The sequence below is a fragment of the Sesamum indicum genome, linkage group LG11 (assembly GCF_026168435.1).
Source record: "Sesamum indicum cultivar Baizhima isolate 11 linkage group LG11, ASM2616843v1, whole genome shotgun sequence".
Lineage (NCBI taxonomy): Eukaryota > Viridiplantae > Streptophyta > Magnoliopsida > Lamiales > Pedaliaceae > Sesamum > Sesamum indicum.
The window spans coordinates 6,177,568-6,249,656 of NC_142667.1; the positions used below are offsets into that span (position 1 = coordinate 6,177,568).

Sequence of the window (72,089 nt, forward strand, 5' to 3'; positions counted from 1 at the left end):
CTTGATAAGTTTGATAGTGCTGCTGAAAAATCAAGTGCTTAGCTTGCAAATTTGAGTTTAGATCATCCTACTGGTTTTAATGATTTAATTGATGAAGATAACTTCCGTAATCCTCTTTATGTCAAGTTAAGAGGAATTACAAATGCTTGTATGCTATGCCATTGGAATGATAAGAGTAAAAAGGGAAAGAAAAATAAAACTTCAAGTAAAGCATAAAAAAAATTATTTCTTATGCTTAAAGTTCAAAGCAATACTACTCTTTTCTCTTATGTGTTTATACTTATATATAATTTTGTAGAAATAAAGGGGAAAAGGTATAGAAATGAAAAGGGAACAACTCACAAATGATTAGAGATGAATGCCCTTCCAAGAGATCATACATGTCCAAGAGGAGAGCGTCCTCACACCTCGTTTTCAAGATCCAATCCACGCACTCACCTCGAGATGCGACAAGGCTCGCGCCTGCGAACCCCTGGCGTGCTCGAGGGTGAGGAGTGGCTTGCGGCAATGCACCCAATGGTGAGCTTGAGGTTGCACACCCCATGGTGAGCAAGTGTACCCCATGGCAAGCTCGAGAACAAGGGAGGAGAACGCCCTGGCACCTAACGAACAGCTCGAGGCAACATGCCCCATGGTGAGCTTGAGGCTACGTGTCAAGCTCGAAGCGAGGGCAGGCTCGCAGTTGCACACTCCACGACAAACTCGAGGTTGCGCACCCTATAATGAGCTTAAGGCGTGGAAAGGGCGGTCGTGCACCTCATGGCGAGCTCAAGGCGATAAGGGGTGAGCGTCTATTCTAAAAAATTTATTGTAGGTTTATTAAAAAATTTCAAATAAATAATAATTCAAAAAATAATACAAAGAAGTTAAATTTTATATCAGATACAAATAATTATATATTTAATCCAATTATATAAAAATTTATTATAACAATTAATTTATTATTAAACTGTTAATTATATAAAATTTATTAACTCCAAAATAAACGAATAAAGAAAAAGCATGGTCATGCAATTGTTTAAAAAAATAATGCATAAAAGTTAAATAAATTTATAGTTAATTTCAAATATAAATAAAGATGAGAGAGATAAATTAAGGTGGATAAGTTAGTTGTTCCTCATTTTGTAATTTTTTAAAACTACCTTAAATATTTATGTTGATAATTGTACAACTTATATGGTTCAACAAATTGTTAAAGTCATTGATATTGAATTTATGGTACTATTTTATTTAGGGAAAATTGCATAAAAACCCTATGTGTTTTCAAAATTTAGCTAAAAACTCCCTGTGTTAAAAGAATAGGCAAAACCTCTCTGTGTTTTCTAAAATATTGCATACTCTTTGTGTTTTCCGTTAGATAAACCCGAACGGCATTAAATTTTTGCTAAATTTTATACCCTTCTTATAACAACCATTGATCTTTGAGTGTAGAAAATAAAGTCCAAATCTTAAGTAATTTAAATATATTTGTATTTATATATATTTATATATATACATTATATATACTACTTCTCCAAAATCTTCACTCTAAGATTTCGGTGTCATCTAAAAAAATTTCTGACCATGGATTATACCATTGGAATCCTCTCCTTAAGGCGAACATATCCATACTATCAATTTGAACTTTCATTGACCAGAGAGAGTGGGCTTCGAGCACGACCGTCAAAGCTTCTTGGCTTCGATTCGTCACCGTCCGGATGAATTCCAGCCTGGGACTACCACCACTAGACTTGCCTTGATCTGAAGATTCGAAAGAGACTAACCATGCTCATTTTCATCAAATTTTTTTTTACTGAGATCCAAAAATTTTAAATTTATTTCTACTGTGAAATTTGTTGTTGTCGATTCTCCACCGTCTTGACGAGTCACGGCCTAAAACTACCACCGTTTGAATCCTTTCATCGAGACGATTCCAACAAGACCAAGCTTGCCCATTTTCATCACTCTCAACGACTCATCGACGACGGAGAAGACGAGCGGAGAAGAAGATAAACAAAAATTAATTAAAATTATTTAATTTAATAAAAATTAAAATATAATAAATATTAAATATTTAATTAAAATATAATATTTTATATAAGTTAAAAAAATTTATATAATTTTTAAGTATGTTTATATTATTTATCTAATTTTAGGTATTTTTATATTTATTTAGTATATTTTATAAATAAATATTAAAATATATTTAAAAATTAAATAGTAATTTAATTTAATTAATAGTATATAATATTTTAATTAATAATATATAACTTAAAATTTCTTATATAATTTTTAGGATTGTATATTGATAAGTATATTTTATAAATAAATATCAAAATATAGTTAAATTAAATAATAATTTAATTTACTTAATTATATATAAAATTATAAGTGATTTTTATTTACGTTCAAATAAAAGGGACAAATTGAACATTTACCCATTTAAAACTCTATTTTTGTGTAGTATGTTTGTGAGAGGATGTTAAGTTGTATATATAGTGGAAGAGAAAGATATTTTTTGCCATTGCACTATTGAAAAAGCTGAAATAGGAAAAAAAAAAAAAAAAAGCCCCTACTCTTATTTCCACCGCTTGTACAACACCTTCTGTCGTTTTTGCAGGGTTTCAAAATTCACAAGGTCTTTTATTGCCATTTATATAACACAGGTAAATTTGTGCAATTTTAGCATAACACAGAGGGTATTATGCAATTTTCCCTTTTATTTAAAATGGACCATGAGAAGTTCTCTATTTTATTTTATTTTATTAATATTTTTATCTATATATTTATAATTTACTCCTAGCAAATATTTTGTATATTCATACCATAATATATTTACAGAAAAATGCCTCTATCATAGAACATGAAATAATTAGAAAAACTCGAAAATATTACAGCAATATATTTTGCATGGCCCAACAATAATAATATTTAAATGGTGTTTATGTAGGTTAATATTATTATTTTAGATTTTAATTTTGAATTATATTTTATGTTATTTGTATTACTTCAAATTCAAATAATGATAATTTACAATTGATTTATTTTTTTGTATCAAGATATAATTTCTACATCTTTTTTTATTTTCAAACCAAATAATAAGTCAAATTTTAAAAAGTAATGTGAAGGGGTTAAATTTAGGGGTGGCAGATGAGTCGAGTTAGCTCACGAGCTTCGCGAGCTGGTTCGATGAGCTCGAGCTCAAGCCCAATTCTTTATGTTCATCAGCTCATGAGCTTTTTCTATTTTTTTAATTTTTTATATATATTTTTATTTTTAAATTTTTCTATATATTTAATTGTATATTTAATATTTGATCAATTTTATAATCAAAATTGACTATGTATTATAATTATTAATTAATATCATATATTTTATTTTGGATAATAATAAATTATGATACTTTTATTTATACATTTAATCTTTATACAAAAATAAATTTTAATCAACAACTTAGTAAATTATAATATTTTTTAATTAAAATTATTATTTAATATGACATATATAAACGTTATGTTATATTTTAATATATATTTGTATTACGTTATACTTTTTTTTAAATGACGAGTAATTCACTTATGATTTTTTATTATTTATAAATTTATGTCAAAATTTAGTAATTCCTATGAATTAATCTAAAAATTATAATAAAATAATAATAATAATAATAACAATAATAATAATAATAATGATGATGATGATGATGATGGTGATGGTGATGGTTGAATAATTCTAATTAATATTTTATTATATATATAATGAGATCAAAAAATTTAATCAATAATTACGATATCTTAAAATTCGAACACCCAATTCGTACGAAATTTAAATATATATAAGACGATAACCATTAGATCATATTAGATGGTATGATTTAAAATCACATGGCGTGATTCAACGATACACCGTCTTGAATGATTACTCTTATGTATCGAGTATGATATCTCGCCATACGTATATCCAAAAAGTCTAAAACTTTACCAAATGTATTTTTCTCTAAGTTTGATCATATCTAATGGTTTAATCTGAATTTTGATGGCCCTATTAACCTATGTTGTTCAACAATGTAAAATGATAGTTACATCAATGTTATACTAACATTTATAAATATATAAATTTTGCAGATTGTGAACATATATTAATTTCAACTATTATCTATGTAAAAATTTGATGATTCGATCCCATGATTTAAAATAATAATAATCATAATAGTAGTAGTAGTAATAATAATAATAATAATAATAATAATAATAATAATAATAATAATACAATAAAAAGTCAAAACCCATCTCTTTCTCTCTCTTTTTCTCGTTTCTACCTTTTTCTTTCTCGTTCTTTTTCTTTCTATCTCCATTCTCCTCTCTCATTTCTTCCCCAAACCCAACTCTTAAATCCCTAGCCCCAAATCCACGGCAACAAGGATGGCAACGAGGACGGCGACGAGTACTGCAACGAGTACGGCTTCCGGGTAATCTTTCTTTCTCTATTAACTAAGGTTTACGGCAACGAGTAAGGTTCACGGTTGTCTGCTGCCGTATGTTGATGTCTAAGTTGAGTTTTATTGGATTGTGGAAGACGAACAGAGTTGCATTTTACTTAGAGTTGGGGATTTTCTCAAGAATGTTAGTGGCTTTGAGCTATTTCATTCATTTGTTGCCAAGAGATTCTACTTAATGAGATTAAACTTTTAAGATTTTACTGGCAAATACTTACTTTGGCTGGGCAGAATGGAAATTGAGCATGGAAATGGTAACTTAATAACCCTCTATTTATATTTTAATTGATTGTAATACGTTGTTATTGTAATTCTCAAATGTTGTTATTTCCAAGAAAAACATTTAATTAACATACTAGATTATGAACCGTGTCCATTCTCCATGGGCATAAGAAATCCGTGGAAAATCTGGGCAGCTCGAGCTCGAAATTACAGTATCGAGCTCGCACTTGAGCCCAAACTGGTCGAGACAAAAATGGTCGAGCTCGACTTGTTGCCACCCTGTTGGAACTCAAGCTTCCACTTCCAGATCCTCTTCACTTGCCATGAGTTTCCAATACAACAGAGTTGAAGATCAAGCTGCTACAGATGCTGGTGTTCCTGTTGATCTCTTGGACAATGGATAGAAGAAACGTCGCATTTTGCATTAGTCATTCACGTTTTTCTTTTGTGTTTTAGCTTCATTGTACAGTCAGCGCTTACGTCCTTTATTCACTATACTATTGGTCCACATAAGCTGATTAGTTGGTTGCAGATTAGTTAGACGGTTTGGAGGTAATTCTGTTTATTTAAACAGAGTTTGTCTTCTTCATTTTGCTGTAATAGAACATTTGAACAAAAATGGAACTCAGGCCTTTGATTGGCGATTTCTCTGAACAAGATTGGAAATTTACTGCTTCTTCGAATTGTGATTTCTACATGGTATCAGAGCCTTCGTCTTGAAGGTCTCTTGATACGTCCGTTTTGTGATTTTATTTCTGTAAATTGCTGAGATTAGAAGCCAAGTTATGGCGGATTCGCAAACACTGGAAACCGATCACTATGAAAAGGATGTTTTATACCTTCATCCCTCAGATAATTCCAGCTTTGTGCTCGCCTCTTCACCTCTGAATGGCACCAACTATCTAACATGGAGTAGAGCGGTTTATGTTACTCTTAGCTGCTAGATGAAATTAGCCTTCATCGATGGAACGTTTCCTCAACCGCAATAGGCTCTGCTCTGTTTGAACAGTGGAGGAAAGCAGATCTCATGGTTACTTCATGGTTATGGAATTCGATTTCGAAGGAAATCGTAGAAGGTATTATGTATGTGAGCTCTTCTCGTGAGCTTTAGCTAGAGATAGAGGCAAGATATGGACGTAGCACTGGTCCAACAATATATCAGTTAGAGCGAGAGATCTCCTCGATCTCATAAGGAAACATGACACTAAACAGTTACTTGACGAAACTGAAAAAGTTGTGGAATGAACTTTTTTACTTATCACCACCACCTAAGTGTACTTGTGGAGGATGCTCTTGCGGGATAAACATAGCAATTGCAGAGATGAATACTGGCACACAACTTATGCAGTTTCTCATGGGGCTCCATGAGACTTTCGATAAAGAAAAAAGCCAATTACTCATGATCAATCCGTTGCCTGACTTGGAGAAGGCTTTCTCGACGATTTTTGCCGTGGAGCAGCAGCGTAGCGTGCATATGCATCTTGCCGACAACAATACAGCATACCAGGTGGCTTTAAGAGACAGTAGAGGATCACAAAGGCAAGTACAGAGGCACAGAACAATGTTCGAAAAGGATAAGCGAGGCTTGATTTGCTCTCATTGTCATAAACAGGGACATTTGAAGGAGACTTCTTTTCAAATACATGGTACACCTGAATCGTATAAAGCACTAAACGAGAGGAAGAAACAACCTGGTAGAACTTATAATTTTGCAGGGAACTTAGACACAAAAGAGATGGACAAAACAGATATGGTAACAACCAAAGCAGATGCACAAACGGATGTTGCCAATATGGTGGCAGAGTTGTTGAAACTTATGAAGAATAAATAGACGAGATCAGATCCTATTTTAATGTAGCACCCCCTTCGCTACAAGGGCTATATCTTCCCTAAACGTCATACTTATAGTAATCCCTGTGTTCATAAATATAAATTTGCACATAATCAATTAATCAATTTGCATACATAACCCCAACATGTCATAGCAAGTATTATCAACCTACAATATCATATATATATATACATATCAAACACCACAAGTAATCCGTACAATTATATTCTCTCTGTACAAACAAAATGTGAGTTGTACTCTAACTGACTAAGAGGAGAAAACTGCATACTGGCCCGACCTGCCTGAGTATAGCGCGTGGACCTATTCTTCAATAGTCAGACACCTCAAAGTCTATTTCTGAAAGAAAATGTCAGCAGGGGAATGAGCCTGTCACTCAGTAAGCAAATAACCAGTCCTATCTATATATGCATGTCAACCATAGCCCAAACAAGATAAATAAGCAACACGAATGCAATACAATCAATTTAATTCCAACATAATCAGTTTTATTACACCACATGACTATCTCATAATAAGACAACTAACCAAACTCCATTTTTCCTAGTTTGCTTACCAGAAGGTGATATTGTGTTTTTCCCACCAACTCAGTCTCACCGTTATATAAATTTAAGTGAATTTCCTTGACAGTCGGCTCATCAATCTCATTTCGCACATAGCATTTTCATTTCGCATCAAAGCTCTTTCATTGCGCACATAGCATTTTTCTTTCGCACATAGCACTTTCTTTTCGCACATAGCACTTTTTTTTCGCACATAGCATTTTTTTTTCGCACATAGCATTTTCAACACGTCAAGGGGTATTCACACCATAATTATATTCAATTTCCACCACTCCCTCATTTCCACATATCACCATTCTTGTAAGCAACTAGTAATGTAAAATCATATATCAATACATTCTCATTCTCAGACACTCACAACACATCAAACAACAAACATAATATGTTAACGTACTTTCTCATTCCACGTACACATTATCGTCAATCAAATTACATCATTCACCACTCATATATATTTTCAGATAAATCAAAGTCAGCATGAACCAAAAAAATCATATAACAGTAATACCACAAATAAAGAGGACATATATAGATAATACTAATTATTTACTTACCTCAACCTCACAACATTTTTTTCTACTCAATCGCTAATTGTCAGTCCTTTCACCTTACCCCCATATCCTATAATGAGTTATACCATACACAATTAATATATCGAAAATATCGTAATTTCTTTAAAATATAATATTGAATATCATTTGTACAATTTCTTATAATTCTTTAATATTCCATTTCTATCGAAATACAAATCTTCGTTTTTCCTCTTTATTAACATACCATTTATTAAATATAATTTTCAGAATATTTCTATGAATTTCCTATCAATTTCTCGCTATTATACACTTTAATTGAACAATAATACATAGGATTACATATTTGGTTAATCATTCCGATGGAATTGTGTAAATTAGCTATAGCGATAATTAAATCTAAAAAGTCTAATATTTTAATTACCCAACTATATCATTTTTATAGCAATTGTGATATTTAATTTGACACTAATTTAAATAGCCAAAATTATAAAATACTCCGATTAAATAGTTCACCGCTCAATATAAATTATATTTAATAAAAGAACTAATTAAATAATATAATTATATAAATTAATATAAATTAAAATAATAAAAACCGTACCTCTGTCTTCGTCGATGTGTGTGTGCGTTAGTGTGTGTGAATTGTGTATTATGTGTATGTGTGTGTGAATTTGTATATTAAAATGAAATTGGGTGCAGAGGCCCCACCGCCTCCATTTCAACTCTCTCTCTCTTCACTTTATATATATATATTATATATATTATATATATAATATATTTTTTTTATTAAACTTTTCTCGAAATACCCATTACATCCTTTCTAATTTTTTTTAATTAATATAATTTGCTCTCAAATATTATAACAAACTCCAAATTAACCCGTTCAAGCTTTATTATATTCCAATTATAGAACATAATTTATTTACTAATTAACCAAGTTTCATAAAAATTTACCAATTAATCCCCCAATTATATATTATAATTTTTGGGCCGTTACAATTCTCCCCTCCTAATAAAAATTTTGTCCTCGAAATTTAACTAACTTACCGGCTCAGGGAGTAAATATGGGTATTTATCTCTCATGTTCTCCTCAACTTCCCAAGTGGCTTCTCTTGGAGAGTGATGACTCTATTTGGCCTTCACCATAGGTATTTCTTTATTTCTTAATTTTCATTCTCAACTCCTCTACCTCGACCCCCTCTACCTCGTCCTCTGCTCGTACCTGTTCGTTGTGAGTTTTCCCCCATATTGCTAAACTCTGAAATCTGAGGTCCTCTAGAATTATCCCTCCATGTAGGACAGTCCCTGACAATATGTCCCAGTTGACGGCAACTATAACATATAATTGTTCGGACTCCCCAACATTCACCAATGTGTCTCCTACCGCAATTAGCACAAGAAGGAATAGATCCTCCACTGAACGATCTGGCTGGACCTTGTCTCCCTCCAAATCCAACCGAAGTAGGGCCGCCTCTACTCGAAAACACTAAAGGAGACCTAATAGTCTGACCCACTCCTCGACCTCTAAACCAACCCATCTGTGAACCAGAACCCCTAAAGGAATCTGCACTACTTTCTCCTGGTGTAGGATTCAAGTTATCTGTCATTTTATTTCGTTTAGCTTCAGTAGAACTCCTTTCAATGGATGTCTCTTCTGCCCTCAATGCCGCTTCCAGCAGAGCACCATAACTCGGAGGTTTAATTGCTATTTTCTCCCGAATCTCGAGTCTTAATCCTCTTTCAAACCTATCTCTCTTCAATTCATCGGTACTCACCTCCTCTGGGCATATTTTGACAATCTCACAAATTGTAGTTCATATTCAGCAACAGATAACTCATTTTGCTTTAATTGCAGGAATTCAATTTTTTTACGATTTCTGTAGACTGGTGGAGTATATTTGTCAGCAAATTCTTTCAAAAAGTCATTCCATGTCAAAGTGGTTGGTCGGTTCCTGCTCCTTGGGACTGTTTCCCACCAATCTAAGGCATCTTTCTCCAGTAAGGACACTACATACCTCAACTTTTGCTCAGAAGTACACTCGATTCTGTTCAACATCCTTTCCGTGTTTCTAAGCCATTCCTCTGCTTCGGCAGGGTCAGTTGTACCGGCAAATACCTTCGCTCCCTGTTTCCTCACTATTTCATAATTCTTGTCAATAACTGCATCTTGGGGTTGTGATTGTGGCGGTGGAGCCATCCTCTGCATCATTTCCATAAACTGTTGCATAAAAGGGTTTATTTTTTGTTGTAGGGCATTTCTATTTTGGGATTCTAACCCCTGATGTTCTGATCCCGAATCATGACCCTGCACAGACTCTATTGACTCAGTTGGGCCAGCAGCGTTTTCTCTTGACGCTTCCATCCTATATAAAATACACACTTGTGAGTAGATTCTTAACATATACACCATAAGTATAATATTACATTTCATCTACTATCCCAAGAAAATCTAATCCCTGCTCTGATACCATCTAATGTAGCACCCCCTTCGCTACAAGGGCTATATCTTCCCTAAACGTCATACTTATAGTAATCCCTGTGTTCATAAATATAAATTTGCACATAATCAATTAATCAATTTGCATACGTAACCCCAACATGTCATAGCAAGTATTATCAACCTACAATATTATATATATATACATATCAAACACCACAAGTAATCCGTAAAATTATATTCTCTCTGTACAAACAAAATGTGAGTTGTACTCTAACTGACTAAGAAGAGAAAACTGCATACTGGCCCGACCTGCCTGAGTATAGCGCGTGGACCTATTCTTCAATAGTCAGACACCTCAAAGTCTATTTCTGAAAGAAAATATCAGCAGGGGAATGAGCATGCCACTCAGTAAGCAAATAACCAGTCCTATCTATATATGCATGTCAACCATAGCCCAAACAAGATAAATAAGCAACACGAATGGAATACAATCAATTTAATTCCAACATAATCAGTTTTATCACACCACATGACTATCTCATAATAAGACAACTAACCAAACTCCATTTTTCCTAGTTTGCTTACCAGAAGGTGATATTGTGTTTTTCCCACCAACTCAGTCTCACCGTTATATAAATTTAAGTGAATTTCCTTGACAGCCGGCTCATCAATCTCATTTCGCACATAGCATTTTCATTTCGCATCAAAGCTCTTTCATTGCGCACATAGCATTTTCTTTTCGCACATAGCACTTTCTTTTCGCACATATCATTTTTTTTTCGCACATAGCATTTTTTTTTCGCACATAGCATTTTCAACACGTAAAGGGGTATTCACACCATAATTATATTCAATTTCCACCACTCCCTCATTTCCACATATCACCATTCTTGTAAGCAACTAGTAATGTAAAATCATATATCAATACATTCTCATTCTCAGACACTCACAACACATCAAACAACAAACATAATATGTTAACGTACTTTCTCATTCCACGTACACATTATCGTCAATCAAATTACATCATTCACCACTCATATATATTTTCAGATAAATCAAAGTCAGCATGAACCAAAAAAATCATATAACAGTAATACCACAAATAAAGAGGACATATATAGATAATACTAATTATTTACTTACCTCAACCTCACAACATTTTTTTCTACTCAATCGCTAATTGTCAGTCCTTTCACCTCACCCCCATATCCTATAATGAGTTATACCATACACAATTAATATATCGAGAATATCGTAATTTCTTTAAAATATAATATTGAATATCATTTGTACAATTTCTTATAATCCTTTAATATTCCATTTCTATCGAAATACAAATATTCGTTTTTCCTCTTTATTAACATACCATTTATTAAATATAATTTTCAGAATATTTCTATGAATTTCCTATCAATTTCTCGCTATTATACACTTTAATTGAACAATAATACATAGGATTACATATTTGGTTAATCATTCCGATGGAATTGTGTAAATTAGCTATAGCGATAATTAAATCTAACAAATCTAATATTTTAATTACCCAACTATATCATTTTTATAGCAATTGTGATATTTAATTTGACACTAATTTAAATAGCCAAAATTATAAAATACTCTGATTAAATAGTTCACCGCTCAATATAAATTATATTTAATAAAAGAACTAATTAAATAATATAATTATATAAATTAATATAAATTAAAATAATAAAAACCGTACCTCTGTCTTCGACGATGTGTGTGTGCGTTAGTGTGTGTGAATTGTGTATTATGTGTATGTGTGTGTGAATTTGTATATTAAAATGAAATTGGGTGCAGAGGCCCCACCGCCTCCGTTTCAACTCTCTCTCTCTTCACTTTATATATATATATATTATATTATTATATATATAATATATTTTTTTTATTAAACTTTTCTCGAAATACCCATTACATCCTTTCTAATTTTTTTTAATTAATATAATTTGCTCTCAAATATTATAACAAACTCCAAATTAACCCGTTCAAGCTTTATTATATTCCAATTATAGAACATAATTATTTACTAATTAACCAAGTTTCATAAAAATTCACCAATTAATCCCCCAATTATATATTATAATTTTTGGGCCGTTACATTTAAGCTTCGTGAATTACATTCAATCTAATCAGGAATTTGCAGGTAACACCTTCATTTCTAACACACTTGGAATGGATGATTGGATAATTAATTCTAGCGCTACAGATCACATATGTGCGCATTTATCAAATTTTGAGTCTTATTTTGTTCCAATTCGAACACATTACATCCATCTTCCTGATGGATCAAAGAAAGCAGCTGCATATGTTGGTATAGTAAGATTGACAGATGACATTAGGCTTGAGTCAGTGCTTTACATCCCAAACTTCTCTGTCAACCTTCTTTCTGTGAGTCAACTTTGCAATGGAAGCAACTACAGTTGTACGTTCAATCAATTTGGGTGCGTGTTGCAGGACCAGGTGACTAAGAGGGTGCTGGTCAAGGGAATATTACACAAGAGATTATACACAGTGAAGGCCTCTATTTTTGAAAATTCGACTGCTTCTTGCAAGTTTTTTTCCTACTTCTTGTACTGCTTTTTCTGAATGTAATGACAATCTTTGACATGCTAGATTGGGGCATACCTCTATGGCAGCTACCAAGCATATTCAAGAATGTAAACTCTCAAGTGATTCATTGGAAACGAAGTGTGAAGTTTGTCCTAAAGTAAAACAGTCCAGAACTCCTTTTAAATGCAGTGACTCACATACTACTACACCTTTTGAGCTGGTTCATTTGGATGTTTGGGGTCCATACAAGACATCTACCTTGACAGGTTGCAATTATGTCTTGACAGTCTTGGATGATTATAGTAGATCATTGTGGACATATCTTCTCAAACAAAAGGATCAAGTGGTTTCTACTTTACACGCCTTTATTACTATGGTTGAAACACAGTTTGCAGCTAAAGTTAAGGTCATTCATTCGGATAATAGATCCTAGTTTTTGAATATACACTGTCAAAATATGTGCCAAAGGCTGGGAATTATGCATCAGACGTCGTGTGTCTACACTCCCCAACAAAACGGGAGAATTGAGAGAAAACACAGACAATTGCTCAACATCGCCAGAGCACTGATGTTTCAAGCTGCTCTTCCGCTTCGTTTTTGGGCCGAATCGATACTAACAGCCACCTATGTCATGAATAGAACTCCCACACACATTCTACATTGGCACACTCCTTTCGAATTGTTGTTTGGCACTGTGCCTACATATGGTCATCTTAAAGTTTTCGGGTGTCCATGTTTTGCAACGAACACCAACCCACACAAATCTAAGTTTCAAGAAAAGGCTCACAGATGTGCATTTCTTGGATATTCACTAACACAAAAGGGGTATAAAGTGTACGATCTAGAGGATCACACTTTCTTTGTTTCTAGAGACGTGGTTTTTCATGAATTGGTCTTCCCTTTTGCCCAAGAACAGGCTGCAGACTCCTTTGACTGTCCTCTTCCAACAATCACAGCTGGGGGTTAATTACAGGGATGCTCAGGTCACTGATTCAAGTCCATTTGCATCTGCAACACCATTTGATTCCACACTGTGTCTACTAGTGAAGTTCAGCAAGATAATAGTGCCTCATTTCAGCAAGATAACAGTGTTTCCAGCAGCCAAACTCCTCTTCGAAGGTCCACCGGAACTACTCGTAAACCACTTTGGTTTGATGATTTTGTGTGTCACCATAACTCTATTTCTCTGCTCCCAACTTCAGCAAGTTACTCATCCTTTGTACCATCATTGACAAGTTTGCAAGAACCTCATTCGTTTGCAGAAGTTGTGAAGCATCCTGAGTGGAGGGCAACAATGGATGCTGAATTGCACGCCTCGAAAGAAATCAGATGTGAAAGTTAACAACCTTACCTGCTGGAAAACGAGCTATAGGCTCGAAATGGGTGTACAAGATTAAACTACAGGCAGATGGCAGTGTTGAACGGTATAAAGCACGCCTCGTGGTGAAGGGATTCAATCAAGTGGAAAGGGTTGATTACACAGAGATTTTTTCGCTTGTGGCGAAGGCAGTTACCGTACGACTTTTCTTCGCTTTGGCTGCAGCTCATGGTTGGGTGTTGGAACAATTTGACGTGAATAACGCTTTTCTTCACGGGTACCTAGAGGAGGACATTTACATGACGCCTCCTGCTGGATGTAAAGTGGATTCTGGTCTCGTTTGCAAGTTGGAACGATCGTTGTATGGCTTGAAACAAGCCTCACGTCAATGGAATGTCGAATTTACATTAAAGCTGTAGCAATTTGGATTCACTCAAAGTGCACATGATCATTGCCTATTCTTATTGCACACTGCTAATGGCTCGGTTTCACTCCTTGTATATGTCGATGACATACTCTTTGCAGGTGCAGACATTGATGATGTTAAGAAGGTTAAAGTGTACCTGCATCAACTCTTCACAATTAAGAATATTGGCCAAGCTCGTTATTTCCTGGGCTTGGAGATTGCTCGCAATTATCAAGGGATTTATCTGGCTCAAACAAAATACGTCATGGATATTCTTGCCGACACAGGATTAACTGATGCTAAAGCTGCTACTACGCCTCTGCCACCAGGACTCAAGTTGAGTTCTAACATTGGTCCCCTATTCCCGGCCTCTGATTCATATAGACGTTTGGTCGGTTGACTACTTTATCTCAACTTCACAAGGCCTGACATTTCTTACTCCGTGCAGCAGTTAAGTCAATATGTCAATCGGCCTTGTGAAGCTCATTGGAGTGCTACACTTCATGTAGTCCGTTACTTAAAAGGTTCGCTTTCCCTTGGACTTTTCTTTCCCGCTGCTAACTCTCTTGAACTTCAGGCTTTCTGTGATGCGGACTGAGCATCATGTCCTGACTCCAGACGCTCTTTGACTGGTTTTTGCGTATTCCTTGGGCCGACTCTTATTTCTTGGAAGACCAAGAAGTAGTCGACTGTGTCTCGTTCGACCGCCGAAGCTAAGTATCAGAGTTTAGCAGCCACGGTATGTGAGTTGCATTGGTTGTCGTATTTGCTTACTGACTTTGGGATTTTAGTCAATTTGCCAATTTCACTCTCATGCGACGATAGAGCTGCAGTCCATATTCTTGCAAACCCAGTTTTCCACGAGCAGACGAAACACATCGAAATTGATTGTCACGTTGTTCGTGATGCGTATAAGGATGGATTTATCACCCCTGTCTTAGTTCGGAGTCTTACTCAAATTGTCGATTTATTCACAAAATCTGTTTCGCTCAAGCTTTTCAGTTCGTTCGTCTCCAAGTTGGGCCTCGTGTGCTTTTGTCCTCGATCCCACTTGTGGGGGGCTGTTGGAACTCAAGCTTCCACTTCCAGATCCTCTTCACTTGCCATGAGTTTCCAATGCAACAGAGTTGAAGATCATGCTGCTACAGATGCTGGTGTTGCTGTTGATCTCTTGGACAATCGATAGAAGAAAAGTCGCATTTTCCATTAGTCATTCACGTTTTTCTTTTGTGTTTTAGCTTCACTGTACAGTCAGAGCTTAGATCATTTATTCACTATGCTATTGGTCCACATAAGCTGATTAGTTGGTTGCAGATTAGTTAGACGGTTTGGAGGTAATTCTGTTTATTTAAATAGAGTTTGTCTTCTTCATTTTGCTGTAACAGAACACTTGAACAGAAATGGAACTCAGGCCTTTCATTGGCGATTTCTCTGAACAAGATTGGAAATTTACTACTTCTTCGAATTGTGATTTCTACACACCCCTAGTTAAATTTGTCTCAACTACAAGTAATTATAATTATAATTTGAAATTAATTTATTATTTATATAAAATACGCTTCTCTAAATTTAGTTTTAAAAATTCAATGTTATTTATTATAATTTGTGATAAATATTTATTTAAATGTTTCAAACTTTTGAAAAGTAATAGAAAGAAGTTAAAAGTTTCCCTCAAATACAAGTAATTGTAATTTTTAGAATAATTTATTATTTATATAAGAATAAAAGTTTCCTAGATTTGAATTTTTAAAAAATAAATTTTATTTTTTATAATTTATGGTCGAAATTTTATTAAAATATTTTACTAAACAAAAATAAACTCCAAATTCAAAAGTAATAAGAACAGGTTAAGTTTACATCACAGAACAAAATTATATTTATAATTTCTTAAAAAAAATAAGTTAAAAATGGCACAAAGAATAGTTTGGTATTTTTCTCCAAAATTGGTTTTTTCATGTGACCATAGTCTCTATTGGGCACTATAACACTATTTGCCACCCATGTAAGTACTGTCATTAATTTTTTGACGATATGACCATTATTGTCTTATTTTTTTTATTTTCTAATAGGATTATCGATCTTAATTTTGAAAATGTGGGACCAAAAATGTCCTAAACCTTATTTATTACGACAAAAATAACATTTTGTCGAGATGAATGAACTTGTTATGGTTTCTGTATGGTTGCAGGGAGTACGAATTCGAGCAGCGAGCAATTTGGGGACCTAAACATGTGACGGGCTATTGGTGAATGATAAGGTGGCATTATAGTGGTCGGGGCTTGGTTGGGAAGACGGGGAACAATGTGCCGAGTTGACGAAGATGATAGAGATTTTTCTCCTTTTATTTCTTTTTCCTTCTTTTCATTATTGGTTTTTTCCTTTTAACTATTGAAATTTGCCTATATATTTGTAACATTTAAATAGAATAAGCCTTATTTTATTACTTTCTATAAAACAATTATAATTCCGACAAAATTAATGATTGTTGGGAATACAAATTAATGTCATAACCTACACATGCACAATATTTAAAAAGATGTTATCAAACAATAGTTACAAGTATTAAAAAATAACCAATTACCTCTTACTGGCATTTAAGTTATAGAAAATAGAGTTATTCAAGTTGAGGGTATTATAGGAAGTTTAGACCAAATTTTTTTATGACATCTGCAGATTCCATTAAGTTGCCAATTTGTAAGGTGGTTATATTTGTAATGGAAGTTTATGTGATTTCCGTATTAAGAGGGGAGAGTTTGTATATTTCCATGCAGTAGGAGAGGTCAGTGTAATTAACTCTAACATTAATTAGTGCCAAAAATAATTACTAAAGAAAAATCACGAAGAAACGAATTCCGCAATTATATATCAATCCACAATACCATATTTCCAAAATCATTGCTTATTTTCCTAGGGCCCTCCTTACCCAAGTTAGAGTACATCATTCAATAATTTTGTCAGCCATTAACACTCACTCAGTATCATATATATACAGCACAGGATACCGATCAAATGTGATATCCCCATACCACCTAGGTGTGTAGCAATATGAACACACGATATCACAACAGTACGGCATCCCCACACAATTCCAGTATGTAGCAATCATTACACCCCAGTATGTTACGCTCAATACAAAAATAAAATAATCGTAGTAAATAGTCATTTACCATGGCTATGTAATAATTGTTGTCCATGGTATCCGCGAGGGTAGCTAAAACATTTGTCATGGCTAAAAGTTATGACAAATATTTTTACCATGGCTCCTATTCATGACAAATAACTTTTTCTTGGTGGAAAATATATGTTTTTGCATTGATTTTGTTTAACCGTGGTCAATAAAAATTATTTATTATGTTTTTTAGTCCATAGCTATTAAAATTGTAGTCAATAGTCATTTTTTTTCTAGTGGCACTATAGTACCTAGCTTTATATTCATTTTCTTTTCATATTACACAAAATACAACTAATATGATATCAAATCATCAATCACATCATCATTATAAACACTTGAATATGACCCCAATCAAGTAAGTCATCTTGTCATAATAATTTACCATCACCACAGCAACAACCTCATTATTAAGCTCCAATCGGCAATCAAATATAAGTATTTTACAATCATTCACCACATTTATTACACCTATAAACACAAAGGATACACATAACGATAATTTCATAAAACAACAATATAATCTAAATAAGCAACTAACAATTACCGTTTAAGTTTACAGACAAACAGATATATCCATACAGACAAGAAGTGTGTATATATATCTTAACTACATATACTTACATCTATCACACAATGATTAAGTTAGTACAACGAGGTGTTCAATCACGTACGTACATTATCCTTGTGTCCAATAATAAATTATAATATATAACCAATATATGAGAATGTCGTAAATTCTGAACAATATATTAAATAGTATTTCGTACATTTTCACTCTTTTAATATTTCATTTATATCAAAGTTCAAGTCTCCGTCACATTTTCTTCTAAATAATTATTATATGCAATCTTTTCAACAATAAATAATAGCAATTCCCCCTTGTAAAAAGAAATTATTAGAAGGTATGTTATGGATGAATAGACGTTGTACTTGGTACAATCGAGAAGCAAAAAATAATTATATTAAACTTACAACAACTATATATAAATCTCTTTTACAGTTGATTTTAGTTTTTTACTCTTTCTATCTATTAACAATGAAATAGCGTATCCCTTCCCCACCCTATTCTCATCCCATGTCAATTCAAATTTAATATGCTGAAAACCTTGAAAAATGTGTAAAAGCTACCCAGAAACCACCACTATACAAACCCATTTTTAAAGAAAAGAAAGAAAAAGAAAGGGCACACAACTATGTATAAGCATTATCCATAAAAATGTTTAAATGGTTCATATAAGGACAATTATGATTTTGGTCCCTATAGTAACCACTTATTCAGTTTTGGTTGTTAAATTTTGGGGGTTGACAATATTAATTCTCAAATTGACACTTTTTCAACAGTTCCCGTTAAATTTGACATTAGAATTGATGGACAAAAGTCATTTGATGTGTATGTGGGCAAAAATTATAGGGAAAAATAGGAAGAATTATGATTTTGGCCCCTAAACTTAACAACTTATTCAGTTTTGGTCCTCAAACTATTGAATCGACAATATTAGCTCTCAATCTAACCATTTTTCAAAAACTTGTGCTTCATTCTCTCACTTTTTCCAACTCCCTTTCTTTCCCAAAGGAACCCTAGCTCGATTTTCATTCGGTTTTCTGAAATTCATTGATAAGTTTATGTTATTCACTAAATTAAACCAATTCTCCTCATTTTTCTTCAAAATTCATTTGAATTTTTTGAGCTTTCGGGCCCTCCCTCAAACCCTAATCATGATTCAAACAAGTATGAATTTTTCTACCCAAATTTCGAGAAGTTCATGATGTTAAAAATGAAAGCTTAAATCCACAACTGCAGAAAAATGGAGAGTGGGCTTCTGAGTAGTTTTGATAATGAGAAATTTTTCCCCCCCCAATTATCTCTCAAGTAAACTTTGAAAGCTGAACAAAAATGGTGGAAACTGATTTTTTTAACCAATTTCATGAAGCATCCAAGCTCCAAGGTGGGAAAAAAGAAGTTTTTCCCTCCAATGCTCCTCCGTCAATTCTAACGAAAAATCTAACGCTAGGGGACCAAAATTATCAAAAAAAATTGCAAGTTTGAGGATTAATATTGTCAAGCTCAAGAATTTGGGGACCGAAATTGAATAAGTGGTTAAGTATAGGAATCAAAATCATAATTCTCCCAGTTCTTCATACATATTGTAATCTTCATAATTCTCCCGGTCCATCATACATATTGTAATCTTATTAATATATCTACTAATGAGATTGTAATAGTCATTATATGTATATATTGATTAGTTAAATTAATAATCTATTAATAGAGATAAAAATTAAGTATAAATTTAACACTTATTAAAATTTAAGACAATCATAACTGATCAAATTACACTTATTACTGTTCTTTGTATTTCTTTTGTTTTGCAATATTTATGTAGTTATCATAAATTAATTTATCCAGGTTCCTTTGTACTTCAAATAGATTAGTTTTTTTAGAAGCAAAGTAACTAACTAATAATTATTAAGTTGAAGTCCTTATAAAAAGATATTAAATTCTACAAATATATTACCAATTAAAAAAATAGTGTTTCATTTAATAATCAAAGTATATTAATTACCACTGATGCATGTCATAACTTCTACATTGTTAAAGTTGTAACATACTCAAATCTTAATATATAATTATCAATTATTAGCACAATGGTTAAGTGGTGTGACGGTGTATATCCATTTAGTGTCTAAATAGAAATTTTTTATTTGACACGATAAATTCTTGAAGGTAAGTGAAATTTTGAACAATAGAAATTATGGGATTAAAAAGGGTAAATAGTAAAAATAAGGGAGAGTAAGTCAAGCCTTAAGATTATATATACATATATACATAATATATATATATACACACTACACAACAAAAGAGATCACCGCTATCAATATGATATTATAATATGTAATCCTCATACATAAAGATATACATCGCTTGCATACATATATATATACATAGACACTTATAAAAAAAGAAAAAGAGAGGAGTGAGGCAGTGGAGAGGCGTATAAAAACACCCAGTTGTCTCTATTCTTCCTTTAGAAAAAAGAACACTCTATCTTGTTTAGTTATTGTCTGAATTTCGTAGAAAAATAAGATATAAGATGGTTATAAAGAAAGCAAACTGATTAAGTTGGAAGAAAAGCAGTAGAAAACAATTTGTTCGATCAACCTCTATAAATCGCGATTATCTTGAGATATACAGGTTCAAATTTAGTGATTCTTGATTCTATGAAAATCTTAGGATGTCTACTAAAACCTTGTAGTTTTTCATCCGAAGCTGATTCCACCGTTTTAGTGGGTAAATGTAAGAAAACATTCTGTTGCTTCGTTTCTATAGGAAATCAGATAAAATGTTTTACAATCTTGTAACTTGAGTTATAGTGGTTTAATTGACATGAATTTTCCTTAAATTGGAACTAGAAATATAGAAGATTATATTATGAAAATATGGTGAATCTTGGAAGAGTATATGATTTTTGAGAGAATTTTAAAATAGTAGATTTGAATCTGTTGTAGTTTAAACTAGTTTGTAAACAACTAATTATATATAAATCCAATTGGTATGGTTATTATTGTAAATGAAACTAGAGACAGATACAAATATGTTATGTATTAATGACACTTTTATCAATTGTGTTTTTATTTGAGAAAATTTATAAGTTGGAACAAAGATTCTGTGAAGGAAAAATTAAGTGGATGTAAAGAGATATTTTAGTAAAATTTGCTCCTATGATTTAAAATACAAATCATGCACCATTCGAAGGTTGATGATGTCTAGTTTATTGTACTTCAGTTTGGAAAGTTAGTGATTATAATTAAAACTATGATTTAATTAGGGAGTAACTATGAAGATTACATATTCAGGGGTGGTAAGGGTAATTTTTAAAAATATAAGTACTGATTTTAATATATCAAGATATATATTTATGTAAATATCATCGAATCTACTTTACATAGAAGAAATGGAATAAAGATCTTAATTCTATAGAGAGAGATATTTAAGAATTAGTGAGAAGTGTACGAATTTGATATAGTGCTTTATGAAGAAACTACAAAATTATCGATCACTGGTTATACATTTTATAGTTCATTATAGGATAAGAGAACAACATTCAACACCCAAGACATCATTTTACTACTTAAACAGTTCGGGAAAGTGAGGTAAGTACAGTTAATTGAATGAATATATATGTATCTACTTGTTTATCTGTGAACTTGATCACAAATTATCATGTACTTAACTGGATATATGGTTGACTCATGAAATAGTTGTTATATGTTTTGTCTATGATTGTGTGATACATATGGTGAATAAAGTTGAATTGTGGAGACAATCGAAACATGCTTCTAATTGATTGATTTCGTTGTCAATAAAAATAAATGTTGGAGTTGTAAATGATTGTGACACGTTGCTATTTGATGATTGACTGGAGTTAAATTATGAAGTTGTTAATGTACACATGGTACATTGAGATGAGTGTCGAATCGAGTTGAATTATAGAGTTGATGTGATTGATGAAGAACTGTGTGCTCATGATGATGAGATATGTGATTATGATGATATAAATGTGATATGAGAAAGATGAATATACAGCTAGCTACTATGGCGCGAAGGGTACCGAGATATCTTGGGCAGCGGGGATATCCTGTGCTAACGACTACACATTGGGGTGGTGTAGAGGTACCAAGTTCGGTGTGATGTTCTATGCTGGGATTGTTACACACTTGGCCAATATGGACATATCACATATGATAGGTATCAGGTGCCGGCAGTAACATGATATTAATTGAGAGGATTAGAGTCGGTAGAACCATTGAATATAATCCAGTCAGGCTATGCACGGCCCAAAGTAAATAATTAATAATTAATAGAATTAAACTTCAATGATGTATAAATCATGTTGTGGATGGTGTTTGAATCTGATATTGGTTTCGCTTGATTATTCGCATTATTACTTCGTGATTCATGAAATGGTGTGATAAGCATCAATTGATTGGTATTATTCAAATTACAACTTTGTGATTATAAAAAAGAACACTGATTGATTGTGGTCATTGAATGAAATTGAATTTATGTTATAGATGCCTATATGTGTATATATAGGCTAATTAGCTAATACTTACTGAGTTGGCATCTCATCAATTTGCCATGTAGTTTTTTCAGGAGATAGAAAGCAGTGACTCATCTAATTAGATAGTAAGTCAGTTGCCAGCTTTATAGGTAGGTTTATGGAGACAAGAATATTAAGCTGCGACAGAATTGGTATCTTATATTTTATAATAGCTAGAAACTCTAATTGAGGTGTTTGTAAAATGTTGACTTTATATCTTATCGAGATAAATATGAGTTTGTTAAGGTAACTAAATGTGATTACGGAGGGGGTGTCATAGGTGGTATCAGAGCAGGTCTACATTTATAAGTTTATAGGTTAATTTTAAGATGTGTCTAACAATTAAATTGTTTAATGTAGGATGGCTTCCCATGATGCACATGCTGACTCAGTAGCTAGTAGAGAAGAGTTGTTAGAGTCAATAGAGGGTCCCATCTGCACCCCGCAAACATGGGTGGAGGTGGAATAGGTGTAGAGGATGTTGGTGTTGATGTTCTAATTACTTTGGGTGGTGCTGCGACTGCAAGATCACCACCAGATTATGCACAAATTCTACAAATTGCTTTTCAGGCTCAAGCACAAGTTTTAGCATAAACACATGCACCCGTTCCAACTGCAGCACAAGTAGTCCGTACAATTGACTGCAACTATGAGAGAATTAGGAAAATAGGAGCTACTGAGTGTGAAGGTACTTTAGACAAAGAGGTTGCTGAAAGATGGTGGGAAAAGACTGAGGATGTAATAAATCTGAATAGTTGTACTTTAGAAAACCGACTTAAGTATGTCGTTTCCATTCACTAGTGATGCCTTAATTTAGTGGAGATTAGTAAAGAGCATTTTAGCCACGAGATATAACTTGGGCTGAATTTCAAAAAGAATTCGACGATAAATATAGACCCAGGATGTATCGAGATAGGAAAAAGATAGATTTTTTTAACCTAGTTCAAGGAGATGATCAGATAGTGGCAAAATATGAGCTTCGTTTGACTACATTAGCAAAGTATGCACCAGAAGCAGTAGCAACACAAGAGGATCATTGTTATCAACTTGAATAGGGCTTACGACTTGACATTAAGAGGGGTTTTGCAATCAAAATTTCAAATTTCAAAATCTTTGTTGAGTCAGCGGTTCGGATAGAAGAGGCAGTGACTGAGGATAAAAAGAAGGGAGAGTTGATGAGGAAGTCCACATATATAAGAGGAGAGTCAAGCAGGCTAACTAAGAGAGCAATGGTCGTTCATTTTCTGATAGAGGTGGAAGTTTCTCATGAAGTGGGTTCACTTTTCGGGGGAAATGGTGGATCAATATTTAGTGGACCAATGGGTTTCAATAGAGGTTTAGCAGAATGTAGTACATTTAGAATGTCTTCTATTGGATCAAGTAGGAGAGTTGGGCAAAGTATGGCAGAGGCGTAGGTTTTGTACAGAGTTATTTTTTACCTGTGGAAGGCGATATTTAGGACCATATAGGAGACCAGATGATATAGCTAAAACTTATTATAACTGTGGAAGCAGGGGACACATAGTTAGGGATTGTTCTAGCCGTACTACAGGTGTAAGTGATGGTGTAACCCGGGGAACTCGACGTTAAAGTAGTTGAGAGAGACAGAGGCAGGGACACTAATAATAGGAATGGCAATCGTATTATAGGTGGGAGTACTAGTGGAGCTGGAACATAAGCAACTCCAGGACATACCCAAGCAAGAGCCTATCACATGACTAGGGAGGAAGCTCCAGCCTCAAATGATATCATGTACAATCTTAATATTTGATGTTGAGGCTTATGCATTGATTGATCCTGGTTCTAAACATTCATACATATCTTCAAAACTTGCATCTAAAGTACAACGTGAAAATAGTCCTTTGGGATATAATTCGATGGTTCAATTACTTGTGGGAGGAGGTGTAATGGTGAATAATGTTAGGAGAGGAATCTTAGTAAAGATTGGAGAAACAAACTTACCTATAGACTTAGTAGTGATGGACTTGAGAGAGTTTGATGTAATTCTAGGAATAGATTGGTTAGTATAAAATAAAGTATTAGTTGATTGTTATAAGAAAGTAGTAGTGATCGAATCTTCTGGTAAACCAAGAGTGGTATTTGTGCGTGATAGACAAGTGATGCCAGTTTGTGTAATATTAGCCATAGAGGTGAGACGATTGACGTTGGAAGGGTGTGAAGCATATTTGGGTAATGTAATAGATACGAGAATGGATAGACCAACGTTGCAAGAAATTCCTAGAGTGAGATAATTTCTTGAAGGGTCCCTGATGACTTACCAAGTTTACCACCACGGAGAGAAGTGGATTTTACTATAGAAACTTTTCGAATAGAATTAAGAGTGTTAAAGAAGCAAATAGAATTATTATCATAGAGTAATTCACCGTGGGGAGCACCAATGTTGTTTGTGAAAAAGAAGGATGGCAGTATGAGGTTATGTATTGACTACAGCCAACTGAAGAGAGTCATGGTGAAAAATAGCATTACCTAGAATCGATGATTTGCTAGACCAGTTGAAGGGGGCTACAATTTCAAAAATCGATTTGAGGTCTGGCTATTGGCAATTGAGAATAGCATAGAAGGATATACCTAAAATAGTTTTCCACACTCGATCTGATCATTATGAGTTTCTAGTGATGCCATTCGAATTAACAAATGCACCGGCTGTATTCGTGGCATTGATGAATAAGATTTTTCAAAAGTACTTGGATCAATTTGTTGTAGTTTTTATTGATGACTTCTTGGTTTATTCGAGGAATAGGGAGGAGCATGAACAACATGTTAGGATAATGTTGCAGACCGTGAAAGAAAGGAACTATATGCTAAGTTAAGTAAGTGCGAGTTTTGGGTGAATAGGTAGTTTTCCATGGACATGTGATATACGGAGATGGGGCAATGCCTAAGGATAAGGCCATTATGGAATGGAGAACATTGAAGAACATAATTGAAATTTGGAGTTTGTTAGGACTAGCTGGGTACTATAAGAGATTTTTTTAGGGTCTCTCTATAATTTTGGTCCTTTGACAAAGCTATTAAGGAGAGAGATAGCGTTCCACTAGATGGAGCAATGTCGAATAAGTTTCGAGGAGTTAAAGAAAGATTGACATCAACTCCAATTTTAGTTCTACCATTTGGCAGTGGTGGATACATGGTATACACTGATGCATCAAAACAAGATTTCGGATGTGTACTAATGCAAAATAAAAAGGTAAATAGCATATGCATCTCGCCAATTAAGGACCCACGAGTTAAATTACCCCACTCATGATTTAGAGTTGGCTGCCATTGTCCATGCGCTGAAGACCTGGAGACACTATTTGTATGTAGAAACATTACAGATTCTTATTGATCACAAAATTTTGAAATATGTCTTGACACAGAAAGAGTTGAATTTGAGGCAAATGAGGTGGATAGAATTGTTAAAGGATTATGACTATACTATTGATTATCATCTTGGGAAGGCTAATGTAGTAGCGGATGCCTTGAGTAGGAAGAGTTCAACCACCTTAGCTAATTTGGAAAGTTATATTGAGATGTTGTTATTAGAAATGAGAACAATGAATGTGAAGTTAGAGGTTGATCATCTAGAGGGATTTTTAGCAACTTTGCAAGTTAAACCAGATTTGCGGATAAAAGTAGAGAAACACATACTCGAGATTCTTTCTTATTGCAAATGTTAGAGAAAATAAAACAAGGTAAGAAACCCAATTTTTAAATAAGAGCTGATGGAGTTATGGTAAATGGAGGGCGAGTTTGTGTCCTGATGTAGAGGGTTTACGTGAGGAGATCATGTAGGAAGCCCATAGTGCACCGTATGCATGCATCCAGGTACTATAAAAATGTATCTAAATATAAGATCATATTATTGGTGGTTGACTATAAAAAAAAGATGTGGCAGAATTTGTGTTTAAGAGTCTAACTTGTCAACAAGTCAAAGCCTAACATCAAGCACTAGTAGGTAGGCTACGACCTTAAACTATACCTGAGTGGAAATGGGAAAAGATCACCATGGATTTTGTCATTAGGTTGCCTCTTACGTTTAGAAAACATGATGCTATTTGAGTAGTTGTGGAAAGATTGACAAATCAGCTCATTTCTTGCCTATACAACAAAGTGATTCTATAGATAAATTAGCTGAGTTGTACATTTCAGAAATTGTAAAATTTCATGGCTTGCCTATTTTTATAGTATCAGATAGAGATCTTCGATTTACATCGCATTTTTAGGGAGCATACAAAAAACATAGGTACAAAGTTACATTTCAGTACAACATTTCATCCTCAAACTGACGGACAATCAGAAAGAACAATTCAGACATTGGAGGATATGGAGTGAGCTTGTATAATTGAATTTAGAGGAAACTGGGATGATCATCTGCCACTAATGGAATTTGCATATAATAATAGTTTTCATCTAGCATTGGTATGGCTCTATATGAAAATTTATATGGGGAGAAGATGTCGAAGTCCAGTCTGTTGGGATATTAAAGGACTACCACAACTTGAAGGTCTTGAACTAGTGCAAGAAATGGTAGACAAGATACAAATAGTCTAGAAATATCTTGATGCAGCACAAGATCGACAAAAAAGCTACTACAATAAACATCAAAGAGAGATAGAGTATGAGTTAGGAGAAAAAGTTCTTCTAAAGATATCTCCATGGAAGGGAATCATAAGATATGGTATACAAAGGAAACTAAATCCGAAGTAAATTGGCTATATGAAATTAATGAGCGAGTTGGACCACTAGCTATCGTTTGAAGTTACCAGTAGAATTATCACATATTCATGATGTATTCCATGCTTCTATGCCACGTTGGTATCTGGTGTGATCCTAGCCGTATTTTACGTGAACCGGAGATATAAATTTCAGAAAACTTAACGTATGTAGAAGAACTAATAGAGATTCTAGACAGGATGGTAAAGAAATTGAGAAATAAAGAGATACCAATAGTGAAGGTAAAGTGCAGTAATCACTCTCCAAAAGAAGCAACTTGGAAAGTTGAGGAGGACATGAAGTGAAATACCCACATCTATTTTCTTAAATGGGTAAGATCATCAAATTTCGGGGATAAAAATTTTGTTAGGAGGGAAGAATTATAACATCCTCAAATCTAAATACATAATTATCAATTATTAGCATAATAATATGGATAAGTAGTGTGATGGTATATATATGTCTAAATAGAAATTTATTTAACATGATAAATTCTTGAAGGTAAGTGAAAATTATGAAAATAGAATTTGTGGGGTTAAAAAGGGTAAATTGAAAAAACAAAGGGGAATAAGTAAATCCTTAATATAATATATTTAGATTTAGAAGAATTACATAATATATATATACGGACTACACAACAAAAGAGATCACCCTTATCAATATGATATTATAATATATAATATTCATACGTATAGATATACACCCACTTGCATACATACATACACAAAGACACTTATATATATACACACACACACACAGAGAGAGAGAGAGAGAGAGAGATATAAACAAAAAGGAAGGTGTACAACCCACATTAAAAAAAAAGAAAACGAAAAAGAGAGGAGTGAGGCGGTGGAGAGGTGTATAAAAACACCCAGTTGTCTCTAATCTTCCTTCAGCAAAAGAACACTCTAGCATCTCTTTGAAGGATCTATCCATAACTGAATTTGGTAAGTATCTTGTTTAGTATTGTTTGAATTTCCTGGGAAAATAAGATACAAGATGAATATAAAGAAAGCAAACCGATTAAGTTGGAAGAAAAGCAACTGGAAAATAATCTGTTCGATCAACCTCTGTAAATTGTGATTATCTTGAAATATACAGGTCCATATTTTGTGATTCTTGCTTCTATGAAAACCTTAGGATGTCAACTAAAACTTTTTTGTTTTTGATCTGAAGCTTATTCCATCGTTTTAGTAGGTAATCATAAGAAAACCTGTTGTTGCTCCGTTTTTGTAGGAAATCAGATAAAATATGTTTAAAACCTTGTAACTTGAGTTATAAAGGTTTAATTCACACAAATTTTCCTTAAACTGAAACTAGAAACATAGAGTATTATATTATGAAAATATGGTGATTCTTGAAAAAGTATATGATTTTTGACAGAATTTTAAAATAGTAGATTTGAATCTGTTGTAGTTTAAACTAGGTCGTAATAATACTTAACAACTAATTATATATAAATCCAATTGGTATTATTATTATTATAAATGAAACTAGAGACAAATAAACTATGTTATGTAAAAATGGCACTTTTATCAATTGTATATTTGTTTGAGAAAATTTTTAAGTTGGAACAGAGATTCTGTTAATGAAAAATCAAGTAGATGAAAGAGATATTTTAATAAAATTAACTCCTATGATTTTAAATACAAATAATACACCATTGAAAGGCTTATTATGTCTAGTTTATTACACTTCATTTTTGAGAATTAGTGATTAATAAGGAGTAATGCACATACTGTAAAGATTACATATTCAGGGGCGGTAAGGGTGATTTTTACAAATATAAGTAATAATTTTAATATACCAAGATATATATTGATGAAAATATAATCGACTCTACTTTATATAGAAGAAAATAGAATAAAGATCCGAATTTTGTAGAGAGAGATATTTAAGGATTAGTGAGAAGTGTAGGAATATAATCTAATGCTTTATGAAGAAACTACAAAATTATTGATTCATTGATTATACATTTTGTAGTTCATTATAGGACACGAGAACAACATTCAAAACCCAACACTCATTCTACTATTTAAATACTTGGGAAAAGTGATGTAAGTATTGTTAATTGAATATATATATATATATATGTATCAACTTGTTTATCTGTGAACTTGATCAGAAATCGTCATTTACTTAACTGGATTATATGGTTGTCTCTCATGATATGGTTGTTATATATTTTGTCTATGATAGTGTGATACATATGATGAATAAAGTTGAATCATGGTGACGATCGTAACATGCTTCTAATTGAATGATTTCATTGTGAATAAAAATGAATATTGGAGTTGTTGTAAATGATTATGACACGTTTATCTTTGATGATTGACGGGAGTTATTTATTAAGGTTAGAACAATTCCCTAAAATTGTTTAAATTGTTAATAAGCATAGCAACGATACAAAGGAGACTAAAATATTTTGTATGCATATGATAGATGTTATAAAATTACACAGTTTGTTCGATAAGGCTAAATAATTTGTACATTTTATTTATTTAATAAATGTATATTTGTGTCTAGAGTGTCCGCTGCAAACTAAATCTTACAATAATTAATGGCATCATATATATATATATATATATGAATTATCTTTCATTTTTCTTGTACTATGGAGAAAAAATATTTCCTTTTGTGTAAATCACAATTGTTTTTTAGTATATTATAGGTAGTTGTATTCTTTAATATCTAGGGAGAACACTCAATAATATTATGTCATCAATTTATAATTAATCAACATAATCATGCAAATATACTTCTTATATACGCTCAAACACTTTGATGTAATTGTGCAAAAATATATCTTTTATGTAGTTATATCAATAAACCTTTTGATAGGTTATTATTATTTATAAATCGAGAACAATGGCAAATGGGATTTACTCTAAATCGAGAACAATGGCAAATGGGATTTACTCTAAATCACACAAACTTGAAAAGAATAGAAATTTAATAGTCAAGTCTAAGTTAAACTTACATATCGTAATCCACCTGAGAAATTGAAAAGAAAAATTTACAAAAACAAGAAAATGGAGAATGAGAAAAAGAAAAAATATTGAATCAACCCAAGAGGAAGAAAATGATTGACAATAATAAAAATTGTACATATGCACAATTTGATATATTCTTCCTTAATAGCATAATTGATTTCTAAAATAAGGAAAGGCATTAACAAAATTTTGTATTTTTGAGTCTCAAATCTTCTTAAAAGAGTTATGATCTTTATTTAAAAAAATATTAATTGATTGTTTAAATTTTAATAATAGTTTATTTTAATTGTAAAAGACTAGATGAGTTCGTTTGAGTCAAAATTGAAGTAAGTGCAAGTAGAAAATAATTTAAACAAAATTAATTGTTATTTATTTTAATGCCAATTACTTGAATAGACTGTTGAAATTATAAAAAAGATTGTGAATGGATACTTTGAATTTGGTTTACTCTAAGCCATTAAATTGAATACATATATGTAAACTATACCATGAATATAGCTATTAATAGAAAAGCAAATGCACAACTATAAAGTAACCAAAAAAGATAAAAAAAAACATAATAAATTTGCTAGAAAATTACATATAATTTACTACCACCTACAAAATAAAAAATTTGTTTCTCAAACTTTTCGTAGAAAATCAAAATTAAAATGCTTACCATGATAATTGCACAAAATTAATTGACTTAGTAATATGAAAATAAAGAAAAGTTGAGAGAAAGAAACTGAAAAATAAAATCTATACAACTCATAAACATTGCAATGAACAATTCGTTAATTAAGGACATTTCGTACATATAAAGTATGTCCGAACAATTATTATTTTGGTCCCTATACTTCACCACTTTTTCAATTTTGTTCCCCAAATTTTCCGACTTGATAATTTAGTCCTCAAACTGACGTTTTTTTAACAGTTTTGGTCCCTACCTTTAGATTTAGCGTTAGAATTAAGAGAGAGATATCATGTAATCATTGTAATGTGCATGTGAGGCAAAAATAATAGGAGAAAAAATAGGGAGAATTACGATTTTGGTCCCTAAACTTAACCACTTATATAGTTTTGTTCCTCAAATTATCGAGATAGACAATATTAATCCTCAATATGACCATTTCTTTTAACAACTTGTGCTTCATTATCTCATTTTTTCCAACTCCCATTCTTTCCCAAAGGAACCCTAGTTCGATTTTCACTCGATTTTCTCAAATTCACTGATAATTTTCTGTTATTCACTAAATTAAACCAAGTTTCCTCATTTTCTTCAAAATCCATTTGAAATTCTTGAGTTTTTAGGCCCAAAGTATAGAACCTCAAACCCTAATTATGATTTGGACAGGTATGGATTTTTCTACCCAGACCGCAAAATGTCCATCATGTAAAAAATGGAAGTTTAAATCCACAATTGCATAAGCTTTTAAGGAGTTTTGAAAATGAATTTCATTTTCCCCTCTAAAGTAGATCTTCAAGCTTAACAAAAATGGAGGAAATTTATAACCAATTTCATGAAACATCCAAGCTCCAAGGTGGGAAAAAGGAGGTTTTCTTCCCTCTATTATTGCCTTCGTCAATTCTAACAAAGAATTTAACCGAAGGAATAAAAAATTCTCAAAAAAGGGTCAGTTTGAGAACTGATATTGTCAAGTTCAAAAATGTGGAGACCAAAACTGAATAAGTGCTGAAGTATAGGGTCCAAAATCATAATTCTCCCAAACATATTTCATATCTTTTTTATACTTAATATTCTGGATAGCCTATGTTCATTACCATATGAAAATCTATTTAGTTTTTCTTGATTTATTGCGTATTCGAAATATTCAAAAAACTTAAAAATATTGGATTCTATTGGATTATTACCCCACAAAATTGTACTCCAATTAATTCTAATTGTAGAATTGGAACCGTGTGCAAGATTATTTATTTATGATTGTCATTTTACATTAAAAAAATTGGACAAACAGTTTGGTCCGTTGGTTACATAATTGTTTATAATATAATTGATTATGAGAGAATTAATTTTAAAATAATTAATTTTGAAAAGAATTATTATAACACTTGGATGCTTAATTAATTATACAAATGCAGATTGTAGTTGAATTTCAAAATTAACATCAATTGTAACCTTAGTGAAGGAATTAAATAAAATTACTTAGGAGATGTTTGTGAGCGTTCTAAAAAAGCACTTTTCAACTTCTGGCTCCGAAAAAATACTTTTGAAGTGTTTTAGATGCCAACTTCTACTTCGAAAAAAATGTTATTTTATTTCGAATAAATAGAATTTAGTGGTTTGATTTTTAAGACCATACCTAACTCACTAGCCGAACAAAATGTTATTTTAATCCGAATAAATAGGATTTAATGATACATAACACTTGATCCGCAAATTCCAACTTATTAATAAAAATATTAACTAGTTATACATTTTATTATACTTGCACACACATCAAGTATTAGGTACCACAACTTTAATAAATATATAATTAGTGAATTCTTTCAATTTCTCTCATTTTTTAATTGCTTCATGATCTACGAAAATAATATGCATATAGAATATTATATTTTTGAGTTTACAAAGATAATGTTTAATTTTTAAGACTATACCTAACTCGCTATCCGAATAAAATTATTTTAGTCTGAATAAATAAAATTTAGTGGTACATAACACTTGATTCGCAAATTCAACTTATTAATAAAGATATTAATTACTTATGTATTTTATTATTCTTGCACACACATCAAGTGTGTACCACTAATTTAATAAATATATAATTTGTGAATTCTTTGAAGTTTTTTGAATTTTTTTAATAGCTTATTAATCTAGGAAAATAATGTGTATATAGGATATTATATTTTTGGGTTTACAAAGATAACATTTAATTTTTAAGACCAGACCTAACACGTTGTTCGAACAAAATGTTATTTTAGTCCGAATAAATAGAATTTAGTACTTTAATTTTTAAGACCATACCTAACTCGCCATCCGAATAAAATGCTATTTTAGTCTGAATAAATAAGATTTAGTGGTACATAACACTTGATCCGCAAATTCCAACTTATTAATAAAACTGTTAATTATTTATATATTTTATTATTTTTGCACACGCATCAAGTCTTATGTACAACTAATTTAATAAATATATAATTAGTTAATTCTTTCAATTTTTCTTATTTTTCTTAATAGCTTCCTAATCTACGAAAATAATAGGCAAATAGGATATTATATTTTTGAGTTTATAAAGATAACGTGAATTTTTAATCGGATAAATAGGATTTAGTGGTTTAAATTTTGAAGACCACACCTAACTCGTTGTACGAACATTGTGTTATTTTAGTCCGAATAAATTGGATGACCCCCAAATTCCAACTAATTAATAAAAATATTAATTATTTATATATTTTATTATTCATACACACACATCAAGTATTATGTACCACAAATTTAATAAATATGTGATTTTTTTTTAATAGCTTCATAATCTTCGAAAATAATATGCATATAGGATATTATATTTTTGAGTTAAAATGTTATTTTATTCCGACTAAATAGAATTTAGTGGTACATCACATTTGATCCGCAAATTCGAACTTACTAATAAAAATATTAATTTCAAACTTATTAATAAAAATATTAATTATTTATATATTTCATTATTCTTGCACACACATCAAGTGTTATGTACCACTAATTTAATAAATATATAATTAGTAAATTCTTTCAATTTCTCAGATTTTTTTTAATAGCTTCATAATCTTCGAAAATAATCTGCATATAGGATATTATATTTTTTGAGTTTTACTGAACGAAAAAAATGTTATTTCATTTTAAATAAATAGAATTTAATGGTTTAATTTTTAAGACCATACCTAACTCTCTATCCAAATAAAATGTTATTTTAATCCGAATAAATAGGATTTAGTGATGCATAACACTTGATCCGCAAATTCCAACTTATTAATAAAAATATTAATTATTTATACATTTTATTATTCTTGCACACACATCAAGTATTATGTACCACTAATTTAATAAATATATAGTTAGTGAATTCTTTCAATTCCTCTATTTTTTTAATAGCTTCATGATCTACGAAAATAATATGGTTATAAGTTTACAAAGATAACGTTTAATTTTTAACATCATACCTAACTCGCTATCTCAATAAAATTATTTTAGTCCGAATAAATAGAATTTAGTGGTACATAACAGTTGATCTGCAAATAAACTTGTTAATAAAAATATTAATCATTTATATATTTTATTGTTTTTGCACTCACATCAAATGTTATGTACCACTAATTTAATAAATATATAATTAGTGAATTCTTTCATTTTCTCAGATTTTTTTTAATAGCTTCATAATCTACGAAAATAATATGCATATAGGATATTATATTTTTTGAGTTTATAAAGAACGAAAAAAATGTTACTTTATTTCGAATAAATAGGACTTAGTGGTTTAATTTTTAAGACCATACCTAACTCACTATCTGAACAACATGTTATTTTAATGCGAAGAAATATGATTTAGTGGTACATAACACTTGATCTGCAAATTCGAACTTATTAATAAAAATATTAATTATTTATACATTTTAGGCATCAAGTACCACTAATTTAATAAATATATAATTAGTGAATTCTTTCAATTTCTCTGATATTTTTAATAGCTTCATGATCTACAAAAATAATATGTATATAGAATATATATTTTTTAGTTTACAAAGATAACGTTTAATTTTTAAGACCATACCTAACCCACTATCCCAACAAAATGTTATTTTTGTCCGAAAAAATAGAATTTATTGGTACATAACAATTGATCCGCAAATTCAATTATTAATAAAAATATTAATTATTTATATATTTTATTACTCTTGTACACACATCAAGTGTTGCGCCACTAATATAATAAATACATAATTAGTGTATTCTTTCAGTTTCTTTGATTTTTTTTAATAGCTAATTGATCTACGAAAATAATATGTATATAGGATATTATATTTTTGAGTTTACAAGGATCACGTTTAATTTTTAAAACCAAACTTAACTCACTATCCCAACAAACTATTATTTTAGCCCGAATAAATAGAACTTAGTGGTATAATTAACACCATACCTAACTCGCCATCCGAACAAAAGGTTATTTTAATAGAATATAGTAGTACATAACACTTGATTCGCAAATTCCAACTTATTAATAAAAATATTAATTATTTATATATTTTATTATTCTTGCACACACATCAAGTTTTAAAAATTAGTGTATTGAAGGGTTCCAACACCGTCGCAAACTTATCAGTGTAGATGGAACCCATTTATACACAAAGTACAAGCATAAAATGTTGATTGCTGCTGCCATGGATGGAAATCAACAGGTACTCCCTCTTACTTTTGCAATTATCGATGAAGAATTATATTTATCTTGAGAAATAATAGATAAATATTATTTAATAATTAGTAAATTCTTAATTATCAATACAAGATATACATATGAAACATAATTATTTGGGAAATAATTATGATCATTATTAGTCAACAAAAAAAAATTCCCCTTCATCCAACCTAGAATTAGGCCGCCCCCATCTCTTTTGCACACTTGGTGTGTTTTTCTTCACGACACAGACACCACTCGCCATATCCAAGTTACAGTCATTTATGCACGATACTGTCATGATTCCTCAAGTCCAAGGACTACTCTTGTACTATCAGAACTTGGAATTCCAATTATACCGACCAAGACCTCAAAGCTTCCATATGACGATTCCCTCGAGTCAGTTAGTTCTGTAGGCTACCGTGCCAACTAACACAGTAAAATTACATAGACGACCTATGTCTTTTACCGACGAAACATGGCTGCAATACTCAGTACAAGTTTCTATAGGATACTCAATACCCTGTCTCAAGGTCCTCGACTTGAAACCTTCTAATTGACCTTTAGAAGTTAGTTTTATAGCTGTGAAATTTATGCGCAACTCAACTCCACGGGTTTAACCTTTTCGTTTGTGGATATTTTGTTGTGACTTTGAATCAGCATTAACATATGTACTAAGCACAACAAAATACAATATCACTTTGATGAACTCTTTTTGTATTCATCATTACATATTATTTGGATAAAGATTGACGAATAAAAAATAGTGAATCCAATTAGCTTTATGGTCACATATTCTTACAATAACAACATATAAATAGAAAAATCATTGGAAAAATAAAATTTCAAAATCCACCACAGTAGATGCAAGGAAACCCATCTCAGAAGATGGGGCAAAATGCGCTAACAAAATAGATGTCACGGAACCTGTCTCAAAATATACAACGAGAATGTGTCTTAAATTTATCTCATCTTTTGGATGTTTGTGAAAGAATCTCGTCACAAAAGTCTAACAAGTTTGAGACGTCGCGAAAACCGTTGCAAAACTAAAAAATGTATTCATTGAAAAATTTCAAAAGCCTGATGCGAAATTATTTCAACTATTATCCACCCATAGGACAACATTTTGGACAACTTTACAAACCGTCCCAAGTCCACATCAAATTTTTTATGGATGTGTTTAGCCCATCACAAAATTTTTCCAACGTTACTAGCAAGGATAGGGTTTTGCTCATCAGAAATTTGTTCCCAAAGGCGTCAACTCATTGAAAATTAATTCATACCTATTCTAAATAACCATTCCAAACAAACTTTTTCTTTTAAATATTTTTTATATCAGGTTAATAAAGTAGAAAATTATACCCAATACTTATTTACCATGATTAAAAGTAAAAAAATATACCCATACTTGTTAACCGTGACTGCGTAATAAACTTTTTATCATTTTGTTTTTTTGCAGGCATAGGCAAAATATTAGTCATAGCTAACAATCATGGCAATATATTTTCTATAACTCTAACCATCCAAATGTTGATTAAACTTTGATCAAAACTTAACCTTTGTATAGGTGTTCTTTCAATGTGGTAGATAGTATTAGTTTGTCATAATTTTTTTTTTTATAGGGAATCACCAAAGTTTTATTCAATATTAGAAAGCATACCAGCCATAATAGCTAAAATTGTGTCAAGAGGAAGATTGTTAAAATCTAAATTTGCCTTACCATACTGTGCAAGGCGATGCGCTGCCTTACACCTTAGTATTCGAATGTGAGCAAATTCAACAACTGGAATATCTCAAATAATATTAAGCGTATCAGCTAGAATAGGACTAACAGTAGATGTCTCCATCCTTTTGTTCTTCAACTCATTGATGATGATCCAGGAGTCACCTTCGAAGATCACCTCCTGCCAACCTCATCGCTGAACAAGTTCAGCCGCTATTCTTACTTTTCAGGCTTCTGCATGCAAAGCATAAACTGTCCCTCTGAAAAAGTTGTAGTCCAGTCAATCTAGGTTCCTTGGGCATCCTTGACCACAACTCTCACAGAAACTCCGTCTCGCTCTTTGGCTACTGCCCCATCAAAATTGACCTTCACTTTTCCGTCCAATAGTTTTGTCCAAGCTGTTCCAAGAGTCTCGGATTCTCATATATAGCAGTTTGCTTCCATGTATGCATTCACAGTAATGTTGGACTTGGTGCACCGCCGACAAGGGATCGTTCTGGGTATTTTCCACCAATAATGTTTTCTGATATTTCCAAATAATCCAGCATATAATTAGAAATGAGATAAATTAAGTCTCCTCCTAATGTTTGTAAGCGTAATGCATCCAGTTCTCACAACTTCCTGTTAGAAATGGTGACCAGAAAACTAATTGGATTGGCGATTTTGGGAATCATTTAGCAATCTTTATGAATGTGATATTATATTGATGAATGTAGTAAGCATTCATCTTTGGCACCATGTGTTTGTTGTGCTTTCTATTTACATTGAACGGTGTTTTAACGCCACAATAAATGCCACAAACCAATTGAATAACCCATGTAGTTGGGTTGCGCATTGGATAACAGCTATAAAACCAACTTTTGGGGGTGGGTCTGAAACGTTCCAAGTCGAAGACCTCGAGACTTGGCACCGAGAGTCCTATAGAGACTTGCACTAAGTATTGCACTAAGTATTGCATTCATTGGATGAGTGTCATATTTCATCGGCGACAAACATGGGATGTCTATGCGATTTTAGTAGATTAGTTGACAAGGTTGTTAACTAATTGAACTGACTCGCGGAAATCATCATATGGAAGCCCTAGAGGCTTGGTCGGTATGACTTGAATTCTCGGCTCTTATAGTATAGGATCAGGCCTTGGACTTGAGGAATCATGGTAGTCAAATGCATATGATGGCTAGATCTTGGATCTGGAGAGAGATGACCGTGTTTTCGATGTGGTCATTATAAGCCTTATCCAGTGTAGTTAAATTATGTATTGAGGATGGTGGATTTCAAGATAGAATTCATCCCCTATCAGTTTATGATGGATATATCTCCTTGCGGTCTGAGATGGTTTAAACTCTCTATGTCTATGGCCATAGTAATTGCCTGGTCAAGAACAGAACCAACGCCCAATTCCATGCCCTAGACTAAGGTCGAGAGATGGTCGACGGAGTAACCATACTTATGTGGAACTCCAGAGACTAAATGTTCATGCCAACATTCACCAAGTCTCTAGTGCCATGGACTGTTGTAAACGACCCCATGGTAACAGACATGTCTGGTTAATGGTTAATTAGAAATAATTATTAATTTAATTAATTATTTATGTTGGACACAATGCCCAAGTCTAGTTGAGAGTGAACTTAAAAAGTCACACCCAAATCACTGTGGAATTGGTGGAATTAATTCGGGAAGAGACAAATTAGTTTAATTGGATAAAATTAATTCAAGGAGAATTTATAAATGATTGGATCATTTATTTAATAATCCATTTGATGGATAACTCAAGAATTAATTAATTGAATAAATTAATTTTGAGCATAACACCTTTAAATTAATTGAATTAATTTATTTGGTTTGGCTTAATTAATTGGATCAATTAATTAGTGTTTAGACTTAGATTTATTAAATTCGATTAAATGGATATTTGGACTTAGTTGGGGTAAAATTAATTTATTTAATTATTGTCAAATAGATTTTGGTTGGACTTAATTTAATTTGATTAAATCAAGCTCGTTCCATACTTGATGTCTGATCCCATTTGAGGGAGGTTGGAGCAAGTTCAGAAGGAGTTGAAACTCCTCACCATGATGAATATAATGGAGTGGTTATTTCATCATAGTTGGAGGTTATGGCCATAGACTTAGAGAGTCTAAATCATCTCATAGCACATAGGAGATATATCCATCATAACCTGATAGGAAACGGGTTCTATCTTTAAATACCATCCTCAATACATTATCCGACTACACTAGACAAGGCTTATAATGACCACATCGAAGACACAGTCATCTTTCGCCAGATCTAAGATATAGCCATCATATGCATGGGACTGCCATGATTCCTCAAGTCCAAGGACTAATCCTGTACTATTGGAGTCGGGAATTCAAGTCATACCGACCAAGTCTCCAAGGCTTCCATATGATGATTTCCGCAAGTCAGTTCAATCAGTTAACAATCTTGTCAACTAATTCACCCAAAATTGCATAGATATCCCATGTTTGTCGCCGATCAAACACCGTAATCATCCAATGAATGTAATACTTAGTGCAAGTCTCTATAGGACTCTCGATGCCCAGTCTTGAGGTCCTCGACTTGGAACGTTTCAGACCAACCCTCAGAAGTTGGTTTTATAGCTGTCATCCAATTCGCAGCCCAACTATATGGGTTATTCAATTGGTCTGTGGACAATTGTTGTGACGTTAAAAGCCCGTTGAATGTAAATAGTAAGCCCAATAAATACATGGTGCCACAGATGAATGCTTACTACATTCATCAAGATGATATCACATTCATAAAGATTGCTAATTTGTTCCCAAAACTACCAATTCAATTAGCTTTCTGGTCACCATTTCTAACAATCTCCCACTTAACCTAAAGTTAATCTCCACATCCCTCAAACCTAGTTTGTACTCCATGTCGAATCTCATGGCTCCAAGCCATTCATTCAACTCGATGTCCGACATCGCTTCTCCTTAATATCTTTGGATCATAATCCAATTGACTGGTCAGACTCAGAAGCTTGTACCTATTAGGTAACTAAGGTGTTCTAGTCATCTCTCAGGAGGCTGGAATATAGTATGTTAGTGAAAGAATTCGACTCAAATGATGTTTGCTACATTTGACTGAGTCTCTCCACTTGATTCCTCAAGGAGGTACTCCTCACGTCAGTTATCCAATGAAATTCAATTTTTCTTAGGATAACAAATGAACCTGTATAAACCTAGTTTGCCTCCCACTAGTTTTAATGTATACAAGACCATCCCATATACTAAACTATGTTGTGAAAATATGTTTTTCATTCCATATGGGCTAAGGTAGTTCAGTGAAAAGAGCAATTAAACTGAGTCCAACAAGGTTTGATCCCTCCCCTCTCAGAGACACTGTTCAATTATGGCACTCCAAAGAAGAACTCCACTGAGTGAGAATTCCATTCTCATCAGATACCACTAAATACACACTACCTAGATCCGATCGAAGAATTTAATTTTTCAACCAGTTTGGTTCTCCACTTCAAGTCTAATTCTCCGAACCTTCCAAAGGTTCTTAGACTTGTGAACCCCTTTCTAGCTCTATATATTCAATAACCCGTGGATGTCTAATTGGATCCAATTCAATAGACTACTTACGAGCACACTTTTCCTACAAAGTGCTTCTCGATCCTTGTTTTGCTGAGGAAAGATTCGCAAGCTTGTAGACTCAACTTGTCTATTTCTAGACTCGTTGAATTCACCAACTTCTTTATCCTAACTAGAAAAATGTGACCTACCTTCGCATGCCAAATTTGTGCATTTATCTTGATTATCCATTTTACCATTTGTTTTGAGCACTCATAATTCAATTACGAAATAGTATTAAAATAATTACATAAAGAATCTAGCAGACAAGAATAACCATTCTTTGTCAAATGAAATAACCATCATTGATCAAAATCATGTGATCCAAATTGTCTAACAATGGAAAAATATAATTTGATCGTGCTAGGTTACATAATTAGATCCTATCAACTTTATCCTAATATGATCACTAATAACTAAGTCAATTTAGTCCTTTAACCATAGTAGCAATAACCCTACCATTGCTATGTTTTAGGATCGTTTGTCCAGCCTTCTACTCTTTTCCACCACCTGCAAACCATTTGCAGATATGAGCATTACAGCTGGTATTCAATACCCAAGAAGTGTAGTAGTAGTTATGTTAAGGCTCAATAACAAATTTTACCTTGATTATGGAGGAGGGACACTCCCTCTTCTATTGTCCCTTTGCACGGTAATTAATACGAACATCTTTCAAAATCCATGACTACCGAACCACCTTCGTCTTCCCTTTGCCCATGCCCAGCTAGGCAACAGGAGCGCTCTGAACGCTTGTAGTAGCTGATTCTGTCTTACTCTTCTTCCTCCTTTTGCGTTAGGCCCTTTGCCTTTCGCTTCTCAGGTCGAAGCTTCCCCTACTAATACTGATGGCGCAAACTTTTCAATCGTTGCCTCGTACTGGACCAACATGCTTATCAACTCATGAAGGTCTTTGACAAGCGCACTCATGTTATAGTTCACGATAAATGGGTCAAAGGAGGGAGGAAGAGACTGAAGGATCACGTTGATGTACGTCTCTTTTTCAAGATTAGTCTTGAGCTCCTTGAGCTTCTCCACAAGGGATAGCATCTTAACCCAATGCTCTTGTACAGGAGACCCTTCAATCATCTTGGAACTGAAAAATACTTTTGTCACAGCATATCTAATATGCCGGTCCAAAACCGCATAAACTTTGCTGGTGTGGAGCATTATCGATTGGACATCATCATGTCTATCGTACTCTTTTTGGATGTCATTGTTCATTGACGCCAGTATGGTACTGCGAACCTTCCGGTTGTCCTCATGCCACTTTTTGAATGTCAAACGTTCTTTGCATGTGGACCCTTCCGGCAAGGCCCAAGGAAGAGACCTATCTAGAACATAGGTCTGGTTTTGAAAATCTAGAACAATCCTAAGATTTCGCAGCCAACAATTATAGTTTGTTCCGTTAAATTTATTAGTCTCAAGAATTTCAGTGAGTGGGTTCTTGGACATCTACATAAAATGTGAACAGAAATTTAGTAGATTATGTAATATTAAATATCAAGTTTAAAAGTTGGTGTTTAGTCATTAACCCGTCCCCTTCTTTCTTCAAAAAGCCCACCACTCTCAAGTGGGCTTTTTGGGAATCCATCTTCTAGTGAGCTTGGAGTCCACAAACGCAATTCTTCATGCCTAGCTTTTAGGATTCATATGGAAAAAGCTTTATAGGAGGTAACTTATACCATTCTCATCCAATGAGATCTCCAAGTTATTTTGCCTCACCTCTTCACGTGATCATGAGGACTCCAAGTGAATCACACTACTCAGCGTTAGGCCTGACCCATCAACCAAACTAATATCTCGACTGCCACCCTCCACGACTCGTGAGACCGGGAAATAGGAGTATTTTTCATCGTTCACAAGAACGGTGTAGCTTTCTTCCATTCCAAATGTGTCACGACTCGTGAGACCACGAATAGATAAAAGTACCATCCACACCACATTGTTGTGGATGGAATGCTTGGATTTAATAAAACCATTTGAATTTTAATCCATTATGGGCCAAATTATTTAACTTGGACCATCCAAGTGAGGGTTAGGTTTGTTGTAACCGAGACCACATCATTTTAAGATTTTTGCATGCATCAGTTTTAATCATTGAGTATAAATAGATACGTTCCAAACACATCATACTTCAAACGTTAAAACATACACCACATACAAAAATAAGCCTAGCACGCCTAAGTGACCACAAGCCCAATCCTAGGTGACCCACTGAGCCCGCAGTGAGTTTATGGTTAATTTGGGGTATGGCCCTAACTATTTCAAAATAGTAATCCATTATCATTCTAATGGGCCTTCCTCTTTGTTCTTCTTCAGTCGTGAGTTCCGCCGAGCACGGTCCAACAGGCCTAGGCCTTCATCTCTTTGGAAGCTTATATTTATTCAAAACAAATAAACCTCACATACCTAACAATACTCATTACAGCTGAAATTGAAAATCTCAATCAAAAATTAGGGGGAGTACAAAAGGAGGAAGAAAGCAAGTTTTATATTTCAAGGCTAAAAATAAAAGAAGAATTAAAACAAAGAGGCACGTAGGCCTCACCCAACATAAAATTAAACGATGCATTCGGCCAATGGGCTTTGTGATCATCCCCATTGTTTATCCAATAAATAATAATTAACATATTTATATCAAATATAAACATGTTAAATAACTAAATACAATCCATGTATTTAACAATAGGTATCCAATATCAAATACCAAGAACATGATTAAATTCAAAAAATAACATACTAATAATAAAATAAAAAAAATGGATATCAACATATTAATTTAAGGCATAATTTAATTTTAGAAAAATTCAATCTAACTAAAATTAAAATTTTTCAAAATTAATAATTTCAAACAAAATTACATAAAATAGGAAAATCTAATTTTTCAAAAAAAAAAAGGGCACAAAACGACCGAGCTGTTCAGACAGCACACGACCGTCTGCTGTTGACCGCACTGGGCTTGCTCCTGCGTGACTGGCCGGCAGGGCAGCAACTATTGTAGTGCTCTATTTTTCAATTTTTTTTAAATTTCTGCAATGAAAAAATTGAAATAAAATCATGCATTTACAAAATAATCCAATTTTCAAAAAATGAATAGATATCCATAATTTAAAGCAAAATTAATACATATTTTCTAAATATTTAGTCATGCTTCAAAGCCATAAAACATGTTTTTCAAAAGGAAATTAAACACATTTTTCATGCTCAACACATGATAACATATGAATCCTAAAGCTACAACACAAAAGTGGCTCTGATACCACTGAAAGAATGGGTATGGCCCAAGAACGCGGCGGAAGCGCGAAATAAAAAATAATTAAAACGGTCCGAAGGGGTCTTCCCTTTAAATTCCGAGCATTCGGTGTTTGTCTAAAGCCTAATAATAAACATATAAACATGCTATACATGTGGCTAAAGGATGAAATAAAAGCATAAAAATATAACATGTGACTTTCCCATTTGTTTCTATAGATGAGCAGCAACGTGCATTATTTTTCTTTTCGTTCCTCTTCCATTCACTTTAGGATCCAAATTAGAAGCCCTCTAATTTATCCCACCACACTAAGGAAGAGATATAGTTCTTTTTCTATTGCAGATAGAATACAGAACAAGAAGAAAAACCACTCCAAACTAACACTATTGTTTAGTGTTATTGGATTAATTTATATTCTAACTTGAATCCAATTTAATAAAGAACAAAAAGGACAATATTTTTTAGAGAGAAATTCAGCAAATTTTGTGGCTTATTTGTTGGTTATTTTGGATATGTGTGTAGTTTTGTATATTACATATAATTGAATTCAAAATTCAATAACTACTAAGTTTGCCTCCAAGACAACCTATGCACACACATGCATATAACCTCCAACCATGATTAAATAACCACTCCATCATGTTTATCAGGGTGAGGAGTTTCAACTCCTTCTCAACTTACTCCAACTTCCGTCAAGTGTGCTTGAACTTCAAGTATGTACCGGGCTTGATTTAATCAAATTAAATCAAATCCAACCAAAGTCCATTGGACGATAATTAATTAAATTAATTTTAGCCCAACAAAATTCAAAGAATCATTTAATCCAATTAAATGAATCTAAGCTCAAACACTAATTAATTGATCCAATCAATTAATTAAGCCATACCTAATAAATTAATCTAATTAATTTAAAGGTGTTAAGCCCAAAATTAATTAATCCAATTAATTAATTCTTGAGCCATCCATCAAATGGATTATTAAATAAATGATCCAATCATTTATATATTCTCCTCGAATTAATCTAATCCAATTAAATTAATTTATTTCTTCTCGAATTAATTCCAAATTAATTCCACCAATTTCATAGTTATTTGTGTGTGACTCTTTAGGTTCACTTTTAACTAGACTTGGGCATTGTGGCCAACACAAATAATCAATTAAATCTAATTTAATAAACTATTTTCAATTAATCATTAATCAGAAATGTCCGTTACCATAGGTGACCGTCTAGCAACGGTCAATGGCACTAGAAACTAGGTGAATGTTGGCTTGAACATTTAGGCTCTCAACCATATAAGTATGATCCTTCCATCAACCATCTCCCGGCCTTAGTCTAAGGCATGAAATTGAGCGTCACTTCCCATCCTAGACCGAAAACTATGCTGAATATTTGAGATGCGTTTACTCTATTGATCGACAAAGAAAATCATTTCTTATCCTACCAATCGCTATGACCATAGACTTAAAAAGTTTAAACCATCTCAAAGCACATAGGAGATATATCCATCCTATACTGATAGGGGACAGATTCTATCTTGAAATTCGCCGTCTTCAATACATAATCCGATTATAGACAGGGCTTATAATGACCACATCGAAGATACTGTCATCTCTAACCAGATCCAAGATATAGCCATCATATGTATGTGACTGCCATGATTCCTCGAGTTCAAGGACTATTCTGTACTATCAGAGCTTGGAATTTAAGTCATATTGACCGAACCTCCAAGGCTTCCATATGACGATTCACGCGAGTCAGTTCAATCAGTTAACAACCTTGTCAACTAATCCACCAAAATTGCACAGACATTCTGTGTCTGTTGCTGATGAAACACAACACTCATCCAATGAATGCAATACTTAGTGCAAGTCTCTATAGGACTCTCGATGCCCAGTCTCAAGGTCCTCAACTTGGAACGTTTCAGACCAACCCTCAGAAGTTGGTATCATAGCCGCTATCCAATGCGCAACCCAACTACATGGGTTATTCAATTGGTCTGTGGGCATTTGTTGTGACATTAAAGTACCGTTAATATGAATAGTAAGCAAAATAAACAAATGGTGCCACAAATGAATGCTTACTACATTTATCAAGATAATATCACATTCATAAAGATTGCTAAATAGTTTTCAAAACCGCCAATCTAATTGGCTTTCTGGTCACCATTTCTAATAGACTGGGACTCAGAAATAATATCATGCAAAAAGGGTTTCAGCATATTAGCCAAAGTTTTGGACATGAGTTTATATACCATATTACATGCGCTAATAGGCCGAAATTGAGTGATTGTCTTTGGTTTGACGCATTTAGGGATTAGCATGATATGTGTATAATTCAACTTAGGCAACATCACTCCATTATTTAAAAAATAAGAACGGATGCAGTAATAGAGTTGCGAATGATGTGCCAACATCACTCCATTATTCAGGCTCGGGGACTTCTCGGGGTGCATTTGCTTAAGCCCCTATATAACTTCCTTTACAGTGTATGGCTCGGTTGAACACTCATTCAGGCAGGCATCCACCTTCGGCTTGACATATCTCAAGACATCATTTCGGTGTTGTTCTGTTGGCCCTAAAGAAGCCAATAGATTCTAGAAATAAGCAGCAATTTCACTCTGGATTTCCTCTTCTCCCTACTTAAGGTACCATTTGCATTATGAAGAGTTCTGATATCATTTTTCTTTTTACGGCTCGAGGCTCTTGCATGAAAAACTTTTGTGTTTTGATCCCCATACTTCAGCCATTATGCCTTACTGCGTTGTCTCCATACCCGTTCTTCATCCTCTCTAGCAGCCTCAAGTTTCCTCCGAAGACGTTGTTCCTCTTTCTTACTCTCCTTTGTTACTCTTCTATTCTTAAGTTGCTTCAATCGTTCCTTAATATGTTCAATTGCGTTTTTCAAACTGCCAAACCTTTACTCCAGTTTATAAGACCAACCCAACAATACTCAATTCTCCACACTTGTTCACCTGTATTGCCTTATATGTCTTGGTTCCAAGCATTCTCAATGATTCTAGTGCAGTCCTTGTATTTTATCCAAAATGCTTCAAAATGTTGTGATTTTCTTTGAAAATGTGTCGACTGCTCTACTCTTGCCCTTTGCTTAAGGAGGATAGCCTCATGATCTGAATGAGCTATTTCAAGGTGTTGTATCCATGCATTTGGGAACTTTGTCCTCCATTCACTCATAGCACTGGCAAGATCAAGATTTTCTTTGATAGGATATGGGGCAGTTCTGCTATTTGACCATGTAAAGATTTCTCCAAAAAAGCCTAAATCTTGTAAATTGCAATCTGATAATGCACTTCTAAAATCATGCAATTCCCATTATGGTGTTCGACACAAGCCCTCTTTCTCTCCCGCATGCAAGATTTCGTAGTAATCGCCTAAACAAACCCAAGGAAGTATACACTTATCATGCAACAGAGTAGAAGGCGCCAGAAGTTTTTCCTCCGAGATGTATCAGGTTCTCCATGAACCCCCGTTAGGCTCCAATTAGATGTGCTTTCTAGACTAAGAACAATAGCATCTATATGGTGTTTTGCTTTGAATAGAAACTTCCAATTCCTTCTTCCAAAAACAAGCTAAACCCCCACTCTTTCCAGTTGAATCAATTCTGATACTGTTCATATCTTACCGTAGCTGTAGTTGATTTATTGACCGATTATTACACCTAGTTTCTAAGAGGAAAACTAGGGAGGGTTGATGTACTCGAACTAACTTTTCGAGCTCCCGAACTATCTAAGGCCCCCCAACCCCTGGCAGCTCCACGCAAGGCAACTCATTAGTGTCGGCAGGGTTGCAAGGCAGTCTCTGCCGCTACTATTGATAAGGGTCTTGTAAATGATCCTTTTTTTCCGGTCTCACATTATTATCACGTAAAGCTTAAATGGCAAAAGGATCTAGCGAGCTTCAATTATTTCCTACAGATACAAACTTTCCCTCACTGTATTGAGTTCTTCGACTTTTGGCTGCAAAGTTGTAAGAGGAAGATTCTTTTGCATGGCGTTAGCAAGGTCTATCGTTGGTATGAGAGGTGTATGGGTACAGTTTTAGGCCAAATTAGGGGTTTTCCAGATTGTCTAATGGCATTAGTTGAGGGATTACTAGACTATAATTAGCGGATGGGCTTGAAGTAATAAGCTTTGTGTGTGATTTTGGGTCCATTTACATGGTTGGGCTTTTAAGATGATTGTGGCTTGCGGATGAACGGGTGCTGAGAAAGGAAGCCGAAAGTAGTTGGGCGAAGTGGGTTTGTATGGCAACTCTTTACCTCCGACTGCGTAGCTTATTTCACACGGTGCTTCAATCGTGACCTCATTTCCTTCTTTACAAAATCCTTATCCTTTGAATAGTCAACCTTTTCTTTTATTTAATGTCCTACCGTAGAACTTGCCAAATTGTCCTTACGATGCATACTGTGATTTTGGGTTGAGACCGTCGTAATTTTCGCTTGTCCATAATTTTTGAAAATCTCGAAACCCCTTCTGTTTCGACTAGGATCATTGCAACGATATAGTGTCTAGAGCAAAATCAGCGAAAAAGCATTTTTCAACAATGCTGAAGCTTGAACTATTCCCGCTGAGGATGAAGAGTCCCTATGAAAACCTGTATGCCTTAGCCATTGACCAAAAGGAGTGTCCAAACCTAGATCAATGAAATCCTGTTCATATTGAATGCAAAAAATCTTGCGATGTGTCCCAACTTGCCGCATAGAGAACAAAAATTTGGAAGCCTGGCATATGTAAATCAAATGGCTGATTCCTCCACATTTAGTGATTTTAATATCATAACAAGCCACAGAGGTTTGTAGATATTTATCCCTACAAGAATTTTTCAAAGGATTGTTGCCAATACTTTCTCCATAATACCAATCCAAATATCACTATAGATGCCCAATCAGTTGCCAATAAACTCTGCCATGGCTCTAGTCTTTGCTCCCACGATACATTGTGACCAAAAATTGTGAAATGGCACCATTCTAAGCTGACACCATAAGCTTTTGTCCCTCTCTCAGGATGCCAAGTACCTCTAATTGCATGTTAGAAATCCAAGGTTCCCCCTCTATAGCTCGCCTCATGTCAATCGAATGAGTAAAAGTAAGAGAGAAACGAACTCCATTAAAGCACCGGAAGGTCATACCTCTCCCTGGGTTCAATATTTTGAGCAGGATCTCTTTAAGGACTACAAAGTTGTAGTTTCTTTTGGTTAGGATCATTTTACAAATGTCTCTTGGCACAGTCATGTCCTTCTTTGATGAGTGTATGCCTTCAGTATCAGCTCCGATAAAAGAGTCCAACTCTGCAATCAACAAAGATGTTCCGACTAAAATAAGGCCAAAACCAAACAAGATAAAATTGACGAAACAAAAAAGATAAGAAAGAAGCTTATCTTTCATTCACACTTATATAATTTAAATTACTTTCATTAAATTTACTGGAGTTTGTAAACAAGCTTTTTGTACCAAAACTAAAAAAAAGAATAAAATAAAAGAGTTGAGAGAAATGTTCATACACAGGCTATTAATTTTGTGTTAGACTATAATACATAAATATTAAGATAATTAAAGGATTAAAAATAAACAAATAAATCGCTTTCGAACTAGAAGGGTTGACTTGACTTACATGAGGATTACTCGTTTACCGACTCTACGTACCAAATCTATTTTTTACTCTTAATTAATTGTTTGAAACAATTATAATATATATTATCTTCGACGTCATTGAAAAGACATTGCAGCAAATTAATTCATCTATCAACCGAGTTGCAGAGATATTCCGCTTTGTATCTGTCCACTATAAATATATATATATGAAAAAATGCAAGCAATCCTTTGTATATTATTATAAATAAGCAAATTATCTATTTATGAAAAAAAATATAGTAATTTACCTTCTATATTTTTTAAAATGCAATAATTTACCCTGTATAAGGAGGTAAATTGCTTCATTTTATAAAGTATAGGGGGGTAAATTGTTATATTTTTTTCATACGGGGTGATGTGCTCATTTTCAATATTATAGGGATATAAATTGCTATTCACATAAGAAAAAAAATCAACAAACCAATTACAAATAATGAATTTTTACTTTAAAAAATTATTGTAAAAAAGTAGCCTGTTCAATGAAAATACCAAAGCTAAATCAAAATATAACTAAAAATTCAAACATCCAATCAAAATATACTTTTCTTCTGGAAAAAAGAAATAATTAGTATTGATCTTTTCCTCCCATTTTCATGTATGCAAGTTTCTCGGAAGAAAAGTATATATAAAGTTTACCATCACAGAAAAACAATCATCAGAATATAAGAGTCAGATTCCAGCTCCACCTATTAACCTCTTTCTTCACTTAGAATATACATAAACTTTAAGGACTATTTCTGCAAGGAGAAGATCATGGATGATTCCGACAATGATTTACAAAAGAAACTTGATGAGGTAATGCCATGGATAGGCTTGTATATCGCGGCAGCTTCTGCAATTTGCACGCTTGCAATAGTAGCTGACACCCTCAACGGATTCCGATCCAGTAAGCTCTGGTTCCCTTGCAAATACTTTTCTCTTAACGCCACTTACTTAACTTTATTAGGCGTGGCAATGAAGCTACCAATGGATCTCAACACCCTTTTGTTGTATGAATCAGATGGCCTTGCAAGGTTAAGTAGTTTATTTTTTATGTCGACGGCGATGGCTAATTTTATGTCATCCTTGGGTTCCATGGAAGATAAAGAGATTCTAATGAATGTTGTTGCGCTTGGAATCCTTGTAATCACAATCGTGGTTAACGTCTGGATACAAGTTTTTCAGTTACAGAGCTCTCTGGGTACTAATTTCTCTAATAGTGACGTGGTTCCTACAATTTTCATGCTTCTTTTGCTTGTTATATTAGTTTCTTCAGCAATCACGCTTCCAACCAGCAAAAGGAGTTTGGAGTCCAATTACCAAGAGATGCACAAGGTAGCTATAGTGGAAGAAGGGATGACGAAAAGGGGGCAATGCATCAAAATGGACAAACAGATGATCGATGGGCTGAAGAAATACTGGGTGATGGCAGTGACTAGCAACCCTCAATTTGTGATGGCACGTTCGGTCTTTTGCACTACTTCAAGTGTTATTTGCTTATTATCTGCCCTCTTTTTACTATATGATTTTATTGTAATGTTCGTGGATATTGGGGAAGTCACGCTCGGAGCATCCTACTCTGTATATGGACATTATACGACATGGATTCTACTAGTTCAAACAATTGGGGTGCTGGTGGGCACAATTGCACCTTTATGCAGATGGTTTACCGCTGTCAGATTCAAGTTGACATGTCATAAAATTTGCATCAGAGAGGAACTCAAGATTGAGGTGCACTGGACCCAAAGTCTTGTTAACTGGAGAGACAGCTTCTCAGATTTAGAAATTAGAAACAACAAGTTTAGGAAGTATCTTCATGATGCAAAATGGTTTTCTCTAAACATTCTCATTGGAATTCAGATTATGATGGTTCTAGTTAGCAAGTTACTTGTCCTCATTCCTGCTTTACTCGTAGCTCAGTTTCTCTTGTGTTTCAAGAAATTCAAGATGCAATGTTTATCCAAACTTACAACCTCAAATATTGATATGGAATCCGAATCAGGAGGTGACACAGAGCTGAATCTCAACCATTTTGCTCTTCTACTTGATGGAGAATCAGAGCTACCCAAAAGGACCCTGAAGTACATCTTCCGCCAGGCGGATAAGGTTATTGAAATGGGTGAAAAGCAGCAACCGCAATATCTAATACATCTTCTAAATATATTCAGTAACTTTAGAGGGGTAAGAGATTTTGACAGCTCTCAAGTTCCAAGTCTACATTCGCAAGAACCTCCAAATTGCTGGTCTCTACCATTAGTAACTCTTACAAGCATTGCAATTTCACTTCCAAATGTTGCAAATAACAAGAAGGCCACACAACTAATGAGCAGTGTGAGCGAAGGGTTGTCCCTCGTCAAGCTTATAGAGAATGCACTCTATGAAAGTGATGAACTCGTGAACATCAGAAATGCTGCAGACGTTTCTTGGGCTAGAGTCTCACTGTACATGAAGTGGCAAGGGATGGATCTTAGGAAGATATCTCTTAAATGCAAACAGTCCAAGAATGTATTACAAGAGCTCTCCAACAATGCTGAAAAAACGATTGAGAAGTTCAAGAGAACAACAAATGATTTGGAAAATCCACTCAACTGGTCAGCTAACATTATAGCAGCCAATTCAATGTATCGGATCAGTCAAACTATTTTGCTATCTTGCCAAGAGGAAAATGAGCAAAACGATGAGGACTTGTTTCAGCGGTTATCTGTAATGATTGCAGATATTCTGGCAGCTTGTTTTACAAATTTAACACGCGTGATAATTACCAAGTGTCACCAAAATGCCATTGAAAGACGGGAGAAGAGTGTTGGCGAAGCGTTTCTCCTTCTTGGTAAAACAAAGCAAATTCTTGAACTTCTCCAACAGTATGAATGGCCATCTCTAGATCTTGACAATGTTGGATACATTGAAAAATGGCGTGATTTCTTTAAGGAGAATAATCAGACTCCAATGGCCTCCCCTTCAACTTCACAAAAACAGCTTTGTAATGTTTTTGAAATGAAAGATCTTGGAAATATTAAGAAAATTCTTGGCATGAACATCTCTAGAAATAGAGAAAAATCTTCTATTCTTTTAAACCAAAAGTCCTACATCTCATCTGTTTTGAAAAAGTTTTCCATGGAACATGCAAAACTTGTATCCATACCCCTACCTGCACATTTTCAACTTTCAAAAGACCAATCTCCCAAAACGAATTCTGAAAAAGCCAAAATGGATAAAGTTCCTTATTCTAATGTTATTGGTTCCATCATGTATCTCATGGTATGCACAAGGCCTGATATTGCATATGCCATTAGCTGTCTTAGTAGATACATGTCAAACCTTGGTACGCCTCATTGGGAAGCTTTGAAATATTTGCTTAAATATTTGCGTGGTTCCGTTGACATTGGTATCACCTTCTCTAAAAATTCTAATTATACTCAACTTGTTGGATATGTGGACTCTAATTATGCAAATGATCGTGATAGCCGTAAGTCCACAACTTCTTATGTGTTTACCTTGTGTGGTGCATGCATTAGTTGGAAATCCCAACTACAACACATAGTTGCCTTATCAACTACTGAAGCAGAATACATTGCTACAACCGAAGCTTTCAAAGAAGCCATTTGCTTGATGGTCTTATAAAAGAAATTGGGTTTTCAAAAGAAAAATTGGCTGTTTTTTTGGACAGTCAGTCCTCGATTCAACTTTGCAAAAATCCTTTTTTTCATGATCGCACTAAACATATAGATGTTAGATTTCATTTCATTCGTTACATTGTTGGTAAGGATGTCATAAAACTGGAGAAGATCAAGACCGAGGAAAACCCCGCTGATATGGGGACCAAAAGCCTAGCGGTGGATAAGTTCAATTTGTGTTTAAAAATTCTGAGATTAATTCTTGACTAATCCTATTTTCTCCTAGTTGTTTTTCTTTTGCAGTACACGCAGGAGGGTCCCCGGGCTGTGATGAAACGTTCCAGATCTATAGTTAGCTCCGGACAATGTTTCCTTATGGTTCATTGGTCCAAGGTGGAGCATGTTGGGATATATGACCCAATGACCACAAGCCCACAAGACAAGGCCCACAAGACAAGGCCCACAAGTCTCACCCGCTTGGCAAGACCCATCTCTACCCGGGCCATACCCGGTACCCAATCCAACACCCCACCTATTTATGCCTTTTGTTAATCCTAGCAGCATTTTGATCTGTTTCTTTCTCGTTACTGCGCCGCTGTCTCTCTCCCCCATATCTTCTCCTCTTTCTCTCCTTGATTGTTGAGATCCTCCTTCCCTAATCTTCACCGAAGAAGGAGGTGGCTTTCCTTAGCCAATATGATGGCTTATGGAAAGCCACCAAGCCTTCCTTTTCAGTCGTCCTCAACAACTCCTATAAATAGGGATTTCTCCCTTTGGCCGAAACACACAATATATATCCCACACATCTCTAAAGCCTTCGAGTTCTTAGTGAACCAGTTATCAGTCTCAGTGACCGTGGTTCTCGGTGATTTTGGTGAAAGGTCTTTAAGGTGGAGTAGCCGTGGGTGCGACTGTGGGCGTCTAAGTCTTCTATGACCGAGCTTTGTGCTGTATCACGTAGATCTGGTTCTATCTGAGCCACCTTCTTCATTCTTAAATATAATTTGTTTATATTTTTCTTTTTCTCTTATTTGGTCTGTAATATCTAAGAAGTTTTGTACTCCATTATATTTTCTGTAATAGTTTTGTTAGGCCATTTGTTTAAGGTATCACTGAGGGGATTACCACCCTACATAAATATATAAGGTTTTTGATTAAATAAATTCTTATGAATTAGTTGATAAATTAAATATATGTTTGAGAAGCTTAAAAAAGGTAGTTATTTGAAAGAAATGGAACAAGGGTTTGGACTTTAATATAAGTGGAATACTAAAAGATTGGTAGAAAATGTACGAACATTATATAATATTTTATATAGAGTTTATGATATTCTATATATATATTGATCATACGTATAATATTCTATTATAGGACGTGACGACAAGGTACAGGGTTGAGCAGTCCCTCATGAAATCAAAGCATTTGGGGATTTAAGGTAAGTATAGCTAATTGGATTTATATATATAGCTATATGTGTAATATTGTATATATTATATATATTTTTTTGGATGTGATTGTGAACCTGGCTTTATATTTATATACGTGGATTTCGTATATTGATTGTTTATATAATTAGTTATGGATTATTTGTTAGATTGTCAAAATATAGGTGAAATAGTTACTATATGTTATGTGATGGTAGTGTAGGGACATGCAGAATATGATTATGTGATGATCGTATAATTGATTGTTAAATAAAACCAAATTGGGAGTTATTATTGAGGAAATAATTATTATAAAAAATAGAATGATGATCGTGAATTGAAATAAAAGATGATGCTTACCTAGTTGGTACACAGTCGATGGTTTATAATAATGTGATTGATGATGATGTCATTGATGATGTGATATGAAAAATATATGAATTAAGCTAAGTACCATGGCGCATAGGGAATCGGGATATTCCGGACAGCGGAGAATATCCTGTGTTGTTAACTACACACTGGGATGGTGTGGGGATACCATGTTTGTTGTGATGTCCTGTGCTGATATTGCTACACAACTGGAGTAAAAGAGTGTGGGGATATCACATACGACGGGTATCCTATGCTGTATATGATATGACGATGAGTTGATGATGGCCGGCGAAACCATTGACTGATGTACTCCAACTAGAGTAAGTAGGGCCCGTAGTTAATAAACGATAATGTCAAATATTATGCCGTGGGTTGTTTTACAGTTGTGGGTATGTATTACTGCTTATATCTGATGTTGCTATATGACGAATGACTGTTCGTCGATGTGACTGCATGTACGTGAATTTTTGTCTGTGTATATATATAAATTGGTTAGTTATACTTATTGAGTAGGTAGCTCATTCCTTGCCACGTACTTTTCAGGAGATAAGCACATTGACTAGCCACATCGGACTTCAAGCCGTGCCGTGGTCTTTATTAGGTGGGTCAGCCGTTGAAGCCAAAGTTTTTGGTTGTTGGGTTGTTAAATATTCTAGTATTTTATCGGGATTTGTGATTTAGATTGTGGTATGATTTTCCTTGAGGTTATGTATATGAGAACATCTAGTGAGGGTAAATATAAACTTTTGGTGGTATCTATTATCTTTTGTGATATATATTATATTGGTAAATTAGAATTTATTTTACCAATTGAAAGGGAATTGTTTATAGAATGAGTTCTAATTAAAGAAAGTATGAAATAGTGATAATTAGATGTAGCGATTAGGGGGTGCTACATTTAATATTCTCATATAAAAAATCTTGGTTTCATATATCACGGCTGACCCACCTATTCACAATAATGGCACCGCTCAAACTCCAAAGACTTGTCAGTGTGATTTATCTCCTGAAAAATACAATGCAAGGTGTGAGTTGCCTACTCAGTATGTATAACCCATGCTAAAATCGCACGCATCAGTATTATATGATGTAACTATCATCGTACATTATTGTACAACATAGGTTAATTAGGCCATCAAGATTAAGGTCAAACCGTTAGATACAATCAGACTTACAAAAAAATACATTTGGTAAAGCTTTAGCCTTGTTGGATACAGGATGCCGAAATACCGTACTTGAAACATAAGAATAATCATTCAAGAAGTTTATCGTTCAATCAGGTCATGTGATTTTAAATCATATCGTCTGATATGATCTAATGGACACTCTCTTATATATATTTGAATTTAGCATGATCCGGTTGCCCGAATTTTAAGATATCATAATTGTTGATTAAACTATTTTATCTCATTATATATAATTAAATAATAATAAAAATAATTAAATTGTTATTATTATCATTATTTTTAGATTAATTAATAGAAATCACTAAATTTTGTCATAAATTTATAACTAATAAAATAGATTACATAATGCAAGTGTGTATCTTGATATAAATATAAAACTCAGAAATAGATAAAAAATCATAAGTGAATTACTTGTCATTTTAAAGAAAGTATAACACAATACAAATATTTATTAATGATGGATATGGCCCAAGATAAAGTACTAAGCCCAGATAAGGGCCCACCAGCTCCTGAGAGAGGTAGCCCATCCAAATCATTATGCTCGGCCCAAGAAGGGGACCTCCTACGGTACAGCCTGGCCCAAAGGAAAGGTCCGATTAGCTCAGCCCAAAAGGCCCTCCCTCTTTGCACCAAAGTCCAACAGGGAGCACGTTTTAGTCGGTCTAGTAAGGAAGCCCAATCTGAGGGCCCTCTAAGCCAAGCCAAAAGGAGTGAGATGCCCACAAGGGGACGGACTCTGCAGCTTGAGGGGACTCCTCACCAAGATAGGAGTCCACATGAGAAAACAGCCCCCCCTTTTTTTCGGGAGTTTGTTGCTGAGATGGATAAGAAGGATCCCTATCCACCAGATCCCACTTCTTTTGCTGGGGATGCAGACCTTTCTCACTAGGTTGACCTCCTTAGACTCTTGCCATAAAGAAACTCTTCTTTTATAAATACAGGGAGTACTCTCCCACCGACGCCCTGTTGAAAAAGAGCTTTCAACTCTTCTTGTTACTCTTCTCACATCCTAATTTCGAGCTCTTGCATACAAAGTTTTTCAATTTAATCATAATTTCTCATTTTAATCCATTTTTACTTTTATCTATTCATAATTCCGGGATTAACTTAAGCATTGCAGTACTAACCCTTTGTTTTGCAGGTCTTCTTTCTCAAGAGGCTTTATTCAATTAGCCCAAACCCGACGTAAAGATCCAAGAACTTTGGACCCATGCTAAAATCGCACGCATCAATATTATATTGATGTAACTATCATCCTACATTATTGAACAACATGGGTTAACCGGACCATCATGATTCAAGTCAAACCGTTAGATACGATCATACTTACAAAATAATATATTTGGTAAAGTTTTGACTTATTGGATATATGGATGCCGAAATATCATACTTGAAACATAAGAGTAATCATACAAGACGGTGTATCGTTGAATCAAGCCATGTAATTTTAAATCATATTTGAATCTAGTATGATTCGGGAGCATGGATTTAAAGATATCTTAATTATTGATTAAACTTTTTGATCTCATTAAATATATAATAAAATAATAATAAAAATAATTAAAATTGTTCAACCATCATTCTTGTTATTACTATCATTACTTTTATATTAATTCATAAGACTCACTAAATTTTGACATAAATTTATGAGTAATAAATAGATTGCATAATGCAACTTTATATCTTGATATAAATAAATAACTCAGAAATTGATAAAAAAAAATCATAAGTGAATTACTTGTCAATTTAAAAAAAAAATATAACACAATACAAATATATATTAATGGTGGGTACAAACCAAAAGAAATTGGCCCAAGACAAAGTACTAAGCCCAAATAAGGGCCCACCAGCTCCTGAGAGAGGCAACCCATCAAAATCATTATGCTTGAGAAGGGGACCTCCTACAATCCAGCCAGCCCAGAGGAAAGGTCCAGTTGGCTCAGCCCAAAATGTTCCCCCTCTCTGCACCAAAGTTCAACAGGGGAGCCCATTTTACTCGGTCCAGTATGGAAGCCCAATCCGAGGGCCCTCTAAGCCAAGCCAAAAGGAGCGCGGTGCCCACAGGGGGATGGACTTGCAGCTTGACCGGGACTCCTCACCAAGATAGGAAACCACATGAGTAAAGAGCCCCCCTTTTTTTTCGAGAGTTTGTTGCTGAGACGAATAAGAAGGATCCCTATCCACCAGATCCCAGTTCTTCCGCCGGGGATGCAGACTCTTCTCATTAGGTTGACCTCCTTGGACTCTTGCATGAAGGAAATCTTCTTCTATAAATACAGGGAGTACCCTCCACCAGACACCCTTGCTGAAACAAGCTTTCAACTCTTCTTGTTACTTTTCTCACATCCTAATTTTGTGCTCTTGCATAGTAAATTCTTAGTTTAATCATAATTTCTCATTATAATCCATGTGCACTTTTATTTGTTCGTAATTTCGGGACTAACGTAAGCATCAAAGTGATACGCTTTGATTTGTCGGTCCTCTTTCTCAAGAGCCTTTATTCAATTAGCCCAAATCCGACGTAAAGATCCAAGAACTTTTGAGCTGTGCTAAAATTGCACACATCAATTGGTACTGTCTATGGGAAACTTGGGTTAAAGGCGTGAGATACGATGGAGACCCCCAACATTCTCGCTAACATGCCGAAGATCGCGGAGGTACCTAGTAACAATGAACCTCTGCAGATTGTTGTAGGGGCCTCCCTAGCACCAGTAGGAGGGTCCACCCCAACTTTCCCAGCTCTTCTATTATCTTCCAAGGTGACCATCCTCCTAGGCAAAGTATCTCCTCTAACACCACATGCAATCCAATAGGTTGTTGCAAGAGTGGTACGAGAGCAGATAGCATACTAGTCCCTGCTCGTCCAGTCCCCATGCCGGAAGAAGGTACCCTTCAAGAAGTGACACAAGGAACTCCCCAAGGAGAAGGTGTCTCTACGACAAGAGCCCTCCCTACCGGGGTACAAGAGCACCTTTCTGTAGACCTACCGGAGGTCCCCCAACAATGGCTGACCCGTTTGGAGTATCTTCAAAAAGACCTCCAAGATGTGCAGCACCAAATAGCGGGAATTTCAAGAGAAGAATTACAAGGTGTCCCCTTCACAGACGTTGTGATGGCAGACGAGCTACCGAAAAATTGTCGTACTCCTGCTATTACTCAGTACGACGGGTCGGCTGACCCCCAGGAACATCTTTGTGGTTTGAGAACGCGGCCTTGCTGCACAGATAGACGAATGGGATTAAATGTCGAGTCTTCATAACCCCCTTCGCTAGGGTTGCACAACAATGGTTTAACCAGCAGCCCCCTAGAGCAATAGGAAGTTTCTAGGAGTTCAGGTCCCTGTTTTTACACCAGTTCGCTAGTAGCCGGAAGCTGCGAAAGACGGAGCTCAGCCTCTTTACCCTGCGACAAAGGGATAACAAACCTTTGAGTTTTAACTAAAAATAGTATTGGACGCTAGCCCAAGTCTAGCTGAAAAGTGAACCTAAAGAGTCACACACAAATCACCGAGAAGGGACAAGGAATTAATTAGGAATTATTTCCATATGTAATTGAATTACTCATATATGAGAGAGATCCATTGAAGGATAAGCCCAAAGTTAAATTAATTGGACTAATTTATATTGGGTTTGCCCTTATTATTTAACAAGTTGGACTTATTATTTAATAAAAGGTTATTGGGCTCATATATTTAATTGCATTAAAATATATGATGGACTCAATTAAATGGGCTTAAATTAAATTGGATTTGATTAATTGGCCTTGTATTTTAATTAATTAAAATCAGCCCAAGCCCATTAATTAAGTTGGTGGAAATTGTTAGAAAAGAAAATAATTGGCTAACAAATTCACTTTTGGAATGTGTCATGTTAGTCATCCTTTATTTGGAATAAAGGATTTTATTACTTTATGGATGGTTAAAATGAACTTAGACATATATTAATGCATCTATACAAGGTATATATATGTGTATTAGTTATTTGGAATAAATAATGAATGAATACACAATACAAGAAAATAAATTCCTACTCTCCTAATTTCCACTCAGCCAACCCCCCTCTTGAATGCACACCTAGTGTGTATTTTTCTCCCTAGTTTTCTTCTAGCAAAGAGAATTGAGGGATTTCGATTTCGGTGTGGTGTGGACGCAACTTTAGAAGATTTCTACATTGAAACCTTGGGTGAACGAATCAAACGAAGGATGTGCAAAATAAATCAAAGAGGTAATTTTGATTTATAATTTTTATACCTCTCGATTCCATTCAACCATTAGCCCCTTTTAATTTTATTGTCGTTTATTTTTAACTACATCGAATGCCCAGGAACTCCATGGGTACACCCCCTAGAACTATGATTTTATTGTAATGTCCTTTTAATTTACGCATTTTTTATATCAGCGTTTTCTCTTGCGTGTTCTCGGACCGTTCCACTCGCACCTCACGGTGCCTTTCAAGTGGTATAAAAGCCTGGTTCAGTGTAGGGGCTATGGTTTTGTGTGAATAAGCATGACAATATATTCTTTATTGCTTTTGAAGCATGATATATATTTTTCGCTAATTTCAGGATAATTATATGAGAAAATTAATTTGTTTAATTTTTGCAATTTTGATGATTAAAGTATTTTATAAAAATTGGATTTTTTGACAAAATACTTGTTATTATTTCAGTTTAAAGTGTGGAAATTAAAAAAAGAAAAAAACTGATGCTGTAGTAGTGCACTGTCTGTCGGCCTAAGTTTACGCGCAGGTAGTGCGGCCGCGAGTTTACGTGTAGGCAGTGCGGCCACTACACTACTGCTACTGCTGACGGCCGACTGTTGGGCTATTTTTGCCATTTTTGAAAAATTGGATTTTTTCAATTTCTGCATATTTTCTGAAAAATATTAATTAGTTTTAATTTAATTTTGGAGAAAAATTATTTTTTCTAGAATTAAATTGCTTTAATTAATTTGATTTATTTGCGTGCATTGGATTCATGAGGCTTAATTAATTAATTTGGCTTAATTGCTTGCATTGGATACACGAGGCTTAATTAATTAGTTTTGTTTATTTGCGTGTATTGGATGCACGAGGCTTAATTAATTAGTTTGGCTTATTTGCGTGCATTGGATGCACGAGACTTAATTAATTAATTTGATTTATTTGCATGCATTGGATGCACGAGTCCTAATCATCCATTTGAGTTGCAAATTTTAAGCTTATGTTTTCTGCATATAATTGTTTGTCGTGAAATTGGATATCGCGATATTTTTGTGATGTTCATTTCTTGTCTAAATGATGAATTGTTATTATGTGCTAGAATGAATATGAACGGATGATCACGGATTACTAGACCGCATGTATGTCTTTAAATTTTGTTGGGTGGGTCCGTGTGCCTTTATGATTTTATTTTCTCCCTTCTCATCATTTTTAGCCTTGGAATAATAAAGCTTGCGACCTCCCTCCTAATGTACTCCCCCCGACTTCTTATCAGGGTTTCTTATTCAATTGTAATGAGAGTAGTATAAGGCATTTTTTATGAGATTTTTATTTTAAGCAAAGCCATGGAGAAGAAAGCCCACGAAGGACGAGGCCCAAAGTGAAGGAAGCCCATGGAGATATCACAAAGCCCTTTGTTGATGGGTAAAATATTTTGTAAAGAGAGTAGTATAAGGCCACCCTAAACTGACCATAAACTCAATGCGGGCTCAGTGGGTCGCATAGGTTGGGTTCGTGATCATCCAACAAGGGTATGCTAGGTTTTATTGCATGCGATGCGTTATTTAAATGCTTTAAATATTTGATATTTATGCATGCAATGTTATATATGTGATGAGGTCTCGGTCAAACCACTCATAATTAACTCCCACTTGGTTGGACCAAGTTGAAGTGTTAGGGTCCATAAATGGACTTGGATCAAAATGGTTTGATCTATCCAAGGTTTCCATCCGTAATAACGTGGTGAGGAAGCTGCCATGACCTAAGTTGGCCTCACGAGTCGTGGCACATTTGGACTAGAGGCAAGTTGCACCATTATTGTGAACAAAGGAACATGCTCGATGTTTTTCTGTCTTACGAGTCGGGGGGACGACAGTTAATGTGTGATTTAATTGATTGGTTGAACCCAATACTAAACAAATTTGTGTTGTTCTCTGTGCTGTTATACAAATAATCTGATTTATGAATGATAGGTACCGTTATTCATTGTCAAGAATACTTGCCTAGCCAATTGAACTTGCAAATTCGTAATTGTTTGTTTAGTTCAATAACTAGTGGTAACATAGCACAATTGATTATATAGAAGTTTTCGATTATGTTGTGGGGAATGCACAATATAACTTAAGTAAATCCTCGTATGAGTTTAAAAGTTAGAATTAGGGCTTTCTAGTTCTCAATGCTGTCAGTAAATTAAATCTTCAGGAAGTTCGCAAGGTTGTTTACTGATTAGAAACTTAATCAACAAACAATCCTTTACTATCCACAAGGTAAGGAAAGGTGAGGTCGTTAGGTCGTACCAATGGCCATAACCAATTTATCTTCATGAATGATTATCATCTTTGCATCTATGATCCTGTCTTTAACTGGAATGTTCTTTTCATATTTATTCTTCTTTGAAATACTGTTTTCTTTTCTTTTTTTTTTATTTTAGATCTAGACTTTTAATCAAAATCCCCCTTATTTTCATTTTTTTCTACTCTTGAAGGAATTCAATTAAAATCAATCCTTGTGAATTCGACCCTCCTCATCACTTTCACAAGTTTTTGGTAGGATAATATTGGGTGGATTCACATCCATCCAATTTTGGCGCCGTTGCCGGGGATTGACGTCTTTAAATTAATCTCTTCTGGTTACTTGCTCTTTTTACTTGGTTTTTTATGCCACGTTCTTCTCATACAGGTGAATTGAATTTGACCTAGAGATTGAGAAGACCGCTTGTTGACTCCCAAAAGAAACAAAGCAACACAAGGAAGAGACTTCTACTTCCTCCAAACTAAAAGCAGATTTTGAGTTAGACGTGCCCAAGTCTAGTGACTCTAAAGACTAAGTCATGGCCCAAAATCTGGAACGAACAATCAAAAAGATGAATTCCCTTGATTTAAATCAACAGCCTCTCTACATTACATATTCTATTTTAAATGTTGATTTTCAACTTAAGTCCGGCCTCATTCGCTTACTTCCAACTTTAGTGGCCTTGTAGGTGAAGACCTGCACAAACACCTCAAAGAATTCCATGTGGTATGTTCTGCCATGAGGCCCCAAGGAGTTACCAAAGAACAAGTTAAGCTAAGCGCCTTCTCATTGGGTGACAAAGCAAAATATTGGCTCTACTCCTTACCTTCAAGATCTATTGTTAGTTGGAATGAGCTCAAGAAAACAATATCTTAAGAACTACTTCCCCGCTTCAAGGACTACAAACATCCGGAAGAAAATCCGTGGTATATGCCAATTCTCTAGTGAAAGTTTCTATGAGTATTGAGGGAGATTTAAGCAATTGGTGGAGACTTGCCCCCATCAGAAAATATCCGACCACCTTCTAATTTAATATTTCTATAAAGGATTGTCTGAAGCAAATAGAAACTTGGTGGATGCGGCTAGTGGAGGTACTCTGTATGACAAAACTCTTATCGAAGCACGCAAACTAATCACAACCATGGCAGCTAATAAATAGTAATTTGGTAGTAGAAATGACAACCCACCACTACGGGTAAATGAGGTAAGTACTTCTATTGATGAACGTTTTGATAAATGTACCTCTCTTGTTGAAAAGTTTATAGGGGGAAGCAATCAACAAGTCAAGGCTTGTAGAATATGCACATCTTCGGGACACTGCACTGACGCTTGTCCTACACTTCACTAAGAATTAAGTGAACAAGCTAAAGCTGTTTGTGGATTTTTCAGGCAATAGTAAAGGAGATATGACCGCTTTTCCAATGCCTGTAACCCTGGATGGAAAGATTACCCAAATTTGAGATATGACAATCAACGTCAAAACTTTCAAAGGGTTCACACCAACAACCACCACCACCACCTCAAACCAATCCCAATAGTGGTATACCCCTAAAGGATATCGTGAAAACACTGGCCTTGAGCACCCAACAATTTCAACAAGAAACTCACAAATTCCAAAAAGAAACCTGCTTGAGCATACAAAATTTGGAATTCTAAATGTCCCAACTAGTCTCCTTTGTTATCCGGTCGGTGTCTCAAGGTAAGTTGCCCTCCCAAACTATCATTAATCCTAAACAAAATGTTAGTGTTGTCACCTGTGCAGTTAAAAAGAGCTACAACTTGAAAATAGCACTAAGCATGGGCACGCACAGCATAGCAAAATAGAGGACGAAACTTCAATCGTGCATGGGCATGCAGAACTGGGCAAAATAGAGCATGCACTCGAAATTCCTCAAAACAAGCTGAAAAACGCAATCAAGTCGGCGAGGACAATCCCAAGGTGTTCGTGCCTAAACCTCCCTTCCCAAAGATTCGCCAAATCCAAAAAGGAGGAAGAGAAGAAGGAGATTCTTGAAACTTTACGCAAAGTTGAGGTAAATATTCCCTTACATAATACAATTAAGCAAATACCTCGCTATGCAACGTTTCTCAAGGAGTTGTACACCAACAAATTCGAATACAAAGGTAATGAAAGGTAAGGCTGGGAGAAAATGTATCAGCCATTCTTTAAAGAAAACTACATCCTAAATGCAATTATCCGAGTACGTTTTCTATCCCTTGTAAAATTGAAAAGATTAGAATAGAAAAAGCCATGTATGATTTGGGTGCTTCAATAAATGTTATGCCTCTTACTATCTAGAAATCTTTGAATGTTGGCCCATAGAAAGAAATGGAGGTTGTGCTTCAACTTGCCGATCGTTCCATAGTTTACTCCGAAGGAGTTCTTGAGTATGTACTTGTGCAAGTTAATGAATTATTTTTTCCTGTTGATTTTTATTTGGTTGATATAATAGTGAATAATTCTCCCAATTCTACATCCATCTTGCTAGGAAGACCGTTCCTTAAAACCTCAAAAACCAAAATTGATATTAATGCCGAAATACTATCTATGGAATTTGATAATAAGGTTATGAGTTTTAGCACTGGTGGTGCACACAAAATTCTAATGATAGATATTTTGTTTTTCTCATGTATTTTATTGATCTTTTGGGGCGAGAAAATGCTATATTCGATGGTAGGGGAAACATTTAAGACGACAATCACCAAAAGCCTCACCTCGAGTCCAATAACTTACAAGAGCAAAGTCTTTCTTCACAAAATAAGTTCAAAGAAGAAGTCATCTATGGACCATCAAGTTCTCCTAAATCACACACCATCACGGGGTGCATTACATAGAAGAAGTGGATTTAAAGTGCCAACTGATTTAAGTTGAGACACAACAATGTCTAGCCAAAGATGTTAAAGAAAGGTGCTTTTTGGGAGGCAACCCATGTTCCTTTCTTTATCTCAATTTTCTTCTCTTATCTAATTTCTTGTGAGTGTTGTGATATCACGAACATCTAATTTTGCAAGTCAAAGTGAACATATATCAACCTTATACTTAGTCGTGCTCACGCCTAACTCAACTACCTAATCTGTCAGGATGCCATTTTGCTATGTCAAGTTAAGCGTGCCCACGCGTAAGTAGACCAACTAATCTGTTGAATAGGGGAGTATGACACTAGGATGGGGATGCCTAACTCAATCACCTAATCTATCACAATTGCATACATACACACATACACATCTTTTTCCTTTTTTTCTTTATTATTTAGATTTATATTTCATATTTAAATATTAAAAAAATCAAAATCAAAATCAACATCAAAATCCTAAATTCGCAGATCTCACCTTCTCTTTTTACAATTGCAGCCAACCACTTCTTACCCCGCTCGCCATTGCTCCGCCGGCGATCGCCAACCCCTCCACCCTTTTCCTCTATTTCTTTTTCTTCTATTTTCTTATTCTTTATTCTTTCTTTCTCTTTTCTTACTATAAAAAAAGGCTAGATTTGGGGCGGTTTTTGGAACGGTTTTCTTTTACTTTGGAACAATTTCAAGAACACATAACATACTTAGACCGGACATTGGGACGGACTTCGAACGGACGGATATTCATCCCTGCAGTTGGTGTTACAAAATATTAGGAATGGATTAAAGAAAATGGTTCCAACTTGAGATGGTCATTATAACGGTTGCTAAGAACTATTCCTAATATTGATGTAGTCCAAAACTTTTTTGCCTTAACAATTGGAATGGTTGGAGACGGTCTTTTGAACAGTTACTTATGTTTTTTAGATAAAAGTTTGGAACGGTCCTTGAAACATCTTTTGCAACGAATTATTGAATTTGGAACACATTTGTAGAATTGTGTTAGTACTAGAATTAGGAATGATTTATAATTTGGATGACAAATTAGATACTGATTAGGAATTCTATTTAGAATGGTTGTATATTAATTTGAAATGGAAATCTAGTTTAGGAACACTTTTTTGGACCAATCGTTGGAATGGGATTTGGAACGGGTTCTTATTAAACTTGTAATATTTTCTTTAGCATGACTAAACCCGTTCCTAATTTTTTAATTTTATAATAAATTATTAAAATATTTAATAAATTTGAATAAATAAATAAATTTACAGTTAATTTAATAAAATTTGAATTAATTTTTTCTATAAATTTAATTAATTAATTAAATACAAAATAATGAAATTTAATAAACATTATGAAATAATTAATAATTAAAAAATATTATATTAATATGAAAAATTATTTAATTACAAAAATGAAAAAGATGTAAAACCTAATCTAATTGGTCCTCGTCAGCGTCGTCCTGATTCTCGATCGGGGGATTCGTCGGAGGCCGTTCTGTAATAGACGAGGAGGCCCGTATCTCCCGTATCATGTCCATCATGTAGGTCATCATCGTCTCAAGACGGTTGATGCAATCCTCCATGACTGGGTTTGGCAGTGGTAGTGGCGGTGGCGGTGGCGATGCTAATATGAATGCCGCGAACTGCAACCAGCCACATCTGCTGCTCCTTCATCGCCACCGAAGCCTCAAACTCGGCAGGTCCATTAAGCTTGTCAGTCGTGAGCTATGGCTGATGATCCTCCATTACCTTATGTAACGTATCGTGCAAAAAAAAATAAAATTGTTAATACTTTATTAAATAAAAAAATAATTATTAAAAAAATAATTTAAATATTTAGCTACTTACCGCCACCCTCACCGCCCTCGGCCCGCTCCAACCGCCTTCCTCTTTCTTCTTGTAGCACCGCTCAAATAATCTCATTTGCTTGGGCGGCCGATCGAGCTCTGTCTCTTGTATAAGTAAACTTAATAAATCAGCATCATATTTAAAAATAATAATTTAACACACAAATATTTTTTATTTACTTACCAACTTCCTGTTGTGCATGCCGACTGAGGAAGACCCCCTATGTACACAGTCAAGGACGCCGTGGGATTCGCTGCCCAATTTGCCTTATTCTTCGAGGACTCCTGCTGGAAGTCCTCGCTGGCCCAATACGACTGGAGCTGGAGCTAGACCTCGTTGGCCAGCCATAGTGGCCTGACCAGGCTCAATTGGGCGACGGAGAAGCTCTTCTAAATATACTTCCCGACCCACATGTGGAAGACCCAGACTATGGACTCATTATCATAGTCCCACCAATGGGTCATTTGCAGTAATAAAATTCTTTAAAACACTAGTAAAATAAATTAAACAATTTAATTATATTAGATAAAAAAAATTAATTTAAAACTACTCACCTTCATGCTCTCGAACCAAAAATGATGGTGATTTGGCTGCACCTGCCTCAGACACGACCACGAGTAGTGGAAATGTGTTGGAATGGGTGACCAAAAGTCAATTGGATTGGAGGTTTTGAGAATCACTCAAACAATCTTTATTTAAGCAATGTTGTCCTGATGAATATGGTAAGAATTCATCGTCGGCACAAATATCTGTTGTGCTTACCAAATTACGTCAAGCACTTTTGAACGTCACAACAGATGCCCAAAGACCAATTTAACAACTGTGCAACAGTTGGACTACGCATTAGATGGCGGTCACGAAATCAACTGGTTAGGGTTGGGTTTGAAATGTTTCAAGTTGAGGACTTCGAGACTAGGCATCCAGAGTCCTACTGGGACTTGCATTAAAAGTCGCATTCATTTGATGAGTGTAATGTTTCATCGGAAACAGACGTGGGACATCTATGCGATCTTAATGGGTCGATTGGCTAGGTATCGAATCGACTAAACTGACTCACGGGGATCGTCATACAAAAGCCTTGGAGGCTCGATCGGTATGACTTGAGTCTCCGGCTCCGATAGTACAGAAGTAGTCCTCAGACTTGAGGAATCACGGCAGTCATGTCCATGCGATGACTGTATCTTAGATTTGTGTGAGAGGTTGTCGTGTCTCAAACATAGTCATCATAAGCCTTGTCTAGTGCAGTCAAAGTATGTAGCGAGGATGGTAAGTTCCAAAAAGTGGATCCTTCCCCTGTCAAAACGTAACAGAGGTATCTCCTATGCACTTGGAAATGCATCTATGCTCTATAAAGTGGTGGCCACGGTCATTGATCGAATAGGAAGAAGAGGTTTCTATGTCGAGCAATTTGGCATAACGCGATCTCAAGTATTAAGCATAGACGCCTAGTCTAGGATGGAAATCGACGCTCAATTCCATGCCCTAGACTAAGGCCAGGAGATGATAAATGGAAGGACCATACCCATATAGACTCGAGTAAAAGTTCACACGGAAAATTCACCTAGCCTCTAGTGTCATGGACCATAGCTAAATGGCCACCCATGGTGACGGGATTTCTTGATCAAGATTTTTTAAGAATTATTAATTAAATTAAATTTAATAATAATAATGTTGGGCACTAATCCAATTCTAGCTAAAAGGTGAATTTAAAGAGTCACACATAAATCACCGAGAAGGGACGAGGAACTAATTGAGAGTTAATTTCGGAAGTAATTGGATTACTTATATATGAGAGGAATCCATTGGATGGATAAGACCAAGGATAAATTGATTGGATTAATTTATATTGGGCTTGCCCATATTAGTTAATAAGTTGGACTTATTATTTAATAAAGGATTATTTGGCTAATTGGATTAAATATATGATGGACTTAATTAAGTGGACTTTAATTAAATTGGATTTAATTAATTGAATCTTGAATTTTAATTAATTAAAATTGACCCAAGCCCATTAATTAAGTTGGTGAAAATTGTTAGAGACGAAAATTATTGATTAACAAATTTACTTTTGAAAAGTGCCATGTTAGTCATCCTTTATTTGGAATAAAGTATTTTATTACCTTGTGGATGGTTAAATGAACCAAGATATATTTTAATGCATCTATTCAAGGTATATATACATGTGTATTAGTCATTTGGAATGACTACTGAATGAATACACAGTAGAAAATAATTTTCCTACACACTCTCCCCCAGTTGGCCTCCCGCTTCCTCTCATACACACTTGGTGTGTTTTATCCCTAATTTTCTTCTAGCAAAGAGAATTGAGAGATTTCAATTTCGGTGTGGTGTAGATGCAACTTTAGAGGGCTTCTACGTTGAAGCCTTGTGTGAACGGATCAAAACGAATGTGGTTTGAAGTAAATCAAAGAAATAGGTAATTCTTGATTTACGTTCTAGTACCTCTCGTATTTCATTCAACCAATAGCCCTGTTAATTTTGTTGTCGCTTATTATTATTAACTATATCGAATGCTCAGAAACTCCAAGAGTACACCTTTTGGAACTATGGTTTCACTGCAATCTCATTTTAATTTATGCATTTTTATTATTCGCTTGCGCGTTCCGCGACGGATCCACTCTCACCTTGCGGTGCACTTTCACGTGGTATCAGAGCCTAATTCGATGTAGGGGCTATGGCATTATGTAAATAACATGACAATATATTTTTTTTTCTTTTGAAGCATGATATATTTTTTGCTTATTCTTGAACAATTATGTGAGAAAATAAATTCATTAAATTTTTGCAATTTTGGATGATTTTAAGTATTTTATGAAAATTAGATTTTTTGAAAAAATACTTATTTTAATCTCATATTAGTGTGTGGAAATAAAAAATAATGGCACTATAGCAGTGCACTATAGCAGTGCACCCAGGGGCATGCACACGCATGCTGGCAAGGGAGCAGGCAACCTCCTCTTCTTTGATTCCGTGCATGAGACCAATGCGCGCACGACCGATTGTGCGGCCACTGCACTGCTGCAGCTGCTAACGGTCGACGGTTGGGCCGTTTTTTCCCTTTTTTCGAAAATTAGATTTTCTAATTTCTGCATATTTTCTGAAAAATATTAATAATTATTTTAATTAATAGATTTTTTCTACAATTAAATTGCTTTAATTAATTTAGCTTATTTGCATGCATTGGATGCACAAAGCTTAATTAATTAATTTGGCTTATTTCTGTACATTGGATGTACGAGGCTTAATTAATTAATTTGATTTATATGCGTGCATTGGATGCACTAGGCTTCATCATCCATTTGAGTTGTAAATTTTAAACTTATTATTTTCTGCATATAATTAATTGCCCTGATATTGGATATCGCGATATTTGTGTAATGTTTATTTCTTGTCCAGCATGATTAATTATTATTATGTGCTAGAATGAATGTGAATGGATAATCACGGAACCCTAGACCGCATGTATATCTTTTAGTTTTTGTTGGGTGGGCCCGTGTGCCCTTGTGATTTTATTTTCTCCCTCCTTGTTTTTAGTCTTGGAATAATAAGGCTTGCTATCTCCCTCCTAATGTACTCCCCTCGACTTCTGATCGACGTTTCTTATTTAATTGTAATGAGAGTGGTATTGGATATTTTTTGTGAGGTTTTATTTTAAGCAAGCCCGTGGAGAAGAAGACCCACGGAGAAGGAGACCCACGGAGAAGGCAGCCCATGAGATATCTCAAGGTCCATCTAGATGTTGATGGGTAAATTACTTTTCTAATAGCATAGGGCCACCCTAAACTGACCATAAACTCACTGCAGGGTCAATAGGTCGCATAAGTTGTGCTTGTGATCATCCAACAGGGGCATGCTAGATTTCATTGCATGCGATGGATTTGTTTATTGCTTTAATATTTGATGTTCATGCATGTAATGTTTATATGTGATGAGGTTTCGGTCAAACCAGTCATAATTAACCCTCACTTGGTTGGACTAAGTTGAAGTGTTAGGGGCCCAAAATGAACTTGGATTACTAAATGATATATCAATATTATGATCATTATAAGAAAATATGATTTTACGACAAAATATCATGTAACAACTTTAAAATTATCACTAAAAATATACACTAAGTGACTAGAAATTTTATCTTTTCATTGTATAATTATTACTGACAAAAACTATATATAAAGTTGTTACTAAATATAATTAGTTATAGATACATAATGATGACCTAGTGACAATAAATAATAGTTGTCACTATAATCTGTCCCTAATTATATTTAGTGACAACCTTTTGCATATCTTTTTGTCACTAATTTGCTAATAACAATTTTTACAAAATAATAGTAATTATTAACAATATGAAC

General features: G+C 34.2%; 2 protein-coding genes and 2 long non-coding RNA genes across 7 annotated transcripts; 2 read left to right on the top strand and 2 right to left on the bottom strand.

The window, feature by feature from the left end:
* The first annotated feature begins 4,261 nt into the window (after positions 1-4,261).
* Positions 4,262-5,353, top strand: LOC148785042 (uncharacterized). Its single transcript, XR_016062765.1, has 2 exons — positions 4,262-4,447; positions 5,040-5,353. It is a non-coding gene; the product is annotated as an uncharacterized LOC148785042 (long non-coding RNA).
* A 1,262-nt stretch (positions 5,354-6,615) lies between these two features.
* Positions 6,616-8,284, bottom strand: LOC148785043 (uncharacterized). Its single transcript, XR_016062935.1, has 3 exons — positions 8,243-8,284; positions 7,663-7,729; positions 6,616-6,884 (listed from the first exon to the last, which is right to left on the bottom strand). It is a non-coding gene; the product is annotated as an uncharacterized LOC148785043 (long non-coding RNA).
* A 19,836-nt stretch (positions 8,285-28,120) lies between these two features.
* LOC105173348 (uncharacterized) lies at positions 28,121-53,568 on the top strand. Of its 4 annotated transcripts, XM_088875884.1 has the most exons (4): positions 28,121-28,316; positions 29,353-29,426; positions 35,657-35,732; positions 51,200-53,568. In XM_088875884.1, the coding sequence occupies exon 4, from the start codon at positions 51,259-51,261 to the stop codon at positions 53,551-53,553; it is 2,295 nt and encodes a 764-aa protein (XP_088732010.1). In that variant the 5' UTR covers positions 28,121-28,316; positions 29,353-29,426; positions 35,657-35,732; positions 51,200-51,258; the 3' UTR covers positions 53,554-53,568. The 4 variants fall into 4 exon arrangements, with proteins under 4 accessions (XP_088732010.1, XP_088732009.1, XP_088732011.1 ...); XM_088875883.1 differs by having other exon boundaries at positions 28,121-29,426; XM_088875885.1 differs by lacking the exon at positions 29,353-29,426.
* On the bottom strand, positions 41,870-42,505 carry LOC105173349 (uncharacterized). The gene has a single exon (XM_011095054.1). It carries the CDS (start codon positions 42,503-42,505, stop codon positions 41,870-41,872), a length of 636 nt encoding a protein of 211 aa, XP_011093356.1.
* Positions 53,569-72,089: the final 18,521 nt, after the last annotated feature.

Bases quoted from the DNA above. Each gene is read 5' to 3' on its own strand.
- LOC105173349 (XM_011095054.1), bottom strand. From the start codon at position 42,505: ATGTCCAAGAACCCACTCACTGAAATTCTTGAGACTAATAAATTTAAC.
- LOC105173348 (XM_088875882.1), top strand. From the start codon at position 50,707: ATGGATGATTCCGACAATGATTTACAAAAGAAACTTGATGAGGTAATG. The intron at 50,840-51,199 runs GTAAGCTCTGGT...TTGTTATATTAG, and splicing joins CCTCAACGGATTCCGATCCA to TTTCTTCAGCAATCACGCTT.